Source organism: Eucalyptus grandis, chromosome 8 (assembly GCF_016545825.1).
Source record: "Eucalyptus grandis isolate ANBG69807.140 chromosome 8, ASM1654582v1, whole genome shotgun sequence".
Lineage (NCBI taxonomy): Eukaryota > Viridiplantae > Streptophyta > Magnoliopsida > Myrtales > Myrtaceae > Eucalyptus > Eucalyptus grandis.
Genome location: NC_052619.1, coordinates 55,217,442 through 55,288,182, shown reverse-complemented (window position 1 = coordinate 55,288,182; position 70,741 = coordinate 55,217,442). Strand labels below are relative to the sequence as shown.

Here is a 70,741-nt window from a genome sequence, read left to right as displayed (position 1 = left end):
AGTGTAAATTCCATCATCCGGAACCAGAAGATGTATATGTTCATGAGGGAACATAAGCTGACCTATATGATGTGGGTTATGTCGAGAGACTAGAGCGCAAAAATGGCAGTAAGAACCGGTCAATTATTATTGTCCCTTGAAGCAGGCAGGATGAAGCTGATTCACTAAATTTGACAATGAACGTGTCTCAAACTCTTAGACACAAAGTGTTCAGATTTCAGGTTAGATATTGCTGGTTATGAGAATACTTCTCCCTCTAAGCTACTAAAGTGTGAAAAAACAAATACTATTTCCGTTTTACCTTTCTGTCTTTATAAATATTATTATGATTTTATTTAAGTATATTTTAATTTATGATCTCTACATTAGTAGAACGATAACCTCATTAAGAGTTATATCGGATTCATACTCCTTTTATTTTTTATTTTTTTTAAAACTACAATAGTTAAGAGCGACCTTTGATGAAGAAGAGATAAAAATAAGAAGTTACGAGTCAAAGAAGTTAAAACAAACGTTTATCGTGCCACATGAAAACTTCTCGTTGGCCAGTTTTTCAGAAAGCTCAGGGGATACCCTCTTAGGAGTGAATTGTAGGTCTTATAGTAACCTGTAGATTCGCATATAATTTTTATATATATTTTTTTACTTTAGATAATATTTTGAATTTTGATAAGAAAATTAAAAAAATTCTTTTGATGACTTTTCAGAAGTTGAAACAAGTTATAATTCTTGACACCAAATATCTCATCTCAAAATGCACCATGCATCATGTGAAATACGGGGAAACAATATGTGGACTAGGAAATGCCTTCTTGAATGATTTATAAGTATGACTTCCACCTATACAGTCATCATTTTGTAGATAATCTAGAGGTATGAGCATAGAAATCCATTTATTTGGAGACCTATGTAACATCGTGCTTATCTCCATTTTCTCAATTGGAAATCTCTTAACACCCGAACAAACTGCACTAATGCTAGAAATTAATTTTAATTGAATTAGGCCAGGCCTTTGAAAAGGTATGGATACAAATATATATTTGAGAAGCAGTAGAAGGTTGAGAAGCATATGCTTGATATAACGTGCGGAGTATATATTTTTAAGAGAAGATAAAAAAAAAAAAAATTGGATGCTTGTTTGTATTTTAGTTGTGTAATGTTATTATGTTTTATCACCTTTTTTTTTGTCAGAATGCGTTTTATCACTTTAAGAGGTTGTTGACAGCATGTACTGGACCATGTGTATTGTACTTTTTTTCTCTTTTTTATTTTGGCAATTAATGCAAATTCAACAAATTCTCATTTAATAGAAAATTACAATACAATATAAGTTCAAAAAATGTGTAATAATTTCTACATAGGATAGCTTTAAAGACCCTATGGGCCGGGGTAGGTTTTGGGTTACAGTTAGAACAAGTGTCCACATAATAGATGAGTTGACTTTGAAAAATGAAATTTTCTTCTATTAATAGGGATCATTTATTTAATTATCTCTACTTCTGGAGTGTATTAATTAATTAGGGAAAAATCCGATATATCTCTACCATATGTGCATGAACTGTTGTTGCATTTAATTTCTTCTCAACGTAATTTATTAGGAGTGAGAAAGAATGAATAACAGCACAACATGGTGATTCTTTTGTAACCAATTCTGAAGTTTATGCTAGCACAACAACCAAAAAAAGAAAAACACATAAACAATGACAATGTCACATCTAACTCTAATAGTTTTCCTCATTTTCCTAGGTACTTAGATTCGTTTATCCTAGGGCAATAAAATTATGTAATTATGATATTAAGAATTAGGAAAAAGCAACCATTACAAGTAGACTGTCATACTAAAGTTTCTTCAAGACATATTATTTTGGAATAAGTGCATCAAAAGTTCTAAACTTGTCATAAAAGTACAATTGAGTTATAAAATTTTTAAAAGTACAATTTGAACCAATTTGACAAGTTTGAGATATTGACTATATTTTTTGAAAATTTTAGAATTCAATTGTACTTTTTTGACAAGTTGTAAGACTTCTAATATATTTACCCATATTAATTATTACTCGTGTCCCTGTCATCTCAGGAGAGGCCTTCGATGAGGAAGAGATGAAAATAAGAAGTTACGAGGTAGAGAAATTCAACAAATATTAATTATACCATTTGAAAACTTCTCATTGATTAGCTTTTCACAAAGCTTAGGGTGTCATAGAGTGACTTTTATAATTTACATTTTACTTATTTTGTCAATACGCATTTTGATTTTTTTTTCTTAATGTAAAATGCTCGAAACACTTAGAAGCGGTCTTATATTAACATGTAGTTTCGTATATGATTTTTTTATTACTTTTTAATGTAGATATTATTTAGAGTTTTGATAAGAAAATTAAGAAGCTTCTTCGGACTTTTCAAAAGTAGAAACAAGTTATAACTCTTGACACCAAAGATCTAACCTCGAAACGCACCGTGCATCGTGTCGGAGTGAGAAATACAGGAAAACGATACATTGAACAGGAAATGCCTTCTTGAGCAATTTATAAGACTTCCATCTAAGTAAGAATGATGTCATGACTCTCGACCTATACTCTATTTTTTCCTATAGACAAATGGCATCTAAATAAAAGCAATTATACGTAAATTAGATGTTTTGCAAGCTGGGAGAGCCCCGTGATCATGCATATGACCCAAAAGGAGCCTAATATTCATAAAATGAGAAGTTCTTACATTAGAATGTTGTTATGGTTCTCAACCCTTACTGTAATCTTTCCCGAGGATTAATAGCATATAAATGAACACAATTGTAAGTAAATTAGCTGATTTGCAGCCTCGGAAAATCCCATGGTCAAGCGTATGACCCAAAAGAAGCCAAATAATCTTAGAATGACAAGTTCTTCAATTAGAATGATGTTATGGCTCTTGACCCTTGCTCTAATCTTTCCCATGGACTAGTACCATCTAACTGAACACAATTATATGTAAATTAGATGATTTATAAGCTAGGAGAACACCATGACAATGCATATGAACCAAAAGGAGCCTAACATTCTTAGAGCGTGAAGTTCTTCCGTTAGAATAATGTTATAGCTCTCAATCTTTGCTCTAATTTTTCCCAAGGACTAATATAATCTAAATGAACACAATTATAAGTACATTAGATGATTTGCAAGCTAGGAAACCTCATGATCTTGCATATGACCCAAAAGGAGCCTAACATATTTAGGGGGGAGTTCTTCTATTAGAACATAATTATAAGTAAATTAGATAATTTGCAAGCTAGGAAAACCATATGATCCAGCATATGACGCAAACGAAGCCGAACAATCTTAGAATGGGGAGTAAATCCAGTAGAATAATGTTATAATTCTCAATCTTTGCTCTAATCTTTCTCAAAGACTAATCGCATCTAAATGAACACATTTATAAGTAAATTAGATGATTTGCATATGATCCAAAAGAAGCCAAACAACCTTACAATGGGAAGTTCTTCCATTAAAATGATATTATGTCTCTCATTTTTTGCTCTAATCTTTCCCCGCGACTAATACGATATAAATGAAGACATTTATTAGTAAATTAGATGATTTGTAAGCTAGGCATGCCCCATGGTCAAGCATATGACCCTCCTAACATTCTTAAAATGAGAACCTCTTACATAAGAATGTTGATCGCAAGTCATTTTTCATGATTCAATCACGGACAGCATTAATAGACTAATAATTATGTACATGTGCAGACTAATAATTGTGTACATGTGCTGATATTGAGGGATAAAGAGCTTCGTACCGTGCTAATATCAAATCTTGGGAGATGCTATTGGACATGCTAATATGAAATTATTAACTCTTATTCGAGTGATTTCTTTTATTTACCGACTTCGGTTAAATGATGGGTTGATTGTGTGGCCACCGTGGTTGCCTGATCGAGTAGGGCAATTGTCTCCGTTGCCGACATTGACTATATTCACAAAATAGACTCAAGAGAACGATGAAACAAAATGGATCAATTGGACATGTAATTGCGCGTCGTTATGTAGTGGCCGCGACGACCATCGTCTCAAAATTCATGCCTCTCTATCCCAACTCCAACAACAAAAAATAAACCTCAATAATCAGTTTCAGTTCATTCTTACAAGCTTTGTCAAAATATCACCTTTTAATTTCTATTAGCCTTGGTGAGCCGTAGAAAAGTGAAAATATTCGAAAGTACACGGTCGAGAAGTCAATGAACCAACATTATCTACACAAGCTTGGACAATGGCCGGGAAATCAGCTCCGTCGCAAGATGGATGAATCAGTTGCGGCAACTTACAGCATAGCGCTTCTCCTCTTTTAGCATCTTCCACAGAGACAAGCGCGCATCCAAAAGCATTAATGCTGTTAATTCCGATCGGTCCATAGCATCATCAAACCCGTGTCTGTTTTGACAAGAGTCCGAGATATAAGGATCGAACCATAGCAAATGAAGTCCCACTTGAGGAAGCTTTCAGTTGAGGAGATTGAGAACCCTGCCACCTTAAGTGTCTTCCTGACTCCGCAGCAGCTAACATGATTCGATCTTCAAGAGACGCAATCACAAAACAGGATGTGCTTAGCAGCGCCTGCCGGTACTAATATAGTCTGAAAGGTCCGAGGAATCCAGGCGATCCTTCTATCAACTGCTCAGCGGATAATGCGAACACTTTCTACAATGCAAGTTCCGGCAGCTTAACAATGGGAAAGAGGAAACATTCCCCACACTTCTGGCAAGATAGATAAATGTGAATCAGTTGCAGCATTTCCGCCGTTTTCTCCTCTGGTCCACAGCATCCAGCACACTTGCATTGTGGAAGTTCGAGTTGAAAAAACCTCCGGCCTCCTATGAAACAACATCATAGTAAAACCAACAGCTGTATTTCAGAAACCTCGTGTATTCCCATAATTGTATTTTAAGATTCCATAATCTTGAGGAACAAGTGCATCAGGGGAAACCGGCTAACAAGGAGAAAATCCAAATCGGCGAGCTAGCTACGTAAGTGAATGCAGAGAGAAGGTAAAACCAGACACATCCCTGCTCGAGACTTGGGTCTGAGCTGCAGGTGGAGTGCTCGAGCTTGCTGAGGAGGAAGCGAAGAAGCCCCGAGACGAAGGAGGGGTCTGCAAGCGAGGCCGAGCGTGGGGCTTGGGAATTCGGCGACCGACGGCGGGGACGGGGACGAGGAGGCCGACTGACCCCCGCTCGAGACAAGCAGTCCTCAAATTTAAGTTGAATATGAATTTGCCACTTTTAAACTTTTAATTAATTTAAAGGTTAATACCATAAAAAAATTCATATTAATACATGTATGATAAAAAAATTCTAATTAATATTTGACTATAAAATACTCTAAATTGGTATACTCGTAATAAATCAACTGTAAATTAATTTTTTACTACCAAAAACCTCCAAAACTTGTACATTTATAGCAAATTTATTATTAGTTAATTTCTATTAAATTGAATTAATATCACGAAAAATTACAAACTGAAACAAAATGTAAAATCCCAAATTGGTATACTTATTTACATTATTCAACTCAGTAATTTAATGATAAAATTTGATGGAAATTAAATGAAAAATAAATTTGTCACAAGTGTACAAATTAGAAATTTTTTGTGAATTTGGTGTAAATTTATCACAAATGTCATAATTTGGATTTTTTTATGGAATTAGTCCTATATATAATATAATTATTAAATTATTTCTTCAATTTCAATATAGTCTCTATATTTTCAATTTATTTCAATTTAGTCTATCAACTTCCCATACAAAGTCAATTTAGTAATTTGATACTATTCACAAACTTTCATAATTTATAACATTGTGCATATTTTATCTTTTCATTTCAATCCATTTCATACTTGTCAAAAAAATCCATTTCATAAATAAATAAAATGTGTCTTTTATTACTGTTTTACCTTTATGTCTTTATAAATATTACTGTAGTTAACCACCGCCCGCGGTGGCCGTGCTGTTCGGGCTTAGTACGCGTTGCAAGGGCGGAGGAGTTCGAATTTTAACTGCACTCGATCGTGGGGGCTTTATATATATATATATATATATATTTTATTTATATTTAAGTATATTTTAACTTATGATCTCTATATTAGTAAAACTATAACCTCATTTGGAATTATATTGGATTCATATTCCTTTTATTTGAAAAAAAAATATTGTACTTAAAATAATAAAAATCTCGTTCCCCATTTTTAAGATAGTTAAAATTTTTGAGTTTCGTGTTTCATCTTTTCTTAATTAAACCTAGTTAAATTTGTAAAGTAGAAAATTAAAATAGTGGGGATAACAACCCAGTACAACTCTCGATGAAATTGTACTTTTGCTGTTATATGTCATAAGCTAAAATAAAGTAAATGGAACACCCACACCCCTAATAGGTATTACAAGTTTAGTGTTTTTGGAACATTTTCCCATTCTCTTTGCTACTTAACGGATGTAGTTATCTTTGGCGTCTCTTTGGGGCTAAAGTGACGGCCCATTATCAATCGAACGCCCAGCCTAAAGCCGCACAGGAAACGAACTTGGGCTTAGCCCAATTCATCTTTTGTTTCCATTCTTACTTTTCTTTCCCTTGCGTTGCCAATCCCATGTAGTTTCCTTTCCATCACGTAACATCACTCCCCAAATGCAAATTCACATTGCATCGCGTTTGAATTCACGCGCATCCATTGCTCCACCTCGAGCCCCATTTTGCTTACTATGCACTCGAGCATGGAATCGAGAAGCGATTTCAGATGCGCTTTCCTATCTTTTGAAGTTCAAATGGTCCCGGCGCATATTGATCTCTGTCGATGGTTCCATATTGAGCCTCTAGCTCGATCCGTGTTGATATGGTTGGCTCGACGTCATTGATGAGTCTTGCTTAGGGAATTCAAATGATTACTCTTTCAAGCAAAAAATGTGGTTGTACTTCATTCATAGAAAAGATCATGTAGCTAGTGATTAACAGATGTAGTCATATATCAATACTTCATCATTTCTAATAAGATTTCCAAAATTGTTCCCTAAAAGTAGGATTTTAGTGGTGATGAAATTTCATTTTCATTTATTTAAAGAAAAAGATTCTTTTTTTGGTCATAATGTGTATGATGATAAATCGAGATATATCCATCTTGACATCTTCTTTATAGTCAATGTAGATGAATGGCATATCAGCATGTGTAATTTTTAGTGGTTGAGACTTGTTCTTCTCATTTGTTGCTTTTCTCCTTTCACTCCTTGACTTTTCTTACTCCATATCCATTTGTTAAAATATTCAAATATTAAATTCCGGTCTCATATAATACTTTCGACTTTAAGAACAGTTGATAGTGATCCGATAAAATATAATTTGGTACCTAAGTAAGAGATATCTCCATTTTGACATCTTCTTTATAATCACTGTAGATGAATGGCATATTAGCATGTGTAATTTTTAGTGTTTTGAGATTTGTTATTCTCATATGTTGCTTTTCTCCTTTTGCTCCTTGACTTTTCTTCATATCCCATTTGTCATAATATTGAAATATTAAATTCCGATCTCATCTGATACTTCCAAATGATCTGATAAAATCTAATTTGGTACCTAAGGAGGAGATTTTGAACTCAGATCTTCTAGAATTTCTTTTTTTTTTTTGCCTCTCCAATTATATATTTCCGCACCATCATCATATCACATAACATTAGTTATCGGTTGCCATTGTCACTATCATGCCTCCATCATTGATCCTCCCCAACTATTATTGCGTTGGCCTCCAACCCTTACTCTCAGTGCTCTCTCTTTCTCTCGATTGTTGTTGACTAAAGGGATAGGATACGAGGTCATTGACCATCGGCGGCGTTGAATTAGAGGGAGGGAGGGTCGATGTTGAGGCAAAAAGACTCTTGCCTACGGCCTAGGGCGGTGGTCGACAAGCATGTCGCCAATATAAAGGGTTAAAGGAAGGAGAGAGGGAGAGTTTTGACATTGGTGTTTTGGATTTAGCATCCTATGTGTCCTTTTTTTTGGGGTAAGTCAACCAGCGTTTCGGCTAAGTTGTCTTTTTTTTTTTTTTTTTTTAATTGGAGTTTTGTCTAGGTTGAGATGATTGAAAGTTGTCTAATTTCCTTTGACATCACTGAGCTATCCGGAATCTTCAAAAACTTGATGAATTGTAGAGAGTCCAGCAATCGCCATGCCGATAATTATTGATGAAAAAATAAGGGTGCATTTACTTTGGAAAAATTTCACGATACTTTTTGGGAAATCATTTTTCAGTAAAATATTTTCCCCCTTTTTTTAATAGAATTAACTTTCCAACGTAAGTATAAATATTTTCTTTAATCATAAATAGTTTTTTATTGACCAATCATATTCAATTAGTCAAAAACGCACAAGAGTTAAAAAAACTATTTTGTTAAAAAAAAAAAAAAGTCACCAAACAGGTCGGCGGCATTGCGCGAGATCCCGAATTAGATCCCAAAAAGAAAAAAAAAAAATCATTTTTTTCAGGTCGGAAGCGTAATAGTAACTGGAGAAGCAAGCACTCGACCCTTAAAAAAAGTAATATTCTAAGATGACTCTTTTGCCCCTCTCCTGTACCCACGCACGCCCGCCCCCTCCATTCGATGCCCCCGATCTTTCCCTCAAAAAGCCAAGACGGGTCCGACTTTACACTACCCGAATCGCCGGGCCCGCCGTGGAAATGACGGATCTGCCCCGGATCGCCAGGCCCGCGGCCGCCAGGGCCGAGGGCCGTTTCCGACATATCCTCGGAGCCCAACCAGAACACCAACCAGCGGTCGTCGGTTACCAGTTCGAACTCACAGACAGAAGACGCCAGCCCTCCCCCGCTTCTCTTTCTTTCCATTCATTAAAAAATTCAAAAAGAGGAAGCAAAATCATAGTAAATAAATGATCATAAAAAAAATTATAATAAAATAATAATAACCGATTCAGCAGGTCTGCCGTTAAATATTTGTTTATTTATTTATATTTTAGGGAACATCTCCGAAATTTGGCGCGTACGTAAACCACCGCCACGTCGCCTCCCCGGCACCCGGCAGAGAGAGAGAGAGAGAGAGAGAGGAGAGAGGGAAAGCGAGGGATCTCCCACGCGCGCGCACGAGTGCGGAAGGAGAGAGAAAGAGAGAGAGAGATCGAAAGACGCACGAAGCGAAACGAAGGCAAGGCAAGGCCCCCTTCGAAAAGGAGGAAATCTGTTCAAAAAAGAAAAAAAAGAAAAGGAGGAAATAAAAGAAAATAGGAAAATAAAAGGGAAAAGGAAAAGGCAAAAAAAAAAAAAAAGAGAGAAAAAACCCGGAAAGAACTCATCAAAATACCAAGGGGAGCAGACACAGAATCGGAGTGAAGAGAGAGAAGGGTAGAGAGAGAGAGAGAGAGAGAGAGGACATCAAAAAGAACCCCACAAAAAACCAAAACCAGAACTACCAGAGAGAGAGAGAGAGAGAGAGAGAGAGAGCACAGTGCTTGTGCGTGTGTGCGTGTGTGCGAGAGGGGAGAGGAAGCTGAAGCTGAACACAAAGAAACCAACCAATCCCCTCCTTCCCTCTGCCTCCCTCTCTCTCTCTCTCTCTCTCTTTTCTACCTCTGTTTGTCTGTCTGGGTCTCTGCGTGTGTCTGCGCCTGAAAGCAGTAATTCTTGGGGGGGAAGAGAGGGTGGAATTTGGAGCCTACCCATTTGATCGGAACCCATTTTCTTGCGCCCACCAGCTGAGGAGCCGCTCGTGCCCATTCAGTGCGTATTCCATTTCTCTCTCTCCTTCCCCCTCTCTCTCTCTCTCTGGCTGGTGGGTCTGGTGGGTCGTCTCGGTTCTCTTCGAAGAAGATCGTCGTCCGTCCGTCCGTGCGATGGATGGGTACGCTGGGGGCCACGAGGGCTCGCGGTCGGATCCTTCGCCGGAATGGCCCAACGACTCCGAGGCCGACACCGGCCTCGAAGGTGAGTTCTCTCCCCGCTCTGCATTCCTGGGTTTCGGAGGGTGGGGGTGGGAGAGAGGGAAAGTTTGGATTTTTGTGATCGGGGGTGTTGGGGGTGTTTGATCCTTCGATTTGCGCCGAAATGCAGAGCCCATGTGGCAGCTGGGATTGGGGAGTGGCGGCGGCGGCGGCGGCGGCGGCGGCGAAGGCGAAGGCGAACCTGACCTGGCTTACCCGGAGCGGACTGAGGCTGCCGATTGTATCTACTACCTCAGGACGGGTAATTGCGGGTATGGCGCGGGGTGTCGCTTCAACCATCCCCGTGATCGGAGCACGGTAACTCTGTCGGATTTGCTTTTTTTTTTTTTATCTTCATTTATTCTCTTTCTGGTTTTGGTTTTGGCTTTTCGATGTGATCACTTGGCTTCGTGCAGCCACTCTGGGGGCGATCTTGTAGTTTTTGTTATGGTGGTTGCTGCGATTAGATTTGTTGGCGGTTTTGGATTATTACTAGAATTGACAAGTTGGGATTGTCCATTGTTGTCGGGCTTACTAAATTTGATTTTAATGGCGATGGATTCAAAAGTCATCAAAGCATTCTTAGAAGATCTATATGGTTTGGCGCAGAGGTGATGACCCCTATAGGTTTGTTGATTATAACTATTAAAATGTGGATGTCGAACTCTTGTGCAGGTCATGGGAGCGACAAGAGCTGGTGGAGCAGAGTACCCTGAACGAGCAGGCCAGCCAAACTGCCAGGTATTCACATAGGATCATTGCACTTGTTTATGCTGCACAACTTGGTTTTTCGCTATGGCTGAGGAACATTGTTGAAGTTCTTTCAGCTCATGCGTTTATGAATGTTGAAAGATATCTCTAGGTCTTGTTCCATCAGCCTTTCTTCTTCTCATGTCTGACATTGATGGTATTTTGTTTTCGCAGTTCTACATGAGGACGGGTACGTGCAAGTTCGGTGCGTCCTGTAAGTACCACCATCCTAGGCATGGCGCTGGTTCCAGCAGTCCTGCGCCACTAAATTTGTGTGGTTACCCCTTCCGTCAGGTCTGTATTTGAATTGCAGCTTAAGATCCTACTTCTCATATAAGCTGGATTTACTCTCATGCTCACCGTGCCGCATCCATGATTGTATGGCAGGGTGAAAAAGAGTGTTCCTTCTACGTGAAAACCGGACGATGCAAGTTTGGTGCAACGTGTAAATTTCATCATCCACAACCAGCGGGTGTACATGTTCATGCGCCATCACCACCACTGCAAGTTGCACCACCCCCTATCCCTGTAGCTCCGCCTTCATCCTATCCAGCAATGCAGTCACCATCTGTTCCTTCATCGCAGCAGTATGGGGTAGTCATGGCCAGGCCTCCTTTGGTTCCCTCATATGTACAAGGCCCTTATGGTCCTTTACTGGTTTCTCCAAGCATATTTCCAAGCTGGAATCCTTATCAGGTTGGTTGATGAAATCCCTTTTTCTTTCACTTGTGTCAAGGTCTAGCACATTTTAATCAGTTATCTCACTTGCACAGGCACCTGTGAGTCCATTGGCCTCTTCCAGTCCTCAAGCTGGTTCGGGATCAAGTTCTGTTTATGGGGTAACGCAATTGTCTCCCTCTGCACCGGCTTTTCCGTGGCCTTATCAACCTTCGCCTTCATCTCTTGGCCCTTCAGTCAATGGCCGGAGGGAGCAATCATTTCCAGTAAGACCCGGGCAACCTGAATGCCAGCATTACCTGAAAACAGGGGACTGTAGATATGGATCCTCATGTAAATACCATCATCCACCAGACTGGAATGCATTGAATGTAAATATTGTTCTTAGCCCCACTGGTCTGCCAATTCAGCCGGTAAGAATCTCATTCCTGCTTTCTGTCTAAGCTGAGGATTCAATGTGAAATATGGACATAGTTATATTCAAGATTGATAAGAGTTGCAGCTTATGATGAATCAAATCTTCTGGATGGTTCATTAAGTGTCTTTCTGAAAGAGGAATTGTTGGCATTCAATTTGTGCATACAAATTTGTCAAGTTAGATGTACAAAAGGAGAGGGGGTGAAAGAAAACACATGTGCGAGCCTGAAACAGAAATTCCTGTTACACAAATTTCTTTTGGCCTCAGGGTAATTCTTGGTCAACCAATTTTTAGTTGGATCTGTGAAATAACATGCTGGATGCTTTCTAGTCTAATAAATCTTATGCAATAAGATGGATATAATGGTCTTTCTAGTATCTACAAATACATTCTGCATAACCATTTAGTCTCTGTTTAAGCGTAGCTTTAAATATTTTCTTGTTCCCGTGAATTCTATTGGATATTCAATAATGAAAAGTTGCTGCATTGACTTTTAAGAGGTGTGCTCAACCATCAAATGATATGTGAAAATGAATTGTTCTTCAGATAAAGATGGGTAGTTTTGGATCATGTATTTCAACCTGGTCGACTCTCTTAGCCTTTTGAAACTGTTTTACAGTTCATCGAAGTACAGATGCCCAGGGAGCTAAAGATGGAACTTTTTCCACTGTACACTTGTGGACAATTTTCCCTATTCTTATTTCTGTGTGGCAAGAGAATAACTTGAAGTAAATTATATATGACAAGTTACATGTTCTCATGTTTTATGAGATTGAGTATGAGAGATGCTTGCTGCAAGAAATATATAATTGACTTGCTACTTTTTTCTGTACCAGCTATAGGCGTATTCTCCTAATGCCATTTGTCAAGTGCCATTGAAGGTGTTAGTGCTACCAAAAAATATATTAGTGTTCTTCACCTTTTCAAATTGTCTAATTTGTGCTTCTTAAGCAACGAGAACATTTACAATGTTCCAACTGTTTGAAGATCTTTCATTTTAAAGCCACTGGCTCAGCTGCACTTGCAGTGAAGCAGATGCTGCAGATTACTTTATGTGACCATCATTCCAAGGGCTATGGTAATCACAATCCAAAATTGCTTGTTGCTTTTGTTTAGGAACTGGGATAGGCATTCATATTTTGATAGCATATAATTAGGTAGTATGCTCACAATTAACCATGACTACTATTTCGAATGTTTCCTTTGACATCTTTGTAGGTCTTTTTGTACTGATCAAGGACTTGACAGTTAAAAACACATTGAAATGTCATTACGTCCTTCTTATTTGTGGGGTGCTCTATTTTGTAGAAAGATCTTGATTGTTAGTGTTTATCTGGGTTTTCCACTCAGCTTGCTAATTGTGGAATAACATGCAGGCCACAACTATTTGAGATTATTCTTATTTTTTCTGCCGTTTTTCTTTTGCTTCTCGTCCAGTGTCGCCAATTGCTAATTATCCTTTATTTGCTCCTGCAAGTTCCAATCAAGCTGCATCTTTAATATGTACTGTGTATTTGCCATTTTGTTCACGTCACTGCTAATGCTTGTCATTGTGCTTATGGCTCTAAGAGTTAAGTATCTACAATAAACTTGCGATCTTGAACTTATGTAGATGTTTCTTTTGCAGGGTGCACCTCCTTGCATGCACTTCGCACGTGGAGAATGCAAATTTGGTCCTGCATGCAAATACGATCACTCGTTTGGGCCCCCAAGCTACAGTCCATCGGTGTCTTCTCTTGGAGACCCCTTCCCTGCTGGGTTTCCCTTCGGAATGCTCTTTCCATCATATTCATCTCCAGAGTTGAGGGCCGAAATCATCTCTGGACCCACTGAAGATTCTCTGCCGACAAGATCATCCTCGACAACGAGCATGTCAGTTACATCGGTCGGGTCAGCACGTGCGAGTAGTGGGCCTATGCCTTCCCAATTGCCTGATCTGAGTTCCACAAATCTGGCTAACTGCAACACCAAAGAGCGTCATAGCCCTGGCTAAAAGAATGTAGCTGGACTTCCCTGGCTCCTCTCTTAGATCAACCTTCCACGAAGTGAGAACCGTCACAATTTTCTTATGAGCAATTCATCAGATAGGTGACATTATTTCTTTGTAGCTCTTAGGTCATCTCTCTGCTCTTTAATTATAGGGCCATACCGTAGTCTAGGTTTTGAATAAGACATGGCCAATCTTCAAAGATAAAGCAAAACCCATCTAGTCATCCGCCTTCCCTCGCAAATAACTGCAAAAAGTTTCTGCAGTCAATAGATACCTTCCAAGATTCTACATGAGCTTGTTATTTATATCTGATTCTTTCCCCGAAATGGGAAATTCCGGTCCTTAGGCATTCATCATGGGAATTGAGTGTTTGCCTATGAGCCTTTCCACAAAGGCAACAAGCTTCAAAGCAAAACTTGAGATACGTTTGATCATTCTGGTTTTCTCTGTTCATCCCAGGTCCATATGTTGCTGCGATGCAAATTTCTGTAGAGAAGATGTATCTTTTTGGTTTTGTGCCGATGAAGGATAGACTTGATCCTTTATATACTATTTACGATATACCCATACAAGGAATACAATCAAGCTTTGTGACGACTTTGCTTTGCGTAGCTTTACAAGATGCATTTCCTTTGGTACTTTGATCTATGGTTGTTTCTGTATGTTAAGGACAACCTTGTGGCTAGAAGGTTTCCCATTCTGCAGATGCCAGAACTCATAAAGGAAATATCATTCTCAGTTCTGTTGGGCATAACTCAAATCGACTTCCAGATGTTTAGCGTTACGCATGCAATTAATCTTTTTCTGTGTCATGTTCAATAACATTTCCGGTGGTACAATAACCATGACATACAGAGATAATTTAATCGCAGCCGAGATGAAACTTGTTTGCATTTGTGAAGCTCGAAGAAGATTAATGTCTCTGTCACGAGCATTGGCTTAAGCACAGGTAATCTCTTGACAGAACGTAGCAAATATTTTTGCCGAAAATACTTGAAGAGGGGTAGGTGCTCTCGGCGGATGGATGGATTCTCTTGGCGTACTGTGTGAGTTTTAGGGACATGCGATTGACCTTTCGACCTTTTCGTGAGGAGGAATAACAAGCGTGGCGGATCTCTCGAAAAGAAAGAGATGCGTGTAGATCCCAACTAGGAGATGGGAGGCATAAAACCGTCGTTGTCACCGGTTGAGTTCTAACCAAAAGAAGATCGCCACCAGTTGATTTTTCACACCTTCTCATGCGAAAAATCATATGCGCATGAGACATCAGTGTACATATCTTCCCTAGTTGCTCTCTCTCTCTCTCTCTCGCTTGAAGCAGGTGAAATCTCCCGATAATCACATTAATTGGTTAATTCTTGATGGGATTGATTATATGTCTACTTGGCCATCACACGTTAAGAGGAATCAGTAGCTAAAATTTTCCGTTCTAATGCAGAAAAATCCTTCTTTCACAACCGAGAGGACTAGACGGTAGACATCAATCAATTTATCCTATGGTGTCGACATCGGATAAGGACTTTTAGGAACCAAAATCAGTGTGCAAAAAGTCGATCTTCTTAAGGAAACATAACAAAAACATGCCTTACTTTCATACCTCTACTTTTTGAAATGCATTTTTCTCATTTCTTATCGATGGCCCATCATGAAAAGATCGAATCCCCTTTCTCTCAAGTTCCCCGAAAACCCTAATCTCTCCACTCACCACCATCAGTCACACTATCTTCCACCTCCGTGTCCATTGTCGCTGACTGCTGCATCCCTCTGTTTCGGTGAAAATGGCAGTTACCCAAATAAAGGGACTAAGAACTGATGCATGATGTAAAGTGGAATGTAGCGCTAAAACTCAAGGTGCAAAGATGTAAGTAAAGCTTCTGGCCTTTGGGTAAAACTTCAAGCATGCTTTTGTGTATTTGCCCAATTTTTAACTTCCTCTTTTTCCCCTACCCTTTTTGGAGTATAGATGAAAGCATCTAAAGGCGCTGCTAAATCAAAAGCACATATAACCAAAAGTTTATCATCTGCATGAAGCAAAATGCATGTGCGCACGTTGAAACATTTCAAACCCTTTGAAATTTTTTTCTTTGTTTTTTAATACTTTGAAGAAAATATGTCACATCAATGCTAAACAGCCGAAAAGAGAGACTATGTATCATGCTTACATGCAAGGATCCTCCTAAAACCCTAGCAACTTTCATGCAAGAGACAAACACCAGCCAACCAGGTATAAACATGGAGGCTGGTGGAGATTTTCTGAAAACGATATTTACTGGATGAATTAATGAGCAATAAGCATTGCATCAAAATAGACAACATTGCCATATCTTTTTCCATCGAGCATGGATTATATTAAAGCCTGACGATGAGTGAATTACACGTGCCCTACTACCGAAGATCCTAAAAAGAAAAATATTCATGCGATGTAACAACACGATCGACCTCAAAGCACACACGCTCTTCAAATGACACAGTTGCATTGCGCCTATATCAATAGAGAGAGTATCCTCCGTATTCAACTGATCCTCCCCCATAATAGTTAGGAGCAGCTTGAGGCAAGAAGCTGTAACTACTATTCCCAGCCGTGGCGTGCAAACTTCCCACGCACCCCTCTTCAGTTTTCGCCGACCTGGATGGGCCACTGATCACGGCGGAAAGCTCGCCCGAGTCCATCCCCCATGCCATCTGATCACTACTCCAAAGCTCACTGGCGACAAAGATATCACCTCCTGAGCTAGTGACGACATCTTGTGGAAGTGAAAAGTCAATATCCTCAAAATCTCCCATGAAATTTGAAGAGCTAGAGTAGTTTCTGATGGTATCGGGCTTTGCATTGGGAGAATCGTCAGCACTAGCAGGAGGTCTCAAGCAGCTGTCAGGGACAATGCAGTTCAAGTAGCCTGAGTTTGAATAATCATCATCACCAAAGGGGAAGAAGTTGTTGTAGTTGCTATCTTGATTAGCATCAGAGTCGTCGTATGAGTTAGTCTCAGGACAAGTTTCCTCATAGGATTGGTTAGTCATCATGGTAGTCTTGTAAGTGCTGGTGGGCTGAGGTGGATTGCTGTAATTGGTGGGTCGGCTCTTTGCTTGACTATTATTGGTGGTGGTGGTGGTGGTGGTGAAGAAGTGTGAGGAAGGCGTTAGAAGTGCTTGGACCTCGAAGGGGCTAAGAAGAGAGTGGAAGCTATTAGGGTTTTGGATTTGGTGATGGTGATCAGAGTATACGAAGTTGGTCCTCGCTTGTGTGCCTTTCATGGAGAGAGCAGCCCTGTCATAGGCCAGGGCTGCCTCTTGGGCAGTGTCAAAGGTGCCCAGCCAGTGCCTCTCCTTGGTGGCAGGGTCCCGGATCTCGGCAGCGTACCGCCCCCACGGCCGCCGCCTCACCCCAAGGAACCGCCCTGGCTCTGCCTGCTTCCGCCGGCCCCGCCTCTCCCCGGGCTGTGGCGGGGCAGTGTTCCTCTGGAGGATGCAGAAGCCCAGTGGAGCATAGCCTGGCTCAAGGCCTTTTGAGTGTGTCTCTGAGGCCTTGGAAGTGGACATGGATGAAGAGCTTGTAGGATCCTGATCGGTATCTTTGAGAGCTTTGACTAGGGGTTGAACGAAATGGTGGAGAGAGAGAGAGAGAGAGAGAGAGAGAGAAGCAGGAGGAATGTACAGCCGAGGTTCTGAAGTCTAATAAGAGCATGGAGTGGAGGAGTTGCACTGTGCTTTTATAAGGAGGTAGATGTGTTACCTCTTATTAATATATTTTTTCTCTGAAAATATATTAGATAGACTCCTTCCATAAAATAATGAATAGATATAATCACAAATAAATTAAAATAAATTAAAATTTGTGTTCTTTTATAGAATCCGATATAGACCTAACTGTTTCTTGATATGTGATTGATTTGATTTAAAAATTATTTTTCTTATCTATTTTTTATTGATTGTACAAAAGCACCAAAGGATGTCATTTGTTGGAAGACCATCTTTTCCACCTACTTTTAGATCTTTCTTTTCTTCCACTTCCTTCAATCTATTCCCTGGCATTGAATTATCATAATTTGTATTAAACATATGGGCAGGATTTAGAATTCCCTTAATATTTCTCAGGTTGTGTCTTCTAGGGTAAACACCACTGGAGCCAGAAGAACCTTTCTCACGTTGGTCTTCATGAAGATAATCATCTAATACTTGGTAATGCAATTGAGGATGTTTATGGACTACAAGAAAATGTCACAACATCTTTTCTCGTGAGATATGAAAATAATATTTCGATAAACAAGTAATTATTTATTAATAATATTTAATAAGTGCCCTTACGTGATGCATGCGTCATATACTTACAAATAATAAATCCATTTGCGGACTCACATGTTGAACTCTACACCGGGTGCATTATTATATATTCAGTAAAACATTCTCTCTCTCTCTCTCTCTCTCTCTCTCTCTCTCTCTCTCTCTCTCATATCATTTAAAGATTACATAAGACAACGGCTAAATGTCGAAAGGAGCTGGGTAATGAAAAGTCAATGGACGCATATTCAAGGTTAATCTTAGGTAGATAAAGCCAGAAGAGGAAAAATTGAAAAATGACATGAATTTTTTGTCCACATACTCCTTGAGAGAATCAAAAATTTCAAATTCGAAGATACTGAGGTCAGTACAACATCATATTTAGTATTTACCTCATCATGTTGGCACATGTAAAATCCGCAATTCATGCACATAGCTTTCCTCCATCACCCCTTATGACATCTTTGTTTGCTTCATGATTTTCAAAGGGAGCAGTTAAGATGATCTCCAACTAAAGCAAAGTATAATTATATTATTCTATGAAATAAGAAACTTCGTTTCTGGACCTCCTCTTGTCCTGTGTCATTGAAATTGCAAACAAACCCCACATCAATCGCAAAACAAAACAAGTTCCTTTGAAAAGAGGGTCCAAGAAGTCAAATCTCTAGTGCTGTTTCCTTTGTTTTCTTATGGAATTTATACATGAATATTTCACCATAAACAAAATTTAGTAGTTGTTTAATGGGCTGGATTTTCTTTATTCCGCCCTTAAAATGTTGTCATTGCAAGGTAAAACTATAGGAACTTTGAAGAATGCGTGAGAAAGCTTAGCAAAAGTCTTTTGCCTAATCTGGTCATACCTAAAAATCTATGGAAAAGGACATTTTCTAGCCCAGAAGAGACGAGAAGAGTTGAAGGTTTTCAGAGTAAATCTTCTCCACGCTTCAATGGTAATTGTAACATATCAAAACTATTCATATATGAAACTTATTACATGCATTTATGTAGTAAACTAAATCCATACCATTGAAATTAGTGGTCACATGTGGACCCCACTTGGGTTCCACGTGCCTCCTCATATAACCTCTTTGGCGAAACATTATCTTGTGCACCCTTCATTACTTAACCCCTCCCTTGTTTATCACTTAGGTAGTATTAGAGTCTATATTGTGATGACATCTTTAATTAAGTTCCATAAAAATAGTGCTCAAGAGAAATTTTGGAATTGTTACTTATTAAAATATTTTACATCCCTTATACATGAGATATATATATATATTATGCACGTAATCTTTCTCCATTTTGAACGTAAGTTTTTACGTTTGGTATTCTGTGCTACTTGAAGTTTCTGTAGGAGGAACTCATATATATATGTATAGCAATTTTCACTTAACAATTATTATTATTTTTTCACATTTTTCTGAAAAGGAGGAGAAAGACAATGAATGTTGGAGAAAAAATGATGATGATTGCCTCTCGTCTCGAAGACACAGGCGGGGGGAGAAAATTTAATCACCATTACATTTCCCAAAACTGATGCTTTGGATTGTCATAAATTTTCCTTTTTTTTATTATTAATAAACAATCAAAAGGGACAGGGGTCAGCTTGTTTGAACTCGATCATAATAAAAGAAGCAGAAAAAGGCTATAGTCAAAAAGAGCAATCAAAGCTTAAGAAAATAATCTTTTTTTTAAAAGCAAATGTGGATTAAACTGCCCAAACAAAAGGCAATTAGTGGGGCACTCAAAACCCTATTTAAAATTGAAAGTTCCAACAGGAAAAAGCATGATTTCATCCCTCTTTAATTAATCTTTCGCGTACGTAAATGGCATTGGGAATTACATAAACTATGGTCTTAATTCTCAGGGTTTTAATTGGTTCTCTTGTCGTTTCTTGCAAACACATCAGATATCTGCCCTACGTACCATGATCGGTGGCTGTGCATCACAGTGATTAAATGATTAAAGCAATTTCAATTAAATAAGTCATTTTTTTTTCGTTAATTAAATAAGTCATGTTAACGCGTATGTTAATGACACTGTCGAGCACACTAATTACGCAAAAATATCGTTTTTAAAGTAGAAACTACGCACACAAAAGTCATTTGAGAAACTAGTTTGATCATGACGCAAGTAAAATATTTTGTTAAAAAAATCCAGCCACTTGAATTATATATTTACACACGCAATAAAATCATACATGTTTTTAATGAAATGAATGGAGTCACTAAAATAAAAATATGCACAACATGGCGCTCTAATCTAGTCTTGGAGACAGGGTCACAAGATGCACTGTGCATAATTTATAAACTACTGTAATTTGTTTATGCAAGCCATGAACTAGAATCTATGACCTTTGACTCTTCCACTAAAAATTTCGATTTGGGAAAGGGGACATGCCTGGCATAAACTGATGTGGACCCGATGACATCGAATGCTTTCATGAAATACGGGACTCCATGTGTGACAGTCATGGAATCGACCCTATAAGAAAATATTCTCTTTCTTCACTTTATATTAACTTTTTGGGATGATGGTTATCTACGCATTCTTAATTTCTTTTGAAAATTCATAATAATTCTTAATCTCACCCTCACGCGAGCCTTACTCTATATACATAAACCTAGATAGATACTGACGTGGTACTTGACAAACGCATTACGATTGCAGTACTTTCATAATACCTTTTAGTAAATTATCCCATCAATTTCAAGGTATTTCAATTTTAAATGGCAAATGCACGCTTAGCCTCTTCAGAATTCATTACGATAGACATATGGGATGTGGGAAAATAACGCTGGTAGATATACGTTTTTGCTAACGAGGGCGGATCTAGTGCCTTTTCCGATTACTCGATTAATATTCGTTTGTAGCGGCTACACCTTTTCGTTTCATTTACACAACAAATGCACCGTGAGAGCATATGGATCCGTGTCCCTCGGCATGTTTCCAAGACAGTTTCCAAGCACGGTGGTTCTAACTCAGAGTTCGAAATAGGAATCAGACATATGGATCCGTGTCCCTCGGCATACTTCCTAGACAGTTTCCAAGCCCGGTGGTTTTAACTCAAAAGAGTTCAAAATAGGAATAGCGAGGTTGGCGAATTCCATCACCAACCAGACAACCTGGAACTGAAGGCACAAGAGCTGCTGGAGGTGAGAGGACATGGAAGTTTCTTCGGATGGGAAGGGCTACTGTTGTGAAATTCGCCACTTAAAGGGGACATCAAAAGGCTGGTCAAGTCCTATCTGAAAAAGCGAGTCATTTCCCACAACTTGCTCGACGATGGAAACGGGAAGTGGCCCTCCTATGGGGAAAAAATCATTGGGTAGGGGCCAACCCATCCATCCCCAACCCTTTGCTTTCCTGTCAAGTTCCCTTGACAAGAGGGTCAGAGCTGGAGGAACTTTTCAGCACATTCTCCAAACACACAAGCACACACAAACCCTCCTTTCTTTTTCCTCTTCTCGCTAAAGGGAGCCCGGAATTCTGGGAAAAAGATTGTTTTTTCTCATAGGACTTGGACCTGGACTTTGACGACAGAAAGAGAGAGAGACAGAGAAGGGGAGAGAGAGAGAAGGATTCTTAAAAGAATTGTTTTCGAACAATTCAATCCTTTCAATATAATGAACTGGTGTGGGGGTGTTGTTGTTCTTGGGGTTTCTTTTATTTTAGCCTTTTCATGGTTCACAGCTTCTGTGCTGTCTGCTTTCTGGTCAAACGCACACATGTATCCCTCCACCAAAAGCCAAGAAATCCTAGTGCCATCACCCTCCAACGCCCCCCTATAAGCCGGGCCTTTGTCACCCCATGCCTGTTTTTTTTACTTTCTTTTCTGGCCAACTTGTGCCCCCTCCTTGCTTGAGGAAAAAGGCCACTGCGTTTTCAGTTTCTGCTCATCACGTGTCTTTGAGGTTTGCCAAAAGTTTGTCTAGTCATCCTCCTCGTTATGAGCATCCCGCACAAGCATTATTAAAAACGCTCGTTAAAACCAAATGATTAAGGTTCCTTTTTCGAGGCATTGAATTCTTGACTCCCCTTCGTGCAACGTTTCATGAATTTGATATCTACCCGATTAGTTTAACCTCCTTTTTTGTGAAAGGGCATGGATTTCGAAACTTGTAGAGACGGTGCTTTGAAATTCAATCAATCTTATCACTAATGGTTACGACACCCGTTGAATGACCCGAATGAAAAGAAATAATGTCACGTCATCTTTTTCTTTTAATAGTCCCCCATTCAACCTCCGTGTTTTTAAGAAATTAATCAGCTCGGGCCTCTTCATTTAAGCTCCTCGAGTAAGGATGGCTATGGAGGGATCAATGGATTCAACATCAAAAGTTAAGAATGTCGAGACCATAGAAGATGATATTGACTATGGGACCCCGATGATTCTTACATTATCAATACTATTGTTCACCCGACTCGTTCTCATCTTTTGTATTAGCTACATAAGTAACAAGACATAAGTAGCCAATCGAATAACTAATACTACACAACATATATCCAATTTGAATCGACCTTGCTCGTTTTTGATATTATTTTTTTGAAGAATTTAATTGGCTCGAGCCTCTTCATTTAAGCTTCTCAAGTAAGGATGTGTATGGAGGGATCATTCGATTTAGCATCGGAGGTCAAGAATGTTAGGACTACAGCATATGCCATTCACAATATGACTCCAATGATTCTTATGCCGTCGATACTTTTATTCATCAATATGTAACGGGACATAAGTAGTCAATCGAATTATTGTTTGGATACTATGCGACATATACCCAATGCGAGCCGACCTTTCGTTCGTCTAACTCACCAAAACTCTTTTTCCATTCAATCCCCCAAAAGCTTAGATTGCCCTAGTATCATCGGACACATCTCATGACGAGCGAGCCTCTCCATGCTCGAATCCCAACTGATATTCCTAACAGGGAGACAAGGGACGAGCCTTCGGAGAATCCTAACTATGCCCTAGTCTGAAGAAGAAGCAGCCCCCAGCGTCACGGCGAGGCCCCAATACCGGACCTGATTTCTAGCTGACTCCGTCCGTCTCGGCCAATCAGGGCTCAACAGCCAACCCTACCCTTCCCCACCCAAGCCCCTAGGGGACGTGCGACACCCTCAAAGCTACGTGACACGTGGATACTGTTGCCACGCCATCGACCCCTCACCTCACGGCAGGGGCCCGGGGGCCGACGTGTCAGCCTCTCCAGCACCTACGAAGATCGCGGCTGTCGGGGAATCTGGCGACGTGGCGCCGGTGAGAGAGCGGTTGCACCTCATCGTAGTTGCCCCCGATACGAGGAGGGGAATGATCGGACAGTGCGAAAGCGAAAGGAAGGGGGCAGTCAAGAGATTGAAAAACCGGGGAGGGAGGGAGGTGCGCTTGATTGATGTCGATGACTAACTGGGTAGGATCTGACGGGCTAGAGATTGAGAGTGGTCGTGGGGGCGCAAATCACCGGATTTTGTTGCTCCAACTCCCCCCTATCCCGTCGCGTACGTTACGCTTGTGCACGGAGGGCGCGAGTGTAGTAGCATCAAGGACAGCCAAACCAAAAAGGCAAAGGCATTTTGTGTTTAAAGTTGAAGAGGAATTGCCTATGAAGTTTCTGAGTTGGACTTAAGAGTTTCTCACGGTAAGAAAGGAGCTATGTCGGGCTAGACCCATCATCGAGTGGTCGGGTCACGCCAGAACTTTGTCGCTGGAGGTCCATGATCCCCGTTAAGCGAGATAAACAAAGCCACGCATGAGCCGGCCGGGCATCTTTCGATGTTTTCGGGGTACTGCATTCTTGTCGATCCGAATAGATCGTTCTCTTGGACTAGGTCGCTGTGCTTAGAAAGCATTTAAAGTCTTTTTTAGTTCAATAGGATTCGAGTATGTGCTTCCATGGATTTAGCTCATTGAGAATCTTGACGCGTTTAGGACAAGGGTTCGAGCATTGGTCGCTTCAAACGTTCTTTCACGAGGCATATAAGATAACGATCGAACGGGCGTCGTAAGGCCTCCCCTAACAAACCGAAACGTCCCCAGGGGAACAAAGTACGAAAGGTGGCATAATGAACAACAGTAACCTCTGAAGAGAGGACGCATAGAATCTGGGAAAGAAGAATTCACCACCACCCCCAATCCCCATTGACGGGGCAGGTTTGACATCTCGACCTGTCAAATTTGTTAGCGTACAGGATCCGACGGGACGCTTGGGGATCTAGTCCGTTGCAGAATCGCACGAGAGAGTCTCGCTGTCTTAACGAGCGAGAGACTCGTCATGGTTGCTGGCTCGGCAGGCAGGCAGGCAGGCAGGCAACCACCCCCAATGAGTACATCGATGCCGTCGGTACACTCAGTAGTCAGTAGCAAGATTCACGTTTCGGCAGAAGAGTGATCGGTTTCCCAGACCGTGTTCCCTTCTGTTGACAACACATTAGAATGGAAGAAATGGTCTCTTCCATTTGTTTTCAGTAACGTGCATTCTTCATTACCATTTTTATTTTGGTCTGTTAGGTGTATTCCTTTTGGAGCTCCTCTATGAGAAGCTCGGCGGGCCCCTAATGGGCCCACCTGGAGAAACACAATAAACCCATAAACCCCCCTATACAAGAATGATGGCCATTGAGACAAGCCCCGGTCATTACATTCTTCATTTTCTTCTTTGGGTTGCAAGGGAGCATAGTACATTCAGGGATCATTAGCACATTGATGGTTCTCCTCGAATGCTCCTTATAACACAACCGACTTTTCCAGAAATCATGCAGTTACCTCTTTCCCCCCATTGAATTCAATGCCGGAGGTAATGGTGTTTGCCGACGAGGATCCGGGTTACAAATAACGATAATAGAATTGCCTCGTAACAACGAGGATCCGGGTTACAAATAACGATAATAGAATGGTTCTTAGAGAAACCCTACTCTCTTGCCTTTGATAGATTCTCTCACCAGACCGTTTCATCAGCAGCCCGTCTGGTTAAATGCAGCACTTAGATAAAGTTTTCTGGATCTTCAGTTCCAACGTTTGAGATCATTGTAAGCAAACCAGAAGTTGACTGCTTATTAGGAAGTACCGCGCCCTGTCAGACACATAGATTCAGACAGTTACTCCTTCATGTTGTCACTCCTGGTTTCCATTAGCTGAAAAGTGAATCAGATCAATCTTCTCAGCTTGACAATGCATCCATTTTATGACAATCATGTTAGACAAATTTCTAGTCGAGAAATGCCCAATGGGTCATAAAATGCAGAAGACAGACAAGACAATACCTGCAAAACTGCCCCCTCATTTCTACAAATTCTTTTCAAGGCAGAGAGTACCACTAGCACTTTCATGATGACGTACAAGCGGATGCTTAGATGTGCGCGTAATCCAACTGCAGTGGAGTAATAAAAACTGTTTATGAGGGAAGCAAGAGAATGGCAGGCATAAGACGTCAAAGTAATCTTCAGATCATAAACTACATGAATCAAACATAATTACCAGATAATAGATAGCGATGGCCATATACAGGCAAGCTATTTCCACTGAGGCCATCTAACCGAATCCGTGGATGCCTTATTTACACTTGATGGACCTGTTCCCTTAGCGGAATCATGCCACACCATCTCCAACTGACAAAATTTAAAACATAATCCATCTTATTATGACTCAATCGATAATAAAGAAAAGAATAAAATCTTCTAAAAAATGACAGGATATCTGGGATTTCCGAGCATTTGCTCAAAAAGTCACTTCATGAGACTGGCGAAAGAAATAAAAGAGAGAGGCTCCTCATTTTCTTGATGGGATTAACTTCATCCAAGCCAGAAGAATATCCAAAATTGCATTTGGTACTGATAACTAGTAATTTTTTTAGACAAGAAAGAACATTGTGGAACATATTGTCATTATGAAAGTAAGTCTACACTGTATTAGAGGATGTACAAAATAGAGGTAAAGAATCTAGAGATTGCAATCGGATGCAAAAGCACTCTGAAGAATGTCAATTTGAATTGCACCGTGGCCAATGTTTGCCATGTGGCATTACATGTGCAAGCTTCAATATTCATGTATACTCCATGCATTATCAAGCTTCAAATGATTAAAGATGTGAGAATAAGAGAGAAGCTAACCGACGTCTACCTCTCCAACGACGACTGTGTCCCCTTCCTTTACACCGAGTTTTATGAGAGTCTTATTCACACCACAAGCCTCCAAGACATGCCGGAACCTTTTCTCTGAATCAAGATACCTGTTATAGAAAATATTAACAACAGTTCTTAAGTGAAGAAATCATACTGAATACATTTCAAGAAATAGACCAGCAGATGATATGCGAAGGAAAAGAATTTAATCATACTGAATACATTTCAAGAAATAGACCAACAGATGATATGCGAAGGAAAAGAATTTTCTGCCAACACAGGTAGAACTAATCAAATCCCCATAAACGTATACACATCTGGCTGTCAGATAGATATCAAACAATACAAAAAAATTTGCAACTTGACTTCTCATGACTCCAACTCCTAAAAAGTTCCTAGGTTCCCCAAATACTTATGAAACATATGATTGGACTCTGTCCAGATAAATTGATAGAGACTTTGCAATTTCTCACAATCAGTTACTCAAAACAAAGAATATGAACTTCAACTAATTAGTCAGCAAATCAAACATATATGGGGAGCATATGTGCTAAGAGAAAGGGGACGAGTAATCCAATTTTGATGGTATGAGCTGCATCCTTCCTCTCTATGGCGAATCCCAGATTGCCATGACTAAACAAGCAGGGCAACTTTACTATCCTAATCTCTTCAGTCTTAGAGTTGCATTACACAATCTAGATATAAGCACTGAAAAATACACCATGCACTGATAAGCTGATCAAGACGGAAAAAGGGAAAGAGAACTGCATAGCATTGCTTAGCAATGGCCATCGAGTAATAATCATCCTACCTCCAGTTTGTCATTTGAACAAATCGTCGTAATCCAGATCCAATAACATGCCAAGTGCGCGAACCTCTGTCATGAGTGATTTCAAAATCACTAATTGAAGCTTTTCTTTGATCCTTTACCTTTTCAGCTACATGGTTCAGACTGCTGGGATCCACCCAACCTAAATGCAAATAAAACTCATCAATATTCCTTAAATTAAATAAGATGAATAAAAAAAAGATCACAGAAACATACTGGTTCTGTAACCTTTGCAGGGAAAACAAAATGAGAAGGCATTAACAAAGTACATCTGAGAAAAAGTGTGGGATTGCAAGATGGGGGAAGCATGTAAGACAACAAGCCTGACCTTCAAAACTGCCCTTTGCTTCCTTATGCTTCTGTAAAGTGTCATAAGCAGCCGAAATTACTTGATAAGTGCCTTCTCTTTTCACTGCACTCATACAGAAACTTTGAATCCCACGAGCTTCCAGCCTTTCCTTGAATGATGGCCATCTCTCATATGCCTCTGGAAGATCCATTTTGTTAAAAGCAACTACATATGGCTTTTCAGCAAGTTCAGGGCTGAATAATTCCAGCTCAAGTCGGACAGCATCAAACTCAAGCTCTGGCTGCTCCGATGATCCATCAACCACATGTACCTAAGGATCAAAAGTATCAGCAATAAATCAACTAAGATATAACTGCATAGAGTAAAAGTGAGTAATTATGGGCAAATGTTGACTTTCCACCTCTGTCGACGCAATCGTTTAACATACTTTCCTATGCCATTAGTTATGACACTTTCACCTCTCTCTCTTTTTTCAAATACTTTAGCCATCCGACAATTTTGAAGACATGAAATTGTGAGACAGATGAAGCATACTAAACAATGAAATGATGCCACATTAAAATGTGAACCACGAACAGCTTATTTGTACCCAATTTCGACCCAATGAAACTGAGTCATTTGTGCCAAAATACTTAAGGAAACACCACCAGAAATCATATTTGTTATGCACCCATTAGATTCAAAGTTATCTACAATCTACAATGAGGTCATCGTATATTTGGCCTCAAAGGTCAAAACCAGAATAGAAATGAAGCATTTAATACAGAAACTCAAAACCCCCAACTAAAAACCTTCTGCAGCTCATGGGATATGAATTAGTTCCTCGAAATGCAACAAAATAAAATGCATTACCACAAAATGAATCCCCAGTCTTCCTAGGTATTTTCCCAATTGAGAAGGATAGAAACTGTAAAAGTTATGCCTAGTAACAAAAGACAACGTATGCCATTGAAAATCATAAAAAGCCCCAAGATACAGACAAACACATGAGCTGCACTATAGACAGCTTATTGAAGTGTAGACAACAACGAGAAACAAGTTCTAACATGTAGCCTACCAGAGTAGAACACCTCTCTGTGTGTCGTAAAAACTCATGACCTAAACCAAAACCTTGGTGCGCTCCTTCAAGTAAACCTGGTAGGTCTGCTACAACAATGGTAGAATCATAGTCAAATGATACAACACCCAGATTAGGTAGTAAAGTTGTAAAGGGGTAATTTGCTATTGTCGGCTGCGCAGCACTTATCACACTTAAAAAGGTGCTTTTTCCTGCATTAGGGACACCAACAATTCCGACATCCGCAACCAGCTTCAGCTCCAGCTCTAACCACCTGACCAAAAGACCATCCTTAGTTTCACGCACTCGAGAAGCCTTTTGAGGAGAACCTTGACTAAAACTACCCCAAAGTTAATATGCCCAAATAATAAAGCTCAACAAATCATGATGCATTAGAGCCAGTTCGTGATGACATAAGGCCTCCTTTCAGCTATTGCTGGCAAACCAATGTTCTGTTTCAATTCCTGAATAATGAACTTGATCATATAATTTATTGTTTTGATCCTGGAAATTCAACTTGAAGTTGCTATGATTCTGGGTGACTAGTAATTAATCTAGCTCAAGTCTTAGTTTTATTTCATAGTCATTCCATGTGCTTTCTCAATCACAAAGTAGGATAAACATTGCTTATCACTTCCTGAAAGTGTAATGACATACAATTAACTTTTACTGACAAAAGGAAAAATAAATAAATAAATCAACCCGGCCAGCAACTGTATTGTACATTACGTTGTATAAGGATTCGACTATGCACATAAGTTTTCATAGTTATTCGTCCACAAAATTTATATCCTGTGTCAAACCAGAGCAGATATAAAAAAACATCATGGTAAAAAAAGCAAATCAATCTGCAATGCTACTAATATGTCTAAAAGGCAAAAACACGTAAACCGCTTTATGGCAAACCCAATATATATCAACAATCTCCAAAGACATGGTATAGTTTCTAAGACAAATACTCACATCTCTGGACCCTCTTCACCATTCTCAGCTATCCGAGGCACCTTATTCATCCCTGACTTGAACGAAGCATTCCCTCTTCCTCCTCTACCACCTGGCAACAACAATGCCTTCTGTCCTGGATTCAACAACTCCAACAACACGTCCTCTTTCCCCGCCTCTTTGACAACCGTCCCAGGGGCCACCTTCACCACAACATCCTCACCCTTAGCCCCAGCCATCTTGCTCCCCTGGCCATGCCTCCCTCTCCCAGCCCTGAAATGCACGCTATTCCTAAACGGCAACAATGAGTTCATTGAACCATCAACTTCCAAGTAAACATTCCCCCCTCTCCCTCCATCGCCGCCTGATGGACCCCCCAAAGGAACGTATTTCTCGCGGCGGAATGCCACCACGCCATTGCCACCATCCCCAGCTTTCACAAATATCTTGGCTCGGTCAAAACACCTCATCACTGCCGGCACCCCCTTCTCCTTCACTCGAGCTTCCTCATCATCTAGTTCACCCTCAGAATCTACCAAATTCACCGCCTTGCCGTCCTTGAGCCCCAATTTTTTGCCAGCAAAACAATCATTTTCATCGTCGTCATCACCAACAGTGTAAAGCCTTGCCACGACTTTATTACCATCACTGTCGAACCCCCTAACCATCTGTCCACCGTCAAACCCTAACACTTCCTCCTCATCTTCAAATTCTCCATAATCACCATCTCCTTCTTCCTCCTCCTCCTCCTCATCATCATCGTCATCATCATAGTCGCCACCGCCATCAATTCGAGCACTCGGCTTTCCTTCAAACACATCTCGCGACACATAGTCAAGCCCCAAACTACCATCAGCGCCATCTTCCAGGTCACCATAATCATATTCCTCTCCTACTTCACCGCTAAAGCTATCGACTTCACCATCAACAAGCGCAATGCGAGAATCGGAGAGCTTCACCTCGCTCACGGCATCGATGGGCGCGGCCGAGAAGTCCTCCCTGGGAGGGAGGCGAGTGTAGGTGGTCGCCTCGGGGCCGGAGGAGCTCGCCGGAGCGACGGGCCGGGGCGGCGGCTCGTGACGGGTGCGGAGGCCCGCTTCTCGGACCGCCGGCGGGAGCGCGGAGGCTTGCCGCCGCCGTTGGCGCGCTTCCCGGACGTGGAGCGGGCTTGAAACCGCGGAGAGAGACGGATCAGCGGGGACGTGGAGGCGACGGTCGCCATTGTCGAACTGGTCTTGCGAAGTTGAGAGGGGGAGAGAAATGGATAATGTGTTCGTAAGGCGGTGAACGAAATATCAGGCCCTAAGGTGGAAGTTCCCACCATGTTGCTCAGACTAGGCTTAATAATTAGTTGAGATCTAATTAATTAGATTTGATGTACTAGGACAAATATTATCCGTACTTCAGTTTAATGCATAATGTCGTCCCTGAATTTATAATTCATGCAATGTAATCCATAACTTTAATTTAATATGAATCTCTCATGCGTAAAAATCGTGGAATATGAGTTTGTAATGTAAAAGTTAGAATATATATAAAATTATTAATAAATATACAATATAACCCCTATATGAAAATGTTTAAAAGTTTAGGAACTATAATAAATATTGAACTAAAATTTGGATATCATGTTAATGATGTGCGGTTTTTGCATCAAATTTACATTATTGGTTTGTATATTTATTGGGTCATTAAAACAAAAAAGAAAATGAAAATTAAGCGAATATTGAGTTGGAGATTTGCTCAAGTGATTCTAGGGCCTGTTTGGTTCAGTTTTTGGGAAATGCCATTGGGATAATGCAAATACTTTTTAGGTAAAGAGGTTTTCCGAAATGCTAGACTGTTTGATAAACTTATTAACGAAAAGTCTTTGAAATCAAGATCGTTTGGTAAATATATATTTGAAAAGTTCTTTGTATGACCAAATTAAGTTTTTTAGTTTTAGTATTTTTAAAATTGCAAAAAAGAAACAATAAAATTGCAAAAAAGAAACAATGACTATATAACATTTTACATTTTCATGTTGAGAGTAATGTAAAATATATATATATATATATATATTAGTAAATTTATTTAAAAATTATATCAAAAGAATTTGATTATAGATTAGATGCAAAGCTCAAGAAATTAAGTTTTTTAGTTTTAGTATTTTTAAAATTGCAAAAAGAAACAATGACTATATAACCTTTTACATTTTCATATTGAGAGTAATGTAAAATATATATATTAGTAAATTTATTTAAAAATTATATTAAAAGAATTTAATTATAGATTAGATACAAAACTCAACTTTTGGCCTAGGGTTCTTTTAGGTTTGTTTTCAACTTTGAATATTTTTTTTTTTTTTAATTATTGTAGTATTAATCATCTTTGTTAATTAATTATCATTCTAGTGTATTGATAAAAAATTAGGCTATTGATTGTCAAAAGATAAAAATGACAAAAAACAAGAGGTGAACCCAACATTTGCAAAGGGTTTTTATTATTTAAAAAAAATAAAAATAAAATATGATGAAACTCCGTCGCCGATCAACGATGGTTGGGGTGTGGGGAAGATAATCGGTTTTAAAAAAATAAATAAAAGAAGTCAACGGATGAACAGTAGATGTGAACTTGCATTTCCAAAATATTAAAAGCTTAAAGTATTTGGCCAAGGACACCTCCAAATCCTAAACCAAACACTTAAATTTTTTCCCAATAGGCTTTCAGCTATGAAAGTCCTTTAGGAATGCTGAACCAAACGGGGCTATATGAAGGACTTGAAGTGTTGTCCTGCTTGGGTTAGATTGGATTTGAGCTCATGAAATTGTATCTAGAAATACTATCAAAATTTAAACAAATACAAACATATCACATTTATCCAAAAATAATTTTCTTGGTAGAAATATTCCCGTATCACATTTACCTTAAACAGTTTTTCATATTAAAAAAAAAATCACAAATCAATACTCTCGTTCAATATTAGTTTAGGGTGTTGGACATAAGTTTTTTTGTGAATGATAGATTTGATATTACGGTACTAGTTTGAGATTTTTATAACTCGAAAGCTGCCAAATGGGTTACAAACTCATTAGTATGATCATGGCAAGACTGTGCTTGACATCATTGTCCAGGTAGCCATAGCAACAACATTCGTGTCCTATCCAGGGGAGAAGATCTTGCAGGTACAGTCACTGGAATAGAACACTTGAGTGCCCCCAGCCGAAACAGGATAAAAGGAAAAGAAAAAGAAAAAAAGAACAATAATTATTTTCTGCTTCCTTCTGCATACCCAGTTGAGGGAGGCAGATTAACTTGATGGAAGTAACTAAATAGATTTTAGTTTATATGCATTGATTAAGGAACAGAAGAAGGTGACGGGAATAGGTAAAGAGAATGAGAGGTAGAAATTGAGGAAGAAAAAACAAAAAAGTTGGAAGCATTAGAACTCATCACAGAAGAAATGAAACAGTGTTCAGTCAACAATCATGCATTAGGAAAAACAAAAGGTGACAGTAATAGGCAGAAAGAATGACAGAGAGAGATTGGAAGAGAAAAAACAGAATAAAACGACGGAAGCATTAGAACTCATTGCAGAAGAGAGGCATATTCTGCAGATCGCTCCAGCAAATTTCTGATGAACTGCTATTTCTGTTCTATCTTTGGCATTACAACTTGCTTAAGCGATGCATATTTTGTTTTAAGTACCATATGATGCATTATCGTGTGATGGTTTTTTACATTTGTGCTGAAATTGCTTGCTCCTGCTTCAAGAATAGTTCTGTTTCCCATAATTAGGGCATTGCCCCCGAACCACTGTGTTATTACTTTTTCAGTATTTTAGAAACTTTTTCAAAAGGATGGACTAATTAATACTTTTTCTACTTTTGTAGGGCCTGACCTGTTACCAGCTGCTTCATGCACTAGTTACGCAAAAGAACATATGCATCCACCTTGTAACGCTGGTAAGCTACTTAATTTTTGTCTTGTTATCAATAACCGTGAATATCTGGCAAGTAGATACTTTGAAAAACTTAAAATTCTTGTTATTTTGGCATAAATGTCAACTCTGTCTTGATGTTTTTCACAGGAATCCTGGAGCAAGCTGGCCATTGCTTTTGCTAATGAGAAAACGCTGTTTATGTTGAATGCATCTCACGAGGTAGGAGTTATAGTTTTCTCAAATGGGTTATAGTACTTTCTCCATTTTGCTGAACGTCATCTTCTCTCTATTTGTTAGAAATCCTTGGCTCAAACACTTGTTCTTTCTGTATCTGGCTTTAGAGATTCTGAGCCAGCAAATCGGTGAGTGCGGTTCTCCTCTTTGTTCAGGAATAATTTAAAGCATTGATTTTGCCTCAGGACTAACGCCAAGGTGCGTTCTCAGGTATGTGAGAAATCTTATGGGACATATGACAACATACCTAGTAGAGATATCCTCCAGGAATGACTTGAAAAGAGTTGCTGAACAGCCAGATATTATCCTGTCGGTAAGGGATGGATTCTTTTTACACCAACTTGCGGCAACAAGGTCCAATTGTTTAACTACACACCTGTCAGTTACCATTTTCTTCCTCATTTTTCATTGATGTGGGCTCATGTAGGTTAGTTGTCTGTTGGAGCAGCTTCGTGGAGCTGCCAGTGCAACGGAACCTCGAATGCAGAAGTCCATATATGAGATGGGGTTTCCAATATTAAATTTTACTTTGAGTCTTCTCGGAGTTTATAAGCATGAGGTATTCGTGTATGAACTTAGCACAATCCTTCCCATGTTAAGTCGTTATTCAAGTAAAAATGGAATCTGCATCACAGCAAAGAATTTAGGTCCAGCAAATCAATGATGTAGGTTTATTTAGTTAGAAATTCATAGTTGTTTTCTCAGCAAAAGAAGAAAATATAATTTTCTTTGATGGTGTTTACTTCTGGTCGCACAAGGTTCTAGTTTATGCAGCTCTGTGAATCCCTTTGCAGTTTTTCTCAAAGTTGAAATAACAAATTCTGTCTTTAAGGTTAAAAATCAAAAAATGCTATACTCGAATTCATAGAAAATTTCTTGACTTAGAGAATGATGAAAAGGATTTCCAATGTTATCATCAGCAGACTACCTAAAATTATACGCACAAGCTTGTGTTCTGTAATGGGATATTAGATTGTGATGTCAATCTATATTATTATTCCACTTTTGAGCTGCAGTAGACACACGCTTGACTGAATTATCGTATTGGATGCCAAAGGTTTATTTGAGACTAACCCCTTTTAATTGTGTAGTCTGCAGTTATTGATTTGCTGCTTAAGTTTGTTGTTGAATGTGTGGACGGACAAATTACCTACCTTGAAGCACAGGAGTCCACAGTTGTTATTGATTACTGCATGCGCTTACTTCAACTTTACTCATCTCACAATATTGGCAAGGTGAGAAAACTATCTGTAGGTAGACTCTTCTTGTTGACTGGCTGAGTTTCTCTAGAAGATTTTGAAGTAGTCTTAGTTGAAGCCCTTTTCCATCTCTTGTTTTGGTTTCGTAGCATCCATAATTTACAAAAAGGACCTTGTGACAGATTTTGTTTATGTTCCAGCTGCCGGTATTTATGCTTCTTCTTTTACTATCTTATAGGTGACTGATTATTTTGGTTTTCTCCCTTCTTCCGAGATTTCTTTAAGTCTGTCAAGCGGCTTGCTTAATGATGCAAAAACAGAGAAATACAAAGATTTGCGGGCTCTGCTTCAACTCCTTTCTAGCCTTTGTTCAAAGGATCTGGTATTCTTACATTTCTGTTCATTGATTATTTCATGTTGTGCATTTCCTAATGTTTTCTGTATTTTGCTATCATAAATCATTTACTCCACCATACTTGATCAAGTGTAGGTTGATTTTTCATCGGATTCTTTGGAAGCCCATGGAACAAGCATATCTCAGGTGTATCTTATAATGCAAAGCACAAAGAGTTGTGTTAGATGGTGTCTAATTTTCGACTTTGCAGGTTGTCTTCTATGGTCTTCATACGGTCACTCCTCTGATGTCTTTGGAGTTGCTGAAGTACCCCAAGCTCTGTCGTGATGTGAGTTGAGTCATCCACGTCATACAAGAAATGGACCTGGGAATTTTTCTCTTTGAGTTCTGCTTGATGTTTACTCCCCTCTTTTCTTTTTATCACTGCAGTACTTCTCGTTGCTGTCACATATGTTGGAAGTATATCCTGAAATGGTGGGACAACTAAACAATGAAGCCTATAGTCATATTCTTCAGACTCTTGAATTTGGCCTACATCATCAGGTAATGCATTCAGCTGACTCTGTATTTTTACAGAAACTAGGCAAGTTGATTGAGAGACAGGCGAATCCAACATTTAAATCGAGGCTGACAAAACGCATTGCAATCTCTCACAAGTTCGAATCAGCTTTCTTGCACACTCGATCGGATGAACTACCAAAGGTTTAGGAAGAACCTGACCAACTTCCCGATTGAAGTTCGCAGGTTCTTGAGGATAGTGTGACGAGTGCAGAAGATGGTATCTCGTGTGTGGTGAGTGCTGCGGATGATGGAAGTTGCAGCTCTAAGAGAAGCTATAGATTTTTCAAGTGGTGAGAGCATTCTTTTGGACAAATTGCATGCACATAGACACAAAGGTATGCCTGTGCACGAACTCATGGACACCCATTGATCCAAAGCTGGACCTGGAGAACTATGGAATCTGCTCATAAGGGGGGAATGCGGAAGGAAGAACTTGCTTCGGACGGGCGTGAAAAAGTCATCAATGATGATGTAGCAATTATGTGCCTTCCTGTTATCATTTGTTTGGCAAAAGACCATTGATTTTGTGTTAACCACTTTGCAAATAGATCGTTCCACCCTATGATTACTATTTACTTATTGCTGGCAGTTTTTGTTCCAGCTCTCTCTCTCTACTATTTACTCAGCGCCTTGAGAATTCTACCCCTGCTCAGTACTGAGCCGCCACTAAGCATAATGGCGATTCCAAAAAGGCGTTCCTAATGTAAGCATAGGGAACAGTTTCTACGCCGAATGTGCCATAGTATAACAAACTATATACTGCATCGGAATTCAACGAAAATAAGTGAAATGCAAGAAATGAAGCACGGATTATCATACGTCCGACATTCCATGATGGCATTTCATGATAAAATAACGGGCATTGACAGTATGAAATGGCGTTTAGGCATGGACATTGACAGTATGAAATGGCGTTTAGGCAGATGGCCTGAGAACGCTGAAACTGATGAGATGATAGAAATCGGGTGATCACATAATTTGATTCTGACTTCAAGTGCCCATGGATCACTAGATTTAATACACGGTGAGAAAAAACCTCGAAAATCTTAAGATCACCGTCATAGAAATGAGTAAAAGTAATGTTCTAAAGCTATTTGTGAAATATCCCCTTCTTTGAAAGCTTTGGCTTCTTCTGACTTTGATTCTGCCAGAATAACAAGAGAGATGTTAGCAGCGAAGGTGAGATCTGGGAAGGGAAAGAGAGGAACCAAGTTATGATTCTTAAGATACCTTATGTCGTTCTAGAGCATCATAATCAGTTCTCTCCCTCCAGTTGCTTTTTCGGAGCTTAATCGGACGATTCCCCACGTACTTACCTGAAATAGTACATAATTAAAAACAATTCAGTCCCTCACCCAGGTATGTCAGGGTCAAGGTAACACATAGGGAGTTACGCATAGTAAAATTGATTATGATCACGGCAGACTGAAGGTTGAACCCAACTGCTCATTCTGATCCAAGGCTGATCACAATAAACCATTTCTCATCTTATAATATTAAATGAGCAATGAGCAATCCTAGACTAATTGAGATTGGCTTACAATATTGGTGTACTAAATGACATGTTAAACTGTGAATGGCCCCATTAAGAAGTAGGCCATATTCAAGTACCAATACAGTTTGACAGTCATTTAGTAAATGAATTATATAAACCAGTCTAAATAATTCTAGCATTTTCCATATTATACTCATGTGGCAGAGCTAGGAATTCAACATAAAAAATCGAGTCCGTTGGTGTCCACACAGTGAAATTGACTTTACATCAGATTAGCAATTCTTGTCATCTAGAAACCCAAAGTGTTCAAATGGAAGCTAAAGGGTTTTCATCAGAGGCCTAAACACAATAAGATAACAAGGAATCATCAAAGCCTCATTCAGAAAAGAGACCCTTAGAGCAGCAATCTTGAAAGTACAATCCCTCCTCCACGCTAGGTGCTTCATAAAGATAACGATCCATTGCCTCAGAACTGATGCCCATGGTAAAGATGTGAAAGATTGCCAAAAATGAACATTCAAAAGCTAACAAAATCGATGAACATTTCAACCACAAGAAATAGTCCAAGGTATTCCAAATGCCTATTAAACACTCCAAAATGGTAGACTCAGTAGTCAGTGAAAAACATATAAAAACCATTCATCTCCTTGAGCGCAGCAGCAAGGCCAGTTGGGTCGGCAAAGCTAACAAATCCATAGCCCTTGGTTTTGCCTGTCCGCCTGTCTCTGACAACCTAAATTTAACAAATTTTGCGTAAGCATTTAGAACTTTGTCTCCACAAGAAGATTTAGCAAATAGGCATTGGATCGCAAAAATACAATTGACTCAACTGAAAAAACAAAAACTTGAACAGTCCAAAGCATAGAAACGAGGTTCCAATAAGTTTATAAACTACAGGAAAGGACATTTACCCATCAATACAGCAAGGAAACAACCAAAAGCAAAATCAATCAACCGTGTGAAGGGAATTCAGTTATTTACTTTTCAACATCCATATATGTGCTTTGAAGACTAGCAGATACAGGGAAGGGAGCCAGAAACTTAGTCCTCTTGAGGCATATATTAGCAGAGAAATGAAATCTACAAATTAACTACGAAGGATTTTAAGTATCCAAATGAGGTATACTCTGAAGGAGTTGTGCACATGGTACTCGACTTTTCTTTTGCTCATTAATTTGGAAAATCAGCTACATTTTGAGGAATGATACAAATAGAAAGAAGCTTTTCACCTTTTTTCATGTTGGGAAGGAGATTTAGATTATTCGAGAGTAAAAAGCACCTGTAAATGTGGAAAGTCATCAGTTATTCAGTAGTATATCGTGTTGCGTTGGCTGATTTTGTTAGGTAGCATTTGTCTTGGACTTATATATATATATTTCACTTGTCGTGATTAGAAAATGTAAATCTTTTTTTTGACAGAGAGAAAAGGACCATACCGACATTCTCCCAAGATTTTACTCTACTTCAAGTAATGGCTGAGCAGAGAATTTTGTTGAGTCAGTATGATTAACAGTAATGGCTTGACCACTCTCTATAAGAAATCATCCAATATTCCTGTCAAGATTCATGCAAGTCCTTTCTTGGTCTAATTGTATGAGTTATACAGGAGTGGGGATCGGAAGATACCAAGGAGAGCACTCCCAACTCTGCAACTGTAAAGTATACTGATTTTTTGTCAGCAACAGCCTCAGGGAAGGTTGAAGGAGTCAAGGGTCCTGGAAAACTTGCTACTCCATTTGAGAGAACAAAAGTGGCAGCTTACACTATTGGTGCCATGACACCATGCATGAGATTATATGCGTTTCTGGGCAAGGAGTTCCTGGCACTCTTAGATGCCAACAAAGACAGTCACCCATACAAAAAGTGGATTGACAATACTCGTCTGAGGGTTTTCAGGTTGGTCATACACTTTAGCTGTGACCTTTTCTCCTTTCTCGTGGTTGGAAGATGGAGTGGTTTTCAGTTTGCTATATTAGCTCTGGTGTGAAATACATTACTGGAAAGTCCTCTTACTTCAATAGCTTGGTATTTTTATTCTGTTAATTTAGGCAGCAGCTCTGCAAATTGAAGACTTGCTGGATAAACTAAGTGTCTCTTTGACAGGTGAGGAGCTTGACGTCATTGAAAACCTTTATCACCAAGCCATGAAACTTGAAATAGAGTTCTTTCTTGCCCAACCACTTGCCCAGCCTGCCATTGTCCCCTTGATTAGAGATCCCAGTTTGGCAGCAAATTGCCTTATGTTATTTTCTGATTTTGATCTGACTTGCACAGTCGTTGATTCTTCTGCCATTTTGGCTGAGATTGCTGTAGTTACTGCTCCAAGAACTGATACAAGTCAGTCTGAAAGTCAACTTGCTAGGATGTCATCAGCTGAACTGAGGAAGACATGGGACATCCTTTCCAGACAGTATACAGAGGAGTATGAACAACGCATAGAAAGCATTATGCCAGCTGAAAAAGGTACAGTTTGCGGCATTTATTCTTCAACACCTTGATACATTCTCCTGCCAGCACTGTCTAGAATGTTCTTTTCATTTTTGGTTTAATACTTGCAGCGGAGGCATTTGATTATGAAGCTCTGGCTAAAGCACTCCAGCAGCTGTCCGACTTTGAGAAACGGGCAAATTCCAGAGTGATTGAGTCCGGGGTCCTTAAGGGTCTGAATCTTGAAGACATAAAAAAAGCTGGTGAGAGGATGATTCTTCAGGATGGTTGCGCCAGTTTCTTCAAGAAACTCATCAAGAATGAGATGGTGGATGTCAATGTCCATGTGCTCTCGTACTGTTGGTGTGGTGATTTAATTAGATCAGCATTTTCTTCAGGTGGACTCGTTTCCTTTTGGGGGCTACCCATCTTTTGCATAAGACTTTCTACTTGCTTGGACACTAAAATACATAGAAAGCACCTGGGAGTGCTACTACCATCTTTTTATTGCTCAATTCATCTACAGTCTGTGCATGTGAGGACTTAAGAGATTGCTATCTGCCTAGGGTATGTAATTTACTCACGATATTCATGGCACAGGGGATTTACAGCTTCTGAATGTACATACAAATGAGTTGACTTTTGATGAGTCTTTTTCTACTGTTGAAATTGTTGAAAAGATGGAATCTCCCATTGACAAGGCCAAAACATTTGATGAAATTTTGAAGAACAAGGAGGACGATAAGAGGAACTTGACCATCTACATTGGAGATTCAATAGGAGACATACTTTGCCTCCTTAAGGCAGATATTGGAATTGTGATTGGGTCAAGCTCAAGCCTACGGAAGGTGGGAAGTCAGTTTGGAGTTTCTTTCGTCGAACTTTACCCCGGGTTAGTCAAGAAGCAGAAAGAGTACAGCGAAGGGAGCTCTGCTGATTGGAAGGGTTCATCTGGCATTCTTTATACTGTTTCTAGTTGGGCTGAAATACATGCATTTATTTTGGGATGGTAGCTGAAAATTTCCCTACGCTTATCCACATTCTCTCTTTAGTTAGGACAAGAAGAAGGCAGGATAGTTATACATAACGGAACGGAAAGACAAGATTGTGGCCAATTTTATTTGGAGCCATAGGTCTACCGCTGTTTCCTCTCGATTTTTTGTTTTCCAACAGGCTCTGTACTTCCAAGCTTCGGCAGTCTGCTGCGATTTAATCATGTGGCTGTATGAGACGTTTGACCGTATGAGATGTTTTTCTTTACTACTACAGCAATATCGGCTCCGCAATCTCTGCTAGTCAGTGACATTTATTTTGTAAGTTTAATGATACAGTTTTACTCATTATGCACGGATGAAATATGACTCTAGTTAGTCAGTTCTTGGGTTGTTCTGAGAAGGCAAACGAAGCTTATTGTGTGGTCACTTCTTCTGGAGGTTCTGTCATTGGTTCGTTATGTTGCACAAATCAAGATTGAGTGATGGTTTATAGACTGAGGCGCTGCATGAGACGTTGATTACTTTGTGTGTACATGCAAAAATAGACGGGAAAAGGCAGTTTGAAATCGAATCAGTAGCTTTTGCATTCTCTTTGCGTGCTCCCAATCTTTCAGGGGGGAAGCCAGGGGCCATCCAGGGTGTCCACCCTAACCCCCGTAAGGGGTTGTGGCCGGGTTGGACAGTGGGGCCGAAATCTTTTTCCTGCCCCGGATCCCGGGCAGTATCTAATCTTTTCTGGATGTCATAGCCTTTTAATATCTTACTAAAGACCTATACATGCAAAAATAGATGGGAAAAGGCAGTTCGAAATCGAATCAGTAGCTTTTGCATTCTCTTGTTTTCTGTTGTGCAGAAATCACCCGACTCTCGTTACATGTGTTGGCTGAGTTGTAACTTGTTCATGACGATGGAAGTAATTTGCCGGAGCATGTGTGGAAGCAATGTTTGAACATGGCCAATCTGCAAAACATACGGAAACTTTGGTCAATCCGCATTAGCTCGACAAGGCATGAGTCGTAGCTCGCTCTCAAAACTCCTCCGACACGAATCCAAGTCGTTGTGCTGCTTCAGTTGCACGATTTGCACTTCTAATTGGTTCCATCCACTGCCGAGCCCATTGAATGACGCACTATGGAGGAACAAAAGCCCTTACTTGTGCTTTAGATCATAGAGACTTCGGTCAATTTGCAATGACTTTGACAACCCTTTTCATTAGTCTAGCCGGAAGCATGTGTGGAAATAAAGTTGAAGACTTAAATCAATTAATCATAATTGGAATTGGATAAAATGGCATGTAAATTTAGGAAAAGGTCCGCACTTGAATTGGAGGAATATCCAGCAAATCTGAATTACCCAATCAATTACGTATTGACTTTCTAACGTGACCCGCTAGACCTCCCCCATCGTCTACAGCCATTAAAAAAAGAAAAAAAAAGAACTAGAGACCATAACATATAATTTTACAGTTTAATGGCCTAAAGGCCGCAATTCTTTTTCTAAACTTGGAAATAATCTCTTCATCAAATTATAATTTTTCGTGTTTGCACTGATTTTCTTTTTTTTACTCATTTTCCTTTACATCTTGCTACTCGGCCAAACTTAATTTCCACCAATTAGATAGTAGTACCGGGAAAAGTTGAAATAACTTAATCTATTCTAGAAACTGTAAATTGTAGACATGGTTGCTACTTTCTTTTCATTTTTTCATGTGAATCTATATGTCATTGTCATTCTATGGATCAATCATTTACAAGTCTTGATAATGAACTAATTTGTACATTTTAGATCCTGGATTGATCCATAGTGTCATTTTCTTGATCCCTTATAGGTCTCATATCATCCCATGACCTAACTGGCCAGCTAGATTTGGCATCGACAGCCCTCGTTTGAGATTGCGTGACCTCGGCAAGGGCCGCATGACCTACAATCTGGCTGGCGGCACATTCAAGTGAATCAAATCTAGCTGCCCAGGATTTAAAATGGCAAAGCAAGACTCTTGTAATCTAGGTGAATCCGGATAGAGAGGGGATAAATGTAAGATTGTGAAAGTAGAAAAGTGCTACCTACAATTTTAGGAACAACCCTGATGATGGGGCTAAAATTGGTTGATGATACTATAAACGCTCACACACATGATTAATGGTCAAAATAAAACTGCCAGCCTCATACATGGTTAAGGAAAACACAGGCTACACTGCAATTGTTCTTTTTCTTTTTTCTTCTCCCTATCATATCAAGCACGGAACCGAAATATAAAACGCTGCGTGACATAGTCTCTCTACTCTCTCTCTCTCACGACGCCCCCTCCCTCTAGCTCTCTCCTGGATCTCCTTTCTCCAGCCACTCTCTCGCTCGCGGCTCCCTCACTCTTCGAACTGAGCCTCCCTCCCCACTCGTTTTCCTCTCTTCCTTTTAAGCTCGGCCGGCAAGCGCGCATGACTCTTGCCACCACTAGCTGCCTTGCTTTCCTGGACCCGACCTTGGGAGCATGTTGTGCGATCCTCTACCTCGCTTGCTCCTTGCGTTCCCGTCTTTCTACGGAAAGCATGAGAGAGAGAGAGGAAGAGGAAAAGAAGACCGGGCTGGTGAAGGAGGCCGGGCAGGTCCAAGCCATAGGAAATGGACAAAGAGACGAGGAAAGAAGGCCGGGGCAGCCTGGCCCCGGCCCGATCTCACTTATTGTCTTCTTCTTTTTTTTTAAAATAATCTTTTCCTCTCTTTTTTTCTTTTTAAAGGAAAAATGTCACAAATGGTCCCTAAATTTTCATATAATGTTCAATTTTATTGCCGAGCTTTCGATTTGCTTAATTTGATCCTTGAACTATTAACAAATGTTCCATCTAGTCCTTCCGTTTGTTCAAACCGTTAAGTGATGACGTGAAGCATTAATTGATGACGTCAAACTAAGTTGGATTACTAAAATTATAAGTCAATATATATCTTTAAAAATGAAAACAAATTAGGAGTCAGCTAGAGATGATAGCACTAATCACAAAAGCAAAGAGAATAAGTGATTTTGTATTTTTTTTTGGACGGTGGCCACAATTTGACCTGTTTTAAAGGTAATTAATATTTCCACATGTCCTTTTTTTTTATTTTATATTTAAGAGACTAAAAGCCATGTAAGCCAATTTTGTTAACTTTAACTAATGGAATGATGGAATTAGTCAATTTTCAAATTGTTAGGGACTAAATTGGACATTTATCAATAATTCATGGATCAAATTAAACAAATTAAAAATCTAGAGACGAGATTGTAGATTAAGTGGAAGTTTAGGGACTGTATGTGATATTTGGCCCTTTTTAAAAGAAAAGAAAAAAAAGCGAGAAATATTAGATGGGTTTTACACTCCACGTAGGTAAAGGTATGACTACTTAGAAGTCGATACGTGGCTCCACATGTAAATGGAAATTTAAAATTTGCGCCACGCCCTCCTCTGCTCTCTCCTAGGGCCCACCACTCTGCAGACTTTGACGCTCTCTCTCCTTTGCTCGAACTGCTCTCCTGTCGACTCGTCCTCTCTCCTCTCTCTCTCCCCGTTCTTCCTTCCGTAGGAGAGAACAAAAGACACAATGAATTCACGAGAATCGAAATAGGGGTGAGCACGGTTCCCGAATAAAACCGGGAACCGAAGAACCACGCTGTAGGGTCCGGTTCAGTTCCCAGTTCCCTTTTTCTGGAAATCGGCGGAAGTGAAACCGGTTAAATCTTTTTTTAAAACAATACCCCACGTTGATTTCCTTCCCTTACCTTTTCTTTTACTTTTTCCCTCTCTTTCTTATCTCAGTTCCCGCCGCGAGCCGCCGCCGCCGTCCCCAAGCCACCGTCACCACCTCTTGCCGCCGCCGCCTGAGATTAGCTTCCGGTCCGTACGGAAATGTCGCTCTCCGCGGCGTTCGGCGAGCGGCTGGAACAGCTGGACCGGACCAGGAACCAGCGCCTCTCTCTCCTCCAGGTCTACTCCACCACGACGTGATCTCTCGAACTTTTCTTCGCGAGGCGATCGGTTTGGATCGGTAGCAGATGAGAGGTGCTGGAAATTTTTGCAAGCGGAGAGAGAGCTGCAAGCCGCCAAATTGCTGGTCCAGGAGTCGAAGCGCGCGGCCATCAGGTCGATGGAAGAGAGGTGCTTGAGGCTCGAGTGGAGCCTGGCTTCGCAGAGCTTGAAGATCTCGGCTCTCGAATCTAAGATTGCCGCTCTCGATGCCGAGTACGACAACAATGTGCAGCGACTGAGGTGAAGCATAGACTTGTCATCATAAGATTTTGGTCGCACGTTATGGCTTATTTATGCTTGATTTTAGGGAGTTGAAGTGCGAGGTGGAGGAGCTTGAGGCAGAGAAGGAGAAGGATGGATTCTAACGAGCGCAGACCGGCGAAATGAAGGATTTTAAGGAAGCTACTAACAGATTCGTCGTGGATTGCCAGATTCGCATAGAGGAATTAAGAGGAGCTAAATGAGGTAAAAGAGAAGCTCTCTATTTTCGGATCTGTGAGCTGACGTGATACTGTGCTGGATCATTCTGTTAGCTGGATCAAAGGCTGCAAGGTGATAGCGATAGATGAACTTTTATCGCTTGTTTGGCTACTATACCAGAGAATGAAGAAAGATTATTTTCCCCTGTTATCTTCGCTCATGTTCGATTTTGATTTGATGAAATAGAGCTATGGTTCATCTTGAGTAGCATACGAGATAACTTGAAGATATAAAGTATCATGTTTTGATATTCTGTGACTGCAATTATTTGTGATGTGCTAACTGCAAAATGAAGTGTATTTACAAGAGTCCATGCAATTGCTTCTCCCACAATATACCGTATAGGCAGAACTAGCTGGAGATGCTTCCATATGGTATGTTGCTTGAGACCAATATGCGACTCTGCACGAATGATTGATGGTGCTATGAACAGGTCTCAATCTCGTGAACTAATTCTTTGCTTAGTTTTTAGTTTTGTGTAATTAGTTCTTTGTGTTTGTGATTTTGTTAACGTCAGTTTGTCTTCAATTTCCTTTGCTTCTCTGCTTTCTTGTGTCAGATCCAAAAAAGAAAGGAGCAGTTGAGGTCTCATGTTCTCTTCCCCGAGTAATATGTAAATTGCAAAGACAGCTCACTGGTCAAGAGCGAAATGCCAAGAGCCTATGCTCATACAAGATGCCCGTAGTTATTATTATGAAACACATTAACCATAAGGAATCACCAAATTATACATTAGACAATGTTTTCTCTAAAAAACTATGAAATTAGTTGTCTATTTGGATGTAAAAGATTCACATTGCTGTGTATTGGCAGGTACTGAAAATTGAGTGCCAACTATTGAATTATTTTGGCTTTCGAATATTCGCCCACTACGAAAATGAAAAAAAGAAAAAAACGTTGGAACTGGAACCAACCGGAACCTGTGACGGTAGGTTCCAGGTTCTCGATTTTGACAGTAGGTTCTAGGTTTCAAAATTAATACCCGAGGTAGGTTCTAAGTTACAGACGGAATCGAACCGGAACCAAGAACCGCTCACCCCTAAATCGAAACACGGCCAAATCATGCAAGGCATCTTCATTTGGCGCCGAGATGCGTTGATCCTCGCTCCTTCATCCCTGGCGAAATAGACGAAGATCGAGAGAGCTCGCGAGCGCAACTAGAGCATGGAGGTCCTCGTCGTGAGGGGCGACGACAGTAGCAATGGCGGCAAGATGGTAACGCTTTTGGAGAACTTCATGCGAGGCCAGCGAGCTCGCTCGGTCCCTCTTCGTCCGCAAGAAATCGAGTGCCGGGGACGATGCCGATTACCCCAGGCCCCTCCCCTTCCTCTTCCCCATCGCCAACTCCGTCGTGTCTCGCTGTTCCAGGTGAGTGCCACTTTCGATTCCTTTTTCCGCTCGCTCGCGACCGATCGACCGGCTTGAAAGTGAATGTGCTTTCCTAGGAGATTCGAACTCTCTATTGAGTGAACATACCTTAAGGTGTCGGCGGAGGTTTGTGCTGCTTGGTGCGCAATGTTCGAAAGAGCGGCAGCGGCTTTAGGTTCAAACTATGCCGCGATATGCATTTTGTTTTTTGAAAATTTTGTGTGGACTTAGGTTCAAACTACTGCGCCATGGACAACATCTGCCGGTGGTACGACCGTGCCATTTAGCAGGATAGCATCTGCCGGTGGCACAACGCATCCGCCGGTGGCACGAGCGTATTCGGAATAGTAATGAATAGTGAATAGATGATGCGTGTCTCCTATCTATAACTAGTGTTGAATATGACCAAGACTTTTACTTGGAGCTTCATATCATTGCTAATGTTATATACGCACCCAATGCCAATGATGATATTTTATCTTGAAAGAAGCTCTTTGTTTTTCGAACAGTTCTCTTTCTAACTGTTAACCATCTCAACAGTTATAAGCAAATCCTGCAGAGTAAAATGCACTATGCAAATGAGTTAGGACTAAAATTGATGCTCTCTAGCTAGAAAATAGGCACGTATGTCCTCCAAGAGTAATGAGAAAAGCCACATTCGACCACAAGTTATAACTATTGTTACATAGGATCACATGTCGATATGGCAATCGTATTTATTAGAGACAATCATAAGAGAAGAGAAAAACTCAGGACTGTTATATGAGTTTATAAGCATCATATCCAATGAGATCTCAACTAAGATCTCATATTCATCAAGGTCATGAAAAAACAAGATTCTAATATAACATATGGACAAGTCTAATGAGATGAAGCCAAAAAAAATATAATATAATATGCGGTCTATAAACGTGATCCAGTGATGACGCCATGGACAGCATCCGCCGGTGGTACAACTGCACCATTCAGCAGGAGGACAGCATCCGCCGGTTGTATGACCGCGTCCACTGGTGGGACAAGGCATCCGCCGGTGGCACGAGCGGATTCGAAATAGTAATGAACAGTGAGTAGATGATCCGTGTCCTAAGCATGTCTGTTTCTTCTAAAATAAAGATCTAACAAAACGATTTGAGTCAATTCACATAAATTGTTGCTTATTCTAATTCTAAAATAGAGAGGGAGGAACGTGGTTGCATATCCTCGGTTGCCCAGCGAGTGTATAACTTCCTATGAAGGTGGCAATGTGCAAATCCGTGATGGATTCAACGAATGAGGTGAGATTCATCAGATGGAATTGGGAATGCCCCAACTCATTCAACATCCGCTCCGATCATGTGCGTCCCATCAATATTGATCAAAGAAGAGGCCTATGCCCGCTCTATTGAAGTCGAAAGTGTGATAAAATTGTCTATCAAAATATGTGGCAGTCTGGAGAGCTTGACTAGCCATTGCAGAGGAAACTGACAGAGAAAGAGCGGCGGCAGCGAGAGGCTATCAGAGAGAAAGAGCGACAACGGTAGTGAGAGAAAGAGCGACGATGACGAGAGGTTGGCCGCTCTATTGAAGTCGAAGGTGTGATAAAATTGTCTACCAAAATATGTGGCAGTCTGGAGAGCTTGACTAGCCAGGAACTGACAGAGAAAGAGCGGCGGCAGTGAGAGGCTAGCAGAGAGAAAGAGCGACAACGGTAGTGAGAGAAAGAGCGACGGCGACGAGAGGTTGGCAGTTACGTCGACCCGCGATAGAAAGAGCCAGTTATGTCGACCCTCTTTCTCTCTACTAGCCTCTTGCTGCCGCCGCTTTCTCTGTCAGTTTCTTCTGCAATGGCTGCTCAAGCTCTGCCGCATATTTTGGTGGACAATTTTATCACACCTTCGACTTCAATAGAGCGGGCATAGGCCTTTTCTTTGGACCCCAATCCTCCATCAATATTGATGGGACGCACGTGATCGGAGGGGATGCGATTTCAGCCATGTTGAATGAGTTGGGCATTCCCAATTCCAAATCTCACCTCATTTGTTGAATCCATCACGGTTTGCACATTGCCACCTTCATAGGAAGATATACACTCGCTGGGCAACCGAGGATGTTCAACTAGGTTCTCCCTCTCTATTTTAGAATTAGAATATGCAACAATCTATGTGAACTGACTCAAATCGTTTTCTTAGATCTTTACTTTAGAAGAAACAGACATGCTCATGGGGAGATAAATTATCTACTCACTGTTCATTACTATTCTGTATCTATTCGTGCCACTGGCAGACGCGATCATGCCACCGGTGGACGCGGTCATACCACCGGCAAATGCTGTCCTGCTGAATGGCGCAGTTGTACCACCGGCGGATGCTGTCCATGGCGCCATCACACCTTAACGGATCACGTTTATAGACCGCATATTATATTAGATTTTTTTGGGCTTCATCTCATTGGACTTGTCCACATATTATATTAAAATTTTGTTTTTTCATGACCTTGATGAATATGAGATCTCAGTTGATATGATACTTATATACTCAGATAGCAATCCTTAGTTTTTCTTTTATGATTGTCTCTGATGAATACGATTGACATATCAACACGCGATCCTATGTAACAACAGCTACAACTTGTGATCGAATGTGGCTTTTCTCATTACTCTTGGAGGACATACATGCCTATTTTCCAGCTAGAGGGCATCAATTTTAGTCCTAACTTGATCTCAGCAAGAAAGAGAACTGTTCGGAAAACAAAGAGCTTCTTTCAAGACGAAATATCATCATTGGCATTGGGTGCGTATATAACATTAGCAGTGATTTGAAGCTCCAAGTAAAAGTCTTGGTCATATTCAACACTAGTTATGGATAGGGGATTTATTTTATCTTTTGACTTGGTGGTAAAATTTCTTTGAAGAGTTATGTGGCAAAGAAAAGCTGTTGAAAGTTGCTGTCACTTGGGAGATAACTGGAGAGTAGACTCAGAAATGTGTAATTATTTGATTTTACTGGAGAAGAAATCTCTTGACACTGTCGAGGCTGTCTACCTCCACACAAGCCAAAATTTTTGCTCATTCTTATTTTTATTTATTTATTTTGTTGCAAAGAATAAGAAAGTATTGCTGGAGGGGTACCAGCAAGTAGAGGCATTTCATAATTCTTGTTTATGTATCAGATCTGTCCTGAGCCTAACTTAATAGCATAACCTCTTTCTAGAGAATGCTTAAAAGTCCCAGCAAGTAGAGGCATTTCACTGTACTTTATGGTAGGTATTCTATTGTTGGACACGTGATGCTGCTCTAAGTGTTGCAAACAAAATAACTGGGGTTGATTCTGCAGCAGATGAGGTTAAAGTTTGTACAGCTGCACTCCGTCTCTTTCTCCAAATTCTGAATTGGGAATTCTGATGCGACTCAAATGGCAAAAAAGGGGTGAATGTTTTCTCAAGTGGAATTAGACATGATACTCCATTGTCCAGCAGGACCGAGTGCATCTTAGTGCAGGTTTGTTTTCTCAATAGCTTCTCATTGTGTGCAACCAGTCTTGCTGGCGAATTCAGATAACTGACTTAAGAACTGGGAGAAGAGTGAGGAAATTGTCTGATCATTCTGCATATTATCAGTGCTTGCTGGTTCTTTTCTATTCTCCATAAAGAATTCCGGCTACGAAACGAAAGAATAGAAAAAAGTACAATTTTCTGATATATCCCTACCGCTTTATTTGCTAATGACTTCTGTAGTAGAATGTTTGACCTTTTCATCTGATCCTGTATAATGTTTTCCTGTGTCTGGTGGGATGGATTGCCATACTTGGAGATATCTCTGCCCCTGTATTGATGATGTTATCCTGGTTCTATTTGCTGTTAATAGCCTGGTCCTGGATGGCGTGACATCTTAATTTCTAGCAGAGATATTGTTTGGCCGTTGAACTTATACACAGCTCTCAGATGGAAGTTTTACCATGAAGGTTTTTCGATAGACTGCCCAATTGCAGTTTCTACTCGAAAGCTTATTCTGCAGTACTGTTGTTTGACCGGCACGATATTTCCTTCAGGTACATGCACAACTCAAAATTGAATGTTTAATTACAAATTCTCATCTCCTTTTTGGGTTGAAGCAGTTTATGATGCCATTATCAGTTTAATCCTCCTGTTTGTTCTGCTTGAGTTTGGTAGCATATTATTTTCAAGCGCTTCCAAAAGACTGATCATGGTGGAAGTATGGTGGAGAATCGTATATTCAATGTTAGCAATATACTAATTAATCTGGTGAAGGTGGCAAACTGACAATGTCCTGAGGTTTATTTTGGTGGGAGTAAGGAACAAGTAAATGCCATCAAGAAGACTGATTGAAGAACGAATGTTTTGGTTCATTTCTGATGCAAGGCTGGTCATCTAGTAATAAGCCGTATATCAATATTGCTGCTTGAGCCAGTACCTAGATTGCATTGTTATTCTGAAATGGCAAACTGATGTGACGCCCTGAATTGCTATTAGGAAATCACGACATTCAAATTATAGAGCTATAAATTGCTTGCCACAGCAACTCCAATATAACAGATACTTCTCCCTCCCCGCTCTCCCGGAAAAAAAAAAAAAAAAATCCTCCAAAACTGATAAAAGTGACTCTTAATAGCAGTTCAGGATTAGCACTTTCCCTGAGTTTGTTATTAATGTCTCTTCATTCATAATATTTAAGGAAATGCATTTCCTTTCATTAGCGTTTATTAACATCAGTTCGATAAAGCCTTTACCAAAAAAAAAAAACATCAGTTCGATAAAGCTGTAAAAATCTGCCATTTTTCTGATTTCCTCTTGATTTTAAGAATTCATTTAGCTGACACCAGTCATCATTTAATATGCAGACAATGGACAACTGCAGGAGCATCATCTGCTACAACTGCTTTCAGGGATTATACCATGGATAGACCCACCAGATCTTGTTTCAAAACAGATTGAATGTGGAACGAGTGAAAGGTCACTTTTCTCTGAATCACATCAGCTGCTGGCTATTTCTCTCACTATGTTTAGTGATCCCTCAATTTCTTCTTTCTTGTTAATGCAGTGAGATGCTCGATGGTTGCCGGGCATTGTTGGCTATGGCAACTGTAACGAGCCCAACTATGTTTAATCAACTCCTTAAATCAATTAGGTTATTCTTCTGTTCATGCTTAATTCTTTATGCCATGTAATGATGCACGGAGCTCTTAATAGCTGGGTTGATACTTGATAGCCGTTATCCATGTGTAATGCCTGAAACATGTTGACTTATTCCACTTGTCAGGCCATTTAGTACCTTTACCCTGTCATCTACCTTGATGTGTGAAGTCATAAAAGTCCTCATGACGAAGGACCCCGATGAGGAAACATGGAGCTGGGAGGCGCGTGATATCTTACTAGATACCTGGACTGCGCTGCTCATGGTATACATTGTCAATGTTCATAGATGCGTGCAATGATATCATTTGCTTCTAGAAACATAGAAAGAGAATTCCCAGGATCCATTTTTTAGTAAGTGGCTTATCTCTACTCCATAGATGAGGGTGAGTGCTTTTCAAATAATTCAGGTGAATGGCTAAGCATTAGCTGTGTATCAGTAAAATTTCCTAATTATAATGAAGATCTTCGTTTGTTAGTTCGGGAAGGTTGACCAGTATAGCTGAGTCCTTTATTTGGATAATCTGATTCACTTTATCTTCTAAAGTTTCTCATTTTGAACCATGAACCATCATTTTAAAACAACTTATTTTCTATTATTAGCCGCTGGGTAGTGCTGCTGGGATTGTACTGCTTCCACCTGAAGGTGTTGATGCTGCAGCCACCCTCTTCGCATACATTGTAGAGTCTGAGTTAAAAGGTAATTATGTAGGTTGTTTGCAGCATCACTTTGTTTCTCTGCCATAAGCATTTGGCTAAATCTTTGTACAACAGCTGCTTCTGCTTCTGCGTTCAATGACGATTCTGACTCAGACTATATTCACACTTCCATTTCTGGTGAGTCAGTTCATGGCTTTAGTTCCTTTTGTTAGCATAGTGTCTTCATTAGATTTTAATCCTTGACAGTTTTCATTGTCAACCTATTTTTACAGCAATGGATGAAAAGCTAAGCTCTTATGCTCTTATTGGAAGAGCCACTATTGATTTTGCAATACCTTTGCTCACAAGACATTGCACTGAATGGTTTTCACGTCTACATCAGGTTCTCTTTGATATATTTGATGGCCTTATTTTCTTTGGTTATCTTTTTTCCTGGAAAGTATTTGGATGCCTAGTACTTGCCATGGAGATTGATTGGTGAATTTTAATTTGTTATTCAAACTGCTATCCTATATTTGATGCAGTCACTCCCTTTGCCATATTAGGAACTGCTGAGATTCGACATTTTCTTAATTGACTTATTTTACTCAATTTTCTGCTCATTCATTTGCGAGGTAATTGAAAGATTAGATTCCCGTAGGTGGTTGGTTTTCTTGGTAAAAATATGGTGCTTGTGCACAAAAAAGGAAACGAAAGGCAACTTTAGGTGGAATTTTCCATACCTGTAAATGACATAGAGACTACGTTTGCAAAAGGAGATTAGCAAATAGAGGGAAGGTTTTGGAGGAAGTGTCAGTAAAGCATCCAGGTTAACTTCCATGTTTCTCCAAGTTATTTAGTGATTGATTGTTTTCTTTTGGCTGATCTGGGGATCTCTCCAGAAACAGTTAAAAATTTTGTTCTATTTATAAGTACAGAACCTGGATGTATGCTGATGAGGTTGTTCAGAAGTATTAGTCTGTCATGAGCCAGTCAATTCATAGCTTACCATGCTATGGGTTGCTTTGATAAAATTCTTGGATTCTTCCGTTTAAAATATTTCTTATCCGCGTCTTGCCTTCTCCTAATAGATTTTCATGTTTCTTCCATTCTCAATATCCGTGGCTTATCTACTAAATTATATACGCAATATGTAGGGCGGGGGCTCTTTCGATCCAACCAAGACCTTCGGAAGAACTCTATTCTTTGTTGCTAATAACGGGTCATGTACTTGCCGACGAAGGCAAAGGAGAGACGCCCCTGGTACAATGTCAATGTTTGCCTTTAGACTGTAATTTTTTGCTACGAACATGAAGTTTATCATTGGTTAATTCTTTGAAGAAAATAACCGTTGCTTTAGATTAAATTGATTTTTTTCAGAATGATGAGATTTCTTGATTTGGCATTGTGTTGCGTTTGCCTGTTCATCATAATATTGTTTTCTAGAGAGAGGTATATGTGTGTGACGCAACAAAAAGTTTGAGCTTCGCCAGGAGTTTTACAGTCCGTTTGGCTAAACATCGACTAGGAAATGGCTACTTCTCTCTTTGAAATTGTTACCCCTGCTTGTAGAGAAAAGGGAGAAGCTCTCTGTGCTTGAAGGGTGTCTTATGATCACCAATAAAATGTCAGCTTCAAAACGGCCTTCTTGCTAAGCAATTTTTAAAAACACCCAGCTTATGTGAGCCTAACGCGATCCGTGTGAGCTGTTAGACGGCGTGTCTCATGTGGGACCCAGCAAATTTGACAGCTCACACATCTCACATGAAACCTGGTGCAAAAAATGATTTTTGCTCCTTGCTTTTTATTTGTCAGTTCCATGAGATGCATGTTGCAGACTTACTTTGCCATCTTGCAGTTCTCTGTTGTTCCTTTACTAACCCGGGAAAAATCCTTCTAATATAGGATCCACTCTAGTGCTGTGAAATCAAATTGTGTTCGTTAACCTAGCATGCATGGACGGGGCCAAATATGTCTGATGTTAAGCATGCACAAGAGGTCCAAGAATCTCACTGTCAATTTTCTTCCTGAGAATGGGATGAACCAAATTTCACCAGAATGTCCGTAAAGAAGTTCACTGCAGAAAATGAACCTTTTCCCATGTATGAATCTTTGACGGCACTTCCGAGGGCAGACATGCTCCTGTCGTGCAATAGAAAGCAAAGATGCGCCAATGAAGAGAAGCTAGAATGAGAGAATAGATTTGACAATGTTTCAAGCAAAGATGGGGGACAGGCAATTGACGATAAGATGGAAGAAACTTGTTTGATGCGGTTTTGACATATGAAATCTGAGGTGTTCGGATGCTTTAAAAAGAAGCTATAAGTTTACCATCGTGACTCCATACAGTAGGCATAGGTAAGGTCTGAGAACACATGAGATCTTCAAAAGGACCATAAATCAAGATTCTTCAGAATATGGTGATGGTAGAGAGAAAATGGCATAAGATACGTGTGCTGGCTCCTGTAGGGACAGAATGCTTGTTGCTCATACATGTTTGCCATGCAAACCATTTCCATGTTAAGATCTCTTCATTAAAGATAATGCAAGATATATTCTAAGGTTCAGGATGACATATTCAAGTAGTAATCCCATTACTTGATGCTTTGTGCTTATGCAATGTGATTGCAGGTTCCAATTGCTATACAAAGGCATTTTGCGGACTTTGTGGAACCAGATAATAATCCCGTTGTCATCCTTTGTAGGTACTTTTCATTATATACCTTATGAGACAGCGGCACATGCATCTATGTGTAGTAGATTTAACATTCAAACAATTCCCTTGACAAGGATTTAGTCATAAAATGCATCCTCTTTGTACAAAAGGGCGTGCAAGGGCATAAAGAAAAGTGCTTTTGTGAAAACCTCCTCTAACTTTTCCTACTGAAGCCTTCTGCTTCAAGTCTAGTTCCAGCCATCTGATAGCAACATCAGAACTTTCACCTTCTGACTTTCTTTGCTTCCATGCTACTGTCAGACTCTGCAGAGAATAACTCAAGTACGAATTTGTCCTCTAGTCGTGTCTCGTGTGCACTCGTGCTGGGTCATGACTCTTAACATGCTTGACATGTTGTGTTGCACAAACATATCATCATACCTGAAACTTTCAGGTATATGACGAAACATCTGTTGTGGTGTAATATTGGATTGACCAACAACGGATGATGCTAGACGAAGATGCTTGCTGATAAAGATTTTCATTGGACGTCCACAGTTAATTAATCTTTATTAATTTACCAGTGGTTATAAGATGTGTAGACGCTCCTGTTCTCGTTCTACAGTAAATCGAAATTGCTATATATGCAAATAACAAGAATCAAAAGAAAATCTTGTGACTGTTCTTTGTCTGTAGCTGAAGTAGTTGAAAATAGGCAATGTACACTTGTTCTTCTGTGTGCTTAATTTAATTGTCTGGCCTATTAGCTGTGCTACACGGCTTGGAGACGTAGTCAGTCTTCCATTCGGTTGCATTTGTGTAAGGATGACTAGCTTGCCAATGCAACCACGTGGTTTTTTATTCACCTTCATACTTTACCCCGCAGGACAGCGGTAGGCAATGTACTTCCGTGTGCTTTATTTTATTGTCTGGCCTATTAGCTGTGCTACACGGCTTGGAGACTAGTCAGTCTTCAATTCCATTGCAGTTGCGTAAAGATGACTAGCTTGCCAATGCTACCATTTTTTTTTTCTTTTTCCTATTCACTTTCATACTTTACCCCACGGGACAGCGGTGCTACCGGAGCATGTTTTACTCTGTCTAACGAGAATGATTGATCCTACACGTGGAATATTTTTATATGGTTCTCCTTTGTTGTTGCAGCTCAATCATCGGGTTTGCTGAACAAAGCTTGAATCCGGAAAGTAGATCATCATTTTTCAGTCCTCGACTAATGGAGCTACATCTCAAGTTCATCCCCAGTTAATTTGGGTGCTGTTTGTTCCTATTTACATATAGAAAGAGATCTTCACTGGGAGTAAGTTGGTATTTTATTTAACAATTACTTTAGGATGTTGTACAAGAGTTTCCTATCAGTCCAAAAATGCAATTAGTAATATAAGCCACGCATCTACAAAAGCTATCTATTTTGACCCTTCTCCAGAAGATTTTGGCAGTAGATACATAGAGAAATTGCATGTCATCATTTCTATTGTCACATATAGCACTCTTCATTGCATTCTTTTTCATTCAATAAACTACACATTGTTGGCATGCTTGAACTTGTCTGGGCTTTTCACTTCGCACTAGCGTTGCTCTTGATTTATGTATTGAAGCAAATGCCTTTTTTAGGCTATAATATGGTTCCTTGCGAGATGGTCCCAAACTTATCTAATGTCACCGGAAGAATCTCAAGACAGCAGTTACAGTTCAAAAGTTGATAATATGCACCAAGTTCAGTCAATTGGTTCTGGGCGAGAACTGTACTCAGATATTTCAATTCATACTTTGACTAATTTATTGAAGTTAGTTATGTATGAGTCTAATTAAAATATAAGTCATACTATTTCCAAAGAGCTCTTGGTACTCAAAACAGTTATGAAAATAGGTATCAGTCCTCTTCGATCTTTACTACTCTTTTCTCTCTCCCTCTTTGATTGCACTATCATGACTAGCCCTCCTCTGTGATCCCCACTGATCCACATCACGGCCACCCTCAACAGCTATCTCCGGCATCGCTGCCGCCCAACTCCAATAGTCCTCCAAAGAGGTGAACTCATCTGCCTCCAGCGTTGTTGGTCTCCCTACTTTCTAGTTGATCTGGCCTCGTGTACCTGCATTGAGTAACTCAAACGCTGCTTCTATATCTTCCCTCTCCCTCCTCTATTTACTCAATCACCATCATCAAATTTGCCATCGAAAGGGGGCCATTGATGATCTGATCTAATTTGAATGGTTCCTGTAAACTTCAGTGGTTCACTTTGAATAATTTTTCCTTGGAAAGGGAGGCGTGATACTTGGTGACCCACATTTGCCATATCCCATTGTCCTTAACTATGGAAGTGCTATCCAGAATGTTTGAGTTGCTGCTGCTGCTGCTGCTGATATCAAGCATCATCCCTTCTGATCAAAGCTTCAGCTGAATCACCTTTGTTTGCAGACGATGAAATCATGTTTTGAAAGGGAATGTAGATCCTCTCATGCTTATAATTTATGTCTTTAGTTACTTTAGAAGAATCTCATGTCTTAACCATATAAAGAGTCCCGGATGTTATACACTGAGCAGTATGTTTTCGGACTTCCTTCTATCACTGGGTTTCAAAGAGAGAATTTACCTGTAAAGTACCTTGATCTGCCTTTGATGTCTGGGAGGCTCACTACAAATGATTGTAAGCCTTCAGACAGGTACAAGTGCCGACGGCCAAGAGGCTTTCCTATGCAGACAAGCTTCAATTTGCTTAAATCAGTTATTTGTAGTCTCGCCAACCATTCACGTCAAAATGGTCAATCGCAACATTCAGCAGAAGTGTAGGTATAATCTGTGGAAAGGAGATCTTGAAACAAAAGGTGGAGTTAAGGTCAAATGGGAGCATACATGCCTTCCCAAGCATGAAGATGGCCTTCTTGGCCTGAGACGGACCAGCTGAACACTGCTTCTATCATTATCTGTCTATGGCATATTCAATCGAGATCAGGGTTCTTATGAATCTTGCCTGGTTAAGGTAACACAGGCTTAATAAGGGCGATCTGGGCTCTCTCACGCTGCTCTTGTGAAATACGTTTGTAGGCAATGGTCAGTCCACTGACCTTTAGCATGATCATTGCTGTCGCGTTGCTGTAAGAACCAGGAGTGCAAAGGTTGTATGGCATACGTTGATATAGTTATCAGATGATGTGCCGATATCTGCATTTGTTACTAGGGCTTGCAATCCTTGATTGACTTCCTACCTTTGAAAGGATCGGAAGATGGGAGTAGTGGTGGCTCTGCTAGCTGATTTTGCTTATTCTGAAGGCAACACTGTCTCAGATTTCGTATTTTCATCGAGTGTGATTTCTCTTCTTATATCTGGTCTATAGACATTCTTCGCCTCAACACCTTCACGTCATCCCCACTCACACGGAGAGAGGCAACGAGTTGACAAGAAAAATTACTGATAATGAAGCCTGGATTGATTCGGCATGTATTGTGTCGAATATAGGTCAATAAAATTGTATTTCATAATAGGTGAATCCAACGAGACCAACAAGTGTACCAATTCAATATCTTTTGTGGTACAATCTGTTATATGTTAATGCATTGAGAATGAAAATGAAAAGCTGCAATTGAATTTAGTCGACCCGACCCAGATCTGTACCAATTACAATATTTGGTGGAACTATCCACTATGTCAATGTGCTAAATCGAATAGCAAAATCACCAGCAAACAAGAACTACAAAGGCAAACCACTGTAACAATTTCTACAGTTGATTGATTACAGACGCCATAAAGATAGAACAGATAACCTAATGATACATCCACAAATTGATCTTCACCAGCAAAGCCTTCACCCAGCTCAAAAAATGTCGACCCGCCGATCGGAATCTCGCCAATGGAAGATGATATTCACAAATCGAGCAAAAACGGGATGGTACAAAGCCACCGACATAACAGACCGACCAGATCTGGAACCAAACCGGGCCATCGCCGCACGTTCAGCCTGAAGGGCCTCCGCCGCCGGCGCATCCAGATCGGGACACCAATCCCGAGACCTCCGCCGCACCCCGTCGGCTAACCTCGATGCCCAAGCAGCTCTGCCCTCGGGAGAGCGCCATCCCATCAGGACGCTCGCCGGAGCCGCCTCGGCTCCGGACCCGCGCCTCTAGATCCCAGCCAGACCAGAAAAGTCCCCAGATCCGCCCGTTTTAACCGGCAAAGCAATTCAACGAACCATTCAGCACGAGCCCGCAAGCAAGATCGCTCCTTCCATCGCCAAAACTCTCCACCCTCCCCCCGCAAAACATACGAACACGACAAAAAGGTCGATCAGATGCGGGGAGGGAAGCGAGTTTTACCCGACGATCCGGCACGGGGCTCGCCCCGAAGGGTTCCTTGAATTGCTTTTGCCGGTTAAAACCGGCGGATCCGGCAGATCCTCTGCTCTGGGTAAGATCACAGAGGCCCGGGGCCGGAGCGGATGCGGCTCCGGCGAGCGAGGCTCCGATGGGAGCGGCCGTCTCCCGGAGGGCAGAGCCGGTCGGCGCAAGTGAGGATAGCGGACGAGATGCAGTGAAGAGGCCGTCCGCACGAAGCGATTATTTATACACGCGGGGGGGACTGCTAGGGATGACTAACGTTCGGAGGAGAAGGGAAAGGAATATCCGGAGGTATCTTGTTTGTCAGATACGGAGCGATCTATATGGAGTAAAAATTAAGGATACGGAGATCATGCGGTTTGGGATACGAAAATTATACTGTACGAAAAATGCTTGCGCGTTAGAATAAAAAATTTTAATTAGAGAGTTTTTCTTCTTTTTTTTTTTTTGCCGTAAATTAGAGAGTTTTGCAAAAACATAATTTATCTAAGACTAATACTACAAAAAACTTTAAACTTATACACTTATGACAAATTTATCCTCCATTAGTTTTATTAAATTTTATTGTAAAATAGTTGAATTAAATGATACGTGGTAGTTAATGAATGTATTAATTTGAAATTTCGTAGTAAATTAATGTTCTGTTACAAATGTATCGATTTATAATTTGGTTAAAAAATTATTTTGAAGTAAATTTGTCACGGATACATTGGTTTGGAGTTTTTCATATTTTTATCTAATAATTGAATGATATTGAAAATCAAAAGAAAGTACAATTATATACTTTGGATTTAAAAGATGATTAATATGCTACCATTATTGAGTAATGAAAAGCAAGGACTAAGTTAAATTTGAAAGCATTTTTATCTGAGTGACAAGATGACAAATATTTAAAAAAAAAGTTAAAATAGAGAATTAGGCATAGTGAAAAAAAATTGAGTAATTAGTAGAAATTATTTTGGTCGAGCAAAATAAGGTATTCTATTTATTTTTGAGATATCAAATGGCTTTATAGACCAAAAAGTTAGTGACGGCAATGAAAATCATAATTTAAAAGATAATACATAACTTGTTGAAGTACGTGGGCTGTTATGTACTGGGGTCAAAATTCAGAGTGATCAATAACTATTTTAAGGTGAGGGCCAATGCGCAAGGATGTCCGAGTTTCAGTAATTATCTCAGTAAAAATAAAGTCTCCATACAATATTAAGGGTGTTTTTATATTACAATTATCTTTTAGATTATAAAAAGGTCAATCAAAATTTTCCTTTAAATTATTTTTGTGTTGATATACATAATTGTGCAAATCATTGACCGTCAACTTGGACGTATAATTTGGAAAAAAAAAAAAAAACTCGGATTGTATGAGACCGAGCAAAGCATGCCTAATATGAAATTACTAAGTTCTTTTAGTCGGCAACTATAGATAGTTGACAAAGGTGATGAGAAGTCGCCGACGGGCATTACAAGAAAAATTATTGAGCGTTAAGCCACCAAATGAAGATAAGTGAAAGTCAATTGAAAGAAAGATCGACATGATTGAGATAAATTTTCAAATTATTAGGGGTGTGCATGGAAACACTCCAAAAAGTGTTTCCTAATACTTCAGACGGAAAGTGTTCCTAACAAAAAAAAAGCAACAATTTGTTGTTTCTTGCTCCAGAAAACAAAAACAAAGGAAACGTTTCTTCTCTCTCTTCTTCTTCTTTTCTTCTTCTTTTTTTTTTTTTTTTCTTTCGCCGGTCGCCGGCCCTCGGCCATGGCCTGGCGACCGACTGTCGAGGCTCGACCTCGCCCAGATCCGGCGAGGCCGAAGCGTCGCCCAACCACGGCGAGCCTCGCCATGGGCGGTGAGGCGGCCGCCTCGTCGGCCCCGGTCGCGGGGCGGTGACCGGCCGAAAAAGAAAAAAAGAAAAAGCAAGGAAAAAATGAAAAATAAAATAAAAGTGTTTAAAAAATTAAAAGAAACAAAAAGGAATAAAATTTACCAAACGTGTTTACGTTCATTTTTTATTCCCTGGATCAAACGTTATCAAACGCGTTCTTTTATTCAAAATTGTTAGAATGAAACACTTTTTTGTTTATGTTCCCTAACAAAAAAAAAACAAACGTTAAACGTTACCATTCGCACCCTAATGATTTTCGGCTAAAATCAAGACAAGCCATTTCAATTGATGTCGGCACTATTGTCATTAGTTCATATAATCATAATTGATAACAACAAAGGGTTGTTACAACCATCAAGAAGAAGCGTTGCAAGTTGTAGAAGAAATGATTGACGTGTGGTAAGTGATGAGGCCATAATTGTGAAATAATGGATATCTTGATAACCGTTTGGAAATATATATTATTGAATAATAGGAATCACGTATGATGTTAATTGTATTCTTTATAATTATTGTTAACCATTCACATCGCTAGTAGTTATAATTATTATGATTGCAATTTGAGCAAAGAATCGCTAATCAATCCATATTATCGATTGTTCTGTTTTATCTTTCTCTTATCTTAACATTTTTAGTACCATTTTACATGACTCATCACGATTGCCCTTAGTATTTTTAAGTTTCTCATCAATCTATATTTCTTGTTCAAAAATCCACCAAATGGCCCTTCATATCTTTCGTCGATTTTCACGTCGTTTCATGTTTGGAAAGGTGCTTTGTAAACACTATTTCGAGCGAAACATTCTGAGTGTCTCAGCGAAAATGCATTAGATCATTGAGAAAGATGTACGGGTAAAATCAAAACAGGCGAAAATGCCCGAATACAATTTTGTGATGTTTGGTGGGGAAAACAAAGAGGGGGAAAATTGGAATAAATATTTCGAAATATAAAATTCTCATCTCAAAGGAGGAAAATGCTGGGAAAATTACAAGAAGAAGAAGAAGAAGAAGAAAATTTGAAAAAGCTGTACCTAAAAAAAAGAAAGAAAGAAAGAAAAAAAAAAGAAAATTTCTGTTTCTCACTTCTTCTCTTCAACCCCTCGAATTCGCAGAGAGCTTCGATTGCATAAACCCAAAGAAGAAGCTCGCCAGCGATCCTCTTCACTTCAGTCGAATCCTCCATTTCCAATCCCCTCTTTCTCTCTCTATCTCTCTCTCTATCTCTCGATTGCAATGCGCTTCGCCTAGGGTTTCCAGCTTCCGGTCCCCGAATCCAGAGCGAAGCTCCCGTCTCGCCCTCGCATGTCGGGCGGCGAGGCTTGATTCGAGGGGTCCCGAGTTCCGTCCGCGAAGAAGCCCCCGTTGCCAGACATCCCACGCCGGCCATGTACAGCGGCTCGAGCGACGGCGAGAGCCACGAGGCGTCGCAGAGGAAGATCCCCCCGGCGTCCTCCATGCCCTGGGTCCGCAACCTCCGTCGCTTCATCGGATCCGGGGCCGGACTCGGTTCCGAAGCCTTGATGGGTCCGTTCCCTTTCCTCTTTAACGCCTTCTCACTTTACATGCATTCGTGCGATCCGTTCGAGCGCGATTTGTTTTTTTTTTTTTTTTTTTTGTCCTTCTCGATGTGATGCATTCGATACGTCGCGCGTTTTTTCTATGGAACTTCGCCGATTGATGTTAGGGTTGATATTGGCGGTAGCGTATGAGATTGGAGCTCATGAAATGGGGAAGAAAGGATTTTGAGCCCTCGTTTCGGAAGTGACCTCTTAGGGGTCTTTTCGATCTTTAGCGATTAATGATCTGCTGAAGCTATGTGGGTGTCGGGGAGATTGGATTGTTAGTGGCGTGATGCTTTGGACTTGAAAAATATGGTTTTGATGAGTTGGTGACATCGAATTCTTTTGTTTGTATATGTTGTTTTGCTCTCCTATAATATTAAAGCTGGCAAGGACTTATTTTGAAATGTAGAGGTAACATGACAATTGAGGGTAAATGTGACCCTTTTTTGGGAGACTGATCTTGAGGTGTCTAAGTGGACAAGTGGGAATTAGCTCCAGTTTTCTAAATCGATTCATTATCGGGAAGAAAAAAATGACACGAGCTCTTGTTGTTCTTGTTTTAGTTTAGAGACTTTCGTGACGTAGCAGCTGCTATGGGCCTTAGCCACGTTGGGTGTAGAGACTTGGACAAAGTTTTTGAAACATGCCTGTTCCGTGACGGTTAATTAGGTAGATGAAGTATTTTTCCTCCCTGATCCCTCCGTCTCAGAGCGGCTTGCTTGCACTTGCAAAATGTAACATGCAAATGGAGTTGATCATCGTCTTGTTTCTCCCCATTGCAGAACTCGAGACCAAGAGGATTTTGCTTGACATATTCAAGGAGAAGCAACAAAAAAGTGCTGAAGCTGGCTCCATTCCAAGTTTTTATAAGAAGGTATGCAATAGAATTATATTGAATAATTGTCTGATTCTTAGTTCATTCCCTGTTAGCAAGTGTATTTGCATCATGTTTTGCTTTCACTGGCTGAACTAGGTTCCCAGACAGCTGGTTTAAAAGCATAAGGGCAGGAATTTTCCTTAATTATTGTAGAATTTGATTTCATTTGCTTGGTGTGCTTATATTTCTGTGTGATGACTAATCAATTCTGATTTTCTACTCACCCTCTTAGAAACCCGAAGAAGGATCCATCAGTCAAAGAGTACAGAGGCTTGCAAAATACCGGTTTCTCAGGGTATGTATCTGTTGTACTGGCGACAGAGTTCTTAAGAAATTTAAAGAAGCTTCCAAGTAGTTCATACTTTTCTTTCTTCAGAAGTTCACATTTATATCTCACTTTTGCAGAAGCAATCGGATCTTTTGCTTAATGCAGACGATCTGGATGCAATGTGGGTTTGCTTGAGAGAAAATTGTGTCATTGATGACGCCACAGGGGCAGAAAAGGTCTGTTTATTTGAGCATCATCCATTTTTGTGTCCCTTTTTTCTATGACTTTATCTTCATAGGTCTGTGGTGTTTTTTGCATTTTGTGTATGAAAGTTCATGGAGGATTTTTTTGTTAAATTTTGATCAAATTCTTAGAGAGAGCAATTCGAATGTTTTCTTTCAGCGTTACCCCTTTCTTTCTAATGCATATATTAATTGTTTACTTATTGTAAAGCTTCCTTGTATTCTCTTCCATATATTCAAAAGTATGGAGCTTTACCTTGACAGCTGTTTCCTGACTCTATCTCACTCAATGGTACTTTATGTCATTTCTCTTCAAACGCAATTTGAATATTATTTACTTAATTACAGTTGCTGGTGGTATTGCTGATTTTTTATCAAATGCTTAAAGAGATTGATTGAAATGTATGCTCCATATTGCTTGTTGTATAAAAAAGGGCTCCCTCCTTGTGCCTCTTTTCAAAAGATCGTTGCTTTACACATATAGGCAGCTTTTCTTTTGGTGTTTGTAATAATGGTTACTGAATGAGTTTTAAAGATTACTTCATTTTCAGATGAACTATGAAGATTTTTGCCATATTGCATCTGTATGTACAGAGCAAATAGGCCCCAAATGCCGACGATTCTTCAGCCCTTCAAATTTCATGAAATTTGAGAAAGACGAGTCAGGACGAATTGCCATTCTTCCTTTCTACCTCTATGTGATGCGCACGGTATGTCTTACTCATTGATGCCTCCACTGAAAATTTGATTGTCAGTGGAGTCCACAGGAATAGTTGATCATTATTGAATAATCTGAAAGTGCATAATGAAGAAAAGTGAAAGGCGATTGCGCATAAGCATGACTTGTTATTTTTAACTTAGTCACTTTCTTGCTTCATCAGCATATTGGTCATTGAGCATTGGCAGTGTAGGTATTTACTCGTGCCCTGTGCTGTGAATATGGAATGGTAAGGGATGTAAATATGCCTTAATTGAACATGAATGCTTAGGATTGGTGTGTAGCAGATTATTTATCCTTATCTGTTCTTGCATATTTGTAATGTTCTAGATCAATTCTTTTATCAATAAAATGTCATCTTGTCAAGATAAAGGTATTGTTGTCAACAAATTGCAGAGCACAATATTAGGCTTGAATCAGTTTTTTAGAACAACATATAAGTCTATCTGTTGCTAAAATGTTGTTTCTTCTTCAGGTTTCACTAACGCAGGCCAGAATTGATATGAGTGAGCTAGATGAAGATTCTGATGGTTTCCTTCAACCTCATGTATGATACTGCCTTTTCGAGCTTCTTTTCTACTCTACTTCTCTATTTTGTCGGAGGACTTTTATATTGCAGTCATAATAGTGTCTGTGTAACTGCTATCACTTGTCTGAATTTGTGAAGAAGCTGACTGCTCTGGTTTTGTGTTTTAGGAAATGGAGGCTTACATAAGGGGTCTGATTCCGAATTTGGCGCAGCTACGAGACATGCCTGCTGCATTTGTTCAAATGTATTGCCGCATTGCTGCCCGCAAGTTCTTCTTCTTCTGTGATCCTCATAGACGAGGTATGTGGCTAGGTCTTATACAGGTATTGGTTATGGTTGTCTCCTTTATTGAACCATGATCAGAGTTATCTTTGAATGAACTTGTTATCAAACTTTTTTCCTCTTTTATTGATGATGGTGGCCCCCTTTGAATAACCTATGAGGTCGCTTGTGCATTTCCTTTTTATGTTAATCACTAAATTGGGTATACTAGGGTGTGTAAATAAAATTTCTGGTCATACCAGTAACCGCTTGTTGCATGATGATGGTCAAGATTGACAGTTTTTTAAATGCTACGAGATGGAGTTTATGGATTTTTTTAGTCAGTGTTGACCGGTCTTAAATTCCAATTTAATAGGTGATAGTATCACTGCGACATGCTAGATAGCTCATAGAACATGACTATATAGATGTGGTGGATTATTTTTTCTTACATTCTTTTCCATGTAAGGATAGGATATTTGGATGCTTAGGTCTGAACTCTTAATTTTCTCTTCTGTTAAAAGCGACTGACTCTGTAGATTCTTTCCAGGGAAAGCATGTATAAAGAAGGTGCTGCTTAGTAACTGCCTTCAAGAACTTATGGAACTGCACCAGGTAGATATAGATGAAGGTTTTATTGCAACCTTTTCCAAATGTTCTGATAAAAACTGTTTTATGTCGTTGTAGACTTCAATCCTCCTGTTTTTTCCTGCTTCCCCTGGGCTGTAGATTATTTTATTCAATTTTTATTTGGGAATTCCTCTTCCTGATGATAAGGAGGGTTTATCACTTGCACATCCTTATGCAGTCACCTAGTTCCTGTCTTTCATTTTAAGTTGGAGAAGTTCTTTTATACTTGCTTATCTTGACTCAAGCAATTACCAGTTTGGTACACCACTGGAACAGCTCTGAAAAGGGAACTTGCGGAAAAGTCATCTAGAAGCATCTTTATTGTCTGAGTTTTAGTTGTTGTAGCTTATGAATTCTGTTGACAAGAATTTGTCCCACACACGTTTGGTTCTCTCAACAATTTATTATTAGATGGACCTTATTTTGATGATAGCTGCTGGTGGATGCCTGTTCATTTCTTCTCATAGACTGGGTAGAAGGAGCTTAACATATACACTCGTTTCTTTAAGCCATTTCATAGCATATTGCAATTCTTGGTTTAAGATTTTTAAAAGGGCTTCTCAATTGAATCTTCCCGTATACCTTACCTGTACTTGATTTCTTTTAGATGGCTAATCACCCCCGGGTGCACTTCCAGCGGTTTGTATTAGCTGTTAAATATTAGCGAGACACTGCTCAGCTTTAGTTGTCAATGCTTTAGGGGGAGGGTTTATTTGGGAGGTTGGAGACTGGATAGCTATTGTGTCTAGCATTAGAGGATATCAGAAGGAGTCTCTTCTCAATGTATAATAGAATCCATATGCTAGCAGAAAAGAAACAAGCACTTGCACGAGCTAGTTAAGAAAGGAAATTTTAAAGCTTAAAGTAATCAATGAATCAATGACTTATTTTACTGTTAAGGGTGTATTGATTGATATTGAAGATTTGTATTAATGTTTAGGTATTTTCTTTTTTCTAATTCTGCATCAGGAAAGTGAGGAAGAAGTTACTGACACTGAACAAGCTGAAAATTGGTTCTCCTTGACGTCTGCACAGCGCATATGTGGTGAGTGCTTTGCATTCTCTATATTTGTAAAACCTCTATATCTATGTAGTTGATATCATCGTCACATTTCATTTTCTCTTTATTCCTAGATATGTTCTTGGCACTTGACAGAGATATGAATGGAACGTTGAGCAAGCAGGAGCTCAAAGAATATGCAGATGGTTCACTAACAGAGATCTTCATTGAAAGAGGTAGGGAAGAAGTTGCTTCTTGTGCTAATAGCAAAATGGTGAAAATCTTAACTTTCACTTTCAGTTTATCCGCTGGCTTCATTCAACTGATTTTCTTTATGCTCCTTCTAGTATTTGATGAGCACGTACGTCGTGGAAAAAGTGGTGGAGGGAATTCTCGGGAGATGGATTTTGAGAGTTTTCTTGACTTTGTTCTGGCACTGGAAAACAAAGACACTCCTGAAGGATTAACATATCTTTTTCGGTGTCTTGATCTCAATGGAAGAGGATTTCTCACAACGGCTGATATACACTCGCTGTTCAGGTTAATATTTTATTTCAACTGTCGTAATGTTACTTTTAATTGCTCCTACGTCCTAAACAAGTTCCCCTCTTAGTATTATAGCTTCTTAAACTCAATTTAAAGCAATGTATGTGGTGAAAAATGTGTTTTGATTTCCATTTCTTTTCTTCTGTCATAATGTTACTTGATACTATATTCTTCATGCCCAATGATCCGAGTTGGCAAAAGTATCTAGTTACTTTTTTTTGAAAGTCTGCTTTGACAGTGTGAAAGAGACTAAAGAACATATCTTTTTGTAGTGTCATATCTGAGTATTCTAACAAAGTGAAGTTGGAAATGGAAGAAAAAGAGGGGAAACATCTGTATGTGGAGATGTTACCTGATACAGTCTTCCTATAACAAAAGTTCTGCAGTTTCCTGCTTGCATAATTTAAGGAAGTTGTGCAAGTCTCAAAGTTGCTGAGACATGATTATTGAATGTAAACTCTTTTAAGTGCCGAAATCCTTTGATTTACAGACTATGAAGGCTTTTTTTTATTGCACTATATAAACTTGGCCAGATGTCCTTTCCTTTCCCTGATTTTATTTGCCCAGGAAGGAAGGAACTGGGGGGATGGAGGTAGAGAAGGTCATAAGACTTAAAAAATTACGTTTAATGCTATGAGATGGGAAGAGTGCTGGACCAACTTTTCATTTGTGGTTGGCTAGCTACTGCATGCTTTGACATCATCCTTTTTGTTTGAGTTTTGTTAACTTACACTTAACCTCTGTGTGTGTGTGCATATTATTCTTTCTCGATGGACAGGGATGTGCATCAGAAGTGGATTGAGGGTGGGAACTATGAGCTGTGCATCGACGATGTCAGGGATGAAATCTGGGATATGGTTAAACCTGCTGACCCGCTGAGAATCACGTTGTCTGATCTTCTGACCTGCAAGCAAGGTGGGACGGTAGCCAGTATGCTCATTGATGTGCGTGGTTTCTGGGCCCATGATAATAGGGAGAACCTATTGCAAGAAGAGGAAGAACCCGAAGAAGAATGACAAAGCCCGTCCCCCCATTGTTGGAGTGGTCCCTAATGCTAACCCCAGTCTGATGTCTGAACTAAACTATTGGTTGTGATTTGTAGTTTGCATTGACACTGACGATGAGTATTGCTGCTTTGGCATGTGTAGTATTGTGTAGATTAGGCTTTTGGAACTGGCTTCTTGATTTCGTGCTTCTTTGAATAATTCGGTGTAATTATCAAAAGAAGAAAAGTGTAGTATTCTATTCTGTATGTAGCCTCCTTTTGAAAGTATTGTCGATAGCCATCTCTTCCTTGTCCTAAATTTAATTGGAAGAAGGCGGAAAGGGCCGAGCAGCGCTAGCAACCTGACCAATATGTTTCTCCGAGTATAAGTTTATTCAGTTGCCAGTGGCAAATTCTTGTCTTGCTTGTCCGATATGGGATTTTTCTATGCTACCGTGAGTTGATTATTTCGTGGACCAGATTTTCCTTGAACATGTAGAAAATCTATTAATAGTTGTAGTGATGTTGCTTTTCGAGAAATGTAAAATCCACGTTATTAGTCAAGAATGCATAAAATAAATTACTAAGTTTAGAAAATGTTAAGTCAGCAAATGGTAAAAGTGCTTGGGTGGCCAGAATTAGCTGTAGAAGCGACTGTCGATACATGTGTTTTTCCAAGATGACCATGCTAATTACAACATTGAAAGTCATAGCGTTTTTCGCAAAGCAAGTTCTAGTATTTGGTCCAACGTTCCGAGATAGGGAAATGCACGATTCGGCAAGAGATCTTGACCCAATCCGATGTTGGAACAAGTGTTCGCCGTCATACTCTACTCCTATCTTGGGTTCGGATGCTTCTTGTTATATTGCCTACGCATGTCCTATTTAGCCATTCACCTTTGTTCCAATTTAGTTAGGTGGTGTTCCGGGATACAACTTTTGGGCGACAAAGCTAAATGTTTCTTCCTCATCAAATAAAAGATAGGCTATGCACATCAAGACTAGGGAGATTAGATTGATTTTTCAATGTCACAAATGATCACTATATCGAAAAGACCATCTTCAAAGGTCAAAAAGCAGCGACCTTATCGATCAAGCGAGCCTGGGAAATCAGTGACTATTTCAGGGCACTTAGCAAGGGTGAAAGCAAATGCACTTTGGTTCCATCCTTACTGCAAAAGCCATGAGGCCTCTCTATGGCTCCAATCAGTTCATGGCAAAAGGCATTGCACGCTTGGTCCTGACTCCTCGCGGCTGGGGAAATCATGAGTCCTTGCCGCACGCGTCCTGTATAATTCCCTTAAATTACATTGCCTAAATGTAAAAATAACGTAGGAAAAGCACAAAGTTAGGTCTATTCCTTGTAAGAAATTAAAAATAGGATCTTATTCATGCAAGCTTACAGTTCTGATTAGGCAAGCATAATTAGTTAAAAAGTATGAGAAATCAGAAGCTTACTAGCAGCTAAGAATGGAGCTAGCACAGGGAGTGCAGCAACTTGGAAGTTCTTCATCTTTATTTTTTATTTTTTATAATCTCTTGGTTGTTATTTCCTGCTCTTGGAAGTTTCTGATTTTGTGTATGAGCATGAGAAACGATTTGGGTAAGCAGCTTATTTATATACAGACGAAATAGAGGTTGTACCGAAATATGTAAAGATGCTGCATTTTATACATGAAGAGGCTTTACCCTTTTGCACAAGGTAACGGATTTAATAGGGATTTCCCTCCTTTCCTGCCTTGAAATCTTTTGATGGGTTACTCCATATTAGGGGCATGACATTAATTTATTTAAGTGCAGGAAGTACGTCTATGTGTGTGTTTGACCAAAATTTAATAGCCCTCCCAATACATTTCACATGACTTTTCAACTACTCAATTAAGATTTAAATTTTGCAAATTCTCTCTTTAATAAAGGCACTAGTTTATCGACCAATGTGGCTTCACAAAGAAATTTACCAGAGATAGCACAATGAGTGAGAATCTAAAATTGTAAAAGAAAAATCAGGAAAAATCCAAATAATGGCCTGAAATGCCCCAATTTTCTTAATTAAGAGTCTAAAGTAGATTTTATTTCAAATAAGGATATGAAGTGGTTAAATCGTATTAAATAAAGGTTTAAAG

General features: G+C 39.8%; 7 protein-coding genes, 2 long non-coding RNA genes and 1 other non-coding gene across 11 annotated transcripts in view; 7 read left to right on the top strand and 3 right to left on the bottom strand.

The window, feature by feature from the left end:
- LOC104415106 (zinc finger CCCH domain-containing protein 34) overlaps positions 1–14,387 on the top strand; it is a 17,086-nt gene extending 2,699 nt beyond the window's left edge. For both annotated transcript variants that reach the window (XM_018861362.2, XM_018861358.2), the window contains 6 exons: positions 10,085–10,258; positions 10,616–10,681; positions 10,865–10,984; positions 11,078–11,386; positions 11,464–11,781; positions 13,414–14,387. In XM_018861362.2, the coding sequence (XP_018716907.2) occupies positions 10,085–10,258; positions 10,616–10,681; positions 10,865–10,984; positions 11,078–11,386; positions 11,464–11,781; positions 13,414–13,779 (1,353 nt within the window). In that variant the 3' untranslated portion in view covers positions 13,780–14,387. The remainder of the gene's footprint in view (positions 1–10,084; positions 10,259–10,615; positions 10,682–10,864; positions 10,985–11,077; positions 11,387–11,463; positions 11,782–13,413) is intronic.
- A 1,751-nt stretch (positions 14,388–16,138) lies between these two features.
- Positions 16,139–17,436, bottom strand: LOC104415103 (ethylene-responsive transcription factor ERF086). The gene has a single exon (XM_010026341.3). The coding sequence runs from the start codon at positions 17,314–17,316 to the stop codon at positions 16,264–16,266; it is 1,053 nt and encodes a 350-aa protein (XP_010024643.1). The 5' UTR covers positions 17,317–17,436; the 3' UTR covers positions 16,139–16,263.
- Positions 17,437–24,740: 7,304 nt separating this feature from the next.
- Positions 24,741–30,599, bottom strand: LOC104417502 (GTP-binding protein OBGC, chloroplastic; the record flags this gene model as incomplete). The annotated part of the gene is made up of 8 exons (XM_039298697.1): positions 24,741–25,179; positions 25,309–25,415; positions 25,523–25,653; positions 26,165–26,273; positions 26,978–27,137; positions 27,324–27,615; positions 28,363–28,636; positions 29,326–30,599. Coding segments are annotated over 6 exons (2,205 nt in total), but the record flags the coding sequence as incomplete, so codon positions are not given.
- A 2,568-nt stretch (positions 30,600–33,167) lies between these two features.
- LOC120286739 lies at positions 33,168–33,581 on the top strand. Its single transcript, XR_005545442.1, has 3 exons — positions 33,168–33,248; positions 33,374–33,445; positions 33,524–33,581. It is a non-coding gene; the product is annotated as an uncharacterized LOC120286739 (long non-coding RNA).
- A 114-nt stretch (positions 33,582–33,695) lies between these two features.
- Positions 33,696–35,869, top strand: LOC104417501 (exportin-4-like). The gene is made up of 8 exons (XM_039300145.1): positions 33,696–33,773; positions 33,888–34,019; positions 34,552–34,695; positions 34,934–35,041; positions 35,150–35,200; positions 35,265–35,342; positions 35,444–35,557; positions 35,759–35,869. The coding sequence occupies exons 1-8, from the start codon at positions 33,696–33,698 to the stop codon at positions 35,867–35,869; spliced, it is 816 nt and encodes a 271-aa protein (XP_039156079.1).
- A 658-nt stretch (positions 35,870–36,527) lies between these two features.
- LOC104415102 lies at positions 36,528–37,722 on the bottom strand. The gene is made up of 3 exons (XR_720328.3): positions 37,707–37,722; positions 36,806–36,891; positions 36,528–36,719 (listed from the first exon to the last, which is right to left on the bottom strand). It is a non-coding gene; the product is annotated as an uncharacterized LOC104415102 (long non-coding RNA).
- Positions 37,723–38,355: 633 nt separating this feature from the next.
- LOC104417500 (bifunctional TH2 protein, mitochondrial-like) lies at positions 38,356–40,510 on the top strand. Its single transcript, XM_039300144.1, is given in 6 exon segments — positions 38,356–38,409; positions 38,677–38,941; positions 38,944–38,966; positions 39,119–39,533; positions 39,629–39,895; positions 40,098–40,510. Coding segments are annotated over 6 exon segments (1,437 nt in total).
- A 6,758-nt stretch (positions 40,511–47,268) lies between these two features.
- On the top strand, positions 47,269–56,746 carry LOC104415100 (exportin-4). The gene is given in 14 exon segments (XM_039300143.1): positions 47,269–47,401; positions 48,601–48,686; positions 49,580–49,813; positions 50,180–50,363; positions 51,174–51,285; positions 51,374–51,460; positions 51,593–51,731; positions 52,069–52,165; positions 52,240–52,302; positions 52,398–52,507; positions 53,262–53,294; positions 53,296–53,367; positions 54,736–54,809; positions 55,925–56,746. Coding segments are annotated over 14 exon segments (1,527 nt in total). The 3' UTR covers positions 56,028–56,746.
- Positions 56,747–62,385: 5,639 nt separating this feature from the next.
- Positions 62,386–68,919, top strand: LOC104415099 (probable serine/threonine-protein phosphatase 2A regulatory subunit B'' subunit TON2). The gene is made up of 12 exons (XM_010026339.2): positions 62,386–62,524; positions 63,345–63,436; positions 63,672–63,734; positions 63,845–63,943; positions 64,501–64,659; positions 65,143–65,214; positions 65,364–65,496; positions 66,008–66,072; positions 67,057–67,132; positions 67,222–67,323; positions 67,435–67,627; positions 68,412–68,919. The coding sequence occupies exons 1-12, from the start codon at positions 62,386–62,388 to the stop codon at positions 68,647–68,649; spliced, it is 1,431 nt and encodes a 476-aa protein (XP_010024641.1). The 3' UTR covers positions 68,650–68,919.
- Positions 67,958–68,076, top strand: LOC120287965. The gene has a single exon (XR_005546218.1). It is a non-coding gene; the product is annotated as a small nucleolar RNA snoR104 (small nucleolar RNA).
- Positions 68,920–70,741: the final 1,822 nt, after the last annotated feature.

Coding starts and splice junctions, on each gene's coding strand:
- LOC104415103 (XM_010026341.3), bottom strand. CDS start 17,316: ATGTCCACTTCCAAGGCCTCAGAGACACACTCAAAAGGCCTTGAGCCA.
- LOC104417501 (XM_039300145.1), top strand. CDS start 33,696: ATGACAACATACCTAGTAGAGATATCCTCCAGGAATGACTTGAAAAGA. Junction 34,020..34,551: donor TCGGAGTTTATAAGCATGAG/GTATTCGTGTAT, acceptor TTAATTGTGTAG/TCTGCAGTTATTGATTTGCT. Junction 34,696..34,933: donor CATCTCACAATATTGGCAAG/GTGAGAAAACTA, acceptor CCTTCTTCCGAG/ATTTCTTTAAGTCTGTCAAG.
- LOC104415099 (XM_010026339.2), top strand. CDS start 62,386: ATGTACAGCGGCTCGAGCGACGGCGAGAGCCACGAGGCGTCGCAGAGG. Junction 63,437..63,671: donor TTCCAAGTTTTTATAAGAAG/GTATGCAATAGA, acceptor TCACCCTCTTAG/AAACCCGAAGAAGGATCCAT. Junction 65,497..66,007: donor CTGTGATCCTCATAGACGAG/GTATGTGGCTAG, acceptor GATTCTTTCCAG/GGAAAGCATGTATAAAGAAG.